The 72,089-nt window shown below is 34.8% G+C and overlaps 1 protein-coding gene across 1 annotated transcript; it reads left to right on the plus strand.

Annotated features, from left to right (window-relative positions):
- The first annotated feature begins 14,046 nt into the window (after nt 1-14,046).
- LOC142350586 (gamma-aminobutyric acid receptor subunit beta-1-like) lies at nt 14,047-51,757 on the plus strand. Its single transcript, XM_075402472.1, has 8 exons — nt 14,047-14,261; nt 18,299-18,545; nt 22,679-22,852; nt 25,698-25,818; nt 30,088-30,242; nt 31,268-31,453; nt 50,781-50,912; nt 51,523-51,757. The coding sequence occupies exons 1-8, from the start codon at nt 14,131-14,133 to the stop codon at nt 51,691-51,693; spliced, it is 1,317 nt and encodes a 438-aa protein (XP_075258587.1). The 5' UTR covers nt 14,047-14,130; the 3' UTR covers nt 51,694-51,757.
- Nucleotides 51,758-72,089: the final 20,332 nt, after the last annotated feature.

A 72,089-nucleotide genomic window follows, 5' to 3' on the forward strand; every position in this document is an offset into this window, starting at 1 on the left:
ATTATAGCACTTATTACAAATCTGTAAGGGTGAATGAAATTCTGGACAATTATACAGCAAAGCAACTTTGCCGTTTGTTTTGAGAAAAATAGATCTGTAACTTGTTAAGGTGTAACCAACTAAACGCGAATTTTCATGAGAAATCATTAAAGTGTTGAGAATAGTTGAGAACTTTAGTTCACAGTCATTTCTTAATAGCCATATAGTAGAAGTTTGTAGTTGCCGAAGATTATTTAAGTGTAAATAGTCAACCTTTGTTCCAAGGTGTGCTTCGAAATCGACATTTTCATAAATTTGAAAATGCTTTGTATCAACTGTTTTGTTGTCACTGGAATAATATTTATTTTAAGAGTGATAGCACCGGTATCAGATTTAAGTTTGTGAATGGGTTCTCCAGTGTTCATATTGAAACCGTCATGAAAACTAATGTATAGAGAATCATATGGCGTAGGGTTTAGTATTCGTGCATGACTACATAAAGACTGTGGTTTATTATAAACTTGGAACATACAGCTTTGTAAATAAAAATCTGACTGAGCTGAGCAAAGCTTAGGAACCTTTACTATATAGTATTTGCCATTAGTTTTAATCATTTGAGCGTCAAAGGCGCAAATTGTAGTGCAAAAACAATTATTGGATTCATCCCAAGTGTATGCAAATGGTTCAGTAGATGTAGAATCGCAGCCTCCGGTTGACATGGGACAAGGGAGAGGTACCTTTTGCAAGTTATTAACTGTGCCATCTCTAAGGTTTACATTCAGGCTAACATTTTGCATATAATTTTCATAAGTATAGTGTGTAATCCATCCTCGGGAGTTACATTCATTGTTGCCAGTTCCAAAATCGCCTGAATTAAAGTTTGAGAACAAGGATTTGTCAAAGACAATTTTTACTGAACTGGAAGAAGGGAAAAACCTTATCTTTTTTCCTTCCTTTGCAATTTGCATTTCTGAGCATCGATTTTATTTGAAGTAGTAATAGTATTTTGTCTGGCATCTGTGCCACTTGAGTCAACAAAATCGCAAAACCAACGTAATTGTTGTTGGGTTGCTTTACACATAGTTGCTTCTAACTTAATTTTTATATTTTCTGTGGTAGAGAGTGACTCGTGCTTGATTAGTGCTAATTTTATCAGGGCGAGTTTTGCAGGGTGCTACTTTGTTGAGAGAGTACATCTGGTTTGAGATCATTTTTGAGTAGTCAAAATGGTTAACATGAAGGTTAGGAGCTGTATTTTCACAAATCCTCATCTTTTCAATCGTTCTGGCGTCAGTGAGAGACGTTGAAAGTAATATTGCGAGAATTATGATAAACATCAAATGTTTTGCATAGCAAGCAGTTATATTACAGAGAAGAGCAAGAGATATTATAGCAATGAGTTTAAGAAAGTGAGCAGAACGAGAATGGTTTCCTATGTAGTTCAAAAAGAATTTTACTTTGGAAGGAAGAGCTGCCTTATCAGTAAATTTTTCCTTAAAGCACTGGTCTATATTCAGTGATAGCGGTGAATGATCGTTGATCTTTGACCATATTTTTGAAACTGACAGCTTTTCAGGAGGTTCTAATAATTTAAGGTACGGAATTTCTTCAGGTAAACAGTTTTTTTCTATTTTTGACACATTTTATGAAGTGTGGGTGAGAATCGTTACTTTCAAAGAACAATTCTAATTCTGCAATACGTTGAGTAATTTCAGATTCAATATCAGTTGCATCAAATGAGAACATGGCTAAACAAAGTAACAGGATTAGAAACAATTTGTAACTTACCTTTTTTACTTCGTCTATTGCTGCTGACTTTCTGATTTCTCCGTCTTCCATTTAATAAATGAAGACAGTATATGGTGCGTCTAACAAATTCAAGTTAATATTATCAGTAAAAGCATTCTGATTTTTTTTGCTCCTAAACGTGAGTGGGATTATAGAGTAACCAAAATGTGACAAATTTTGCATTATTTCCTGATGCTACAAAGATTGCAACTTTTTTTTGTTGATTAGAAACAAAACACTTGTCAAGTGTTACAGTTTTATTTCCGAATTTCAAAACTTTCTGTAGAAGGAATTTTTAAAATAAGATAGCGGGTCGTATTCAAGAGCAGTAAGAACTTGTGTTTCAAGAGAAAGTGGTAACATAGATTAGGGGTATACAATAAAGGGAGCTCCGATGAGATCAAGGTTTATTTCGTTTCTGTTGTTCAACTGCAAATGAAAACATTTAATATGTTCTGGTTTTTTAGGGGTCCAACAAAAAATTATTTCTAAGTTTACAAGCTGGTCTTTAACGAAGAAAATAACAATGTTTTCTTTATATGAAATATCCGATCGATCAATTGTGGCTGACTGGTTATTATATTTCAGGATTTTGTTCGGGATGTTATAAGGACAGTAGGAAGTTGAGCAACTTGCTCTTGAAGCTATAATCCAATAATCGTATAGCGGAATGCTCATTGATCAGTTGTTGGTTCTAAAACCAAACATGGGACATTCGAAATATCTAAGTCAACTAAACTTGAATCTATGCTATATGATATCTATGCATGGTTTTCTTTTCGTTTCTTTTATCATGTTGTATTTCATATGTAGCATTAGTTAACTTTCGCTGCACTGTATAAGGTCCTGAGCGTAGCTCTTGTAGCTTTTTAGATTCTAGTAGTCCTTTAGAGTGATTTTTTAATATTACTTTTCCACCTTCAAGTATAGGCTTTCCGAGTTTAAATCTGATTCTATTCTTGTGTGCTTTATTCAAAGTTTGTCTACATTTAGTGTAGGTATTGGAATATATAGTTTTAAATCTATTCTCTTGCTTAAAAATTTCGTTAGATAATCTGTTTTGTAATAATTTCCCTATCTTTTTGTTATTTTAAGTTTCTTCACTATGAGAGCGTGGTGGTAGATTACTACAGTACTCTGATGTGCATTTCTTTTGATTATCTCGTAGTAGTCCTAACTTGAGTGATAACGGTATTTGCAGTTTTGTACCGAATATCATTTCATAAGGGGTATATCCTGTACTGTAGTTTACTGCGGTATTGTGTGAAAATGCAAATTTACTAGTGTACTCGGACCAATTAGATCCACTTTGTCTAATAAAATGTCTTAGGTAATTAGTCAAATGTTTATTTTGTACTTCTACTTTGCCCTTAGTTCACGGTCAAAATGCAGTTCGCGGGCATAGTGTAATTCCCATCTCGTTTGTGTAGTGAAAGAAACCACTACTAAGAAAAAGCACAGCCGTTATCATGTACTATTTGTTGCGGTATACCAAATCTAGTAATAAATTTTTCTTATTGTTTTACTGTTTCGAGAGCCTCGGCATGCTTGCTAGGATATACTTATATAAACCTAGAGAAAGCATCTACTATACACGAGAAAATCTAATTCCTTTACTAAGTGGTCGTAGTGGTCCTATATGATCAATATGGACTGTATGTAGGGGTATAGCTTCTAAATGTCCCCATGGTTCTAAGGGTGCTTCGTTTGATTCTTTGCGTGCTGACTTTTTAGTTTGGCAACTTAAGCAATCTAACATTTACATTTCAATCCATTTAAACATACCGGGTTAATAGAAACATCGCTTAGCTCTATTATAAGTTGTGCTTTTTGCTCTGTAACCTTTAAGATCATGCGTATGTGCGACCTCAAATATTTTAATAAATGTTGAAAGTGGTGTGCATAACCTAACATCAAATGAGCCATCTTCACAGGTTTCGGAATAATAGGGTATATCATATTGGCCCTCTAGAAAAAATAAATTGAAGTTTTTTCTAAAGCTTGTAAGGCTTTAGATTGTTTATTTCTGTAGTCCTTTTCTGGAGATTTGCCTACTTTTAACCAATCTCTAACTTTATCTATTACGGAGTCGTTTACTTGTTCTTCACGAATAGTATCAGTGTCAAGATATGCGTTTTTTGCAAAATCTGTAACTTTAGCTAATAAATCTAATGTATCTCTGCGGACATTCTTTTCTGAGATGTTCCGAAAAGCTTCTGGTTGGATAATTTTCTTAAATTTTGTACGTCTTAGATAATCGGCTCTAGCAGATTCTAATTGTTCAATGTGTGATTTTTCAATATTACCTTCTACTAAGTCCAACCAATCTTGGTCATCGTAACCTTCCCGATCATAACTTATTTTGGCTATTTCTTCGATCTCGGAGTAGTAGTGATTGTCATACTGACTAGTTAGTTCTGAAGTTTGTTTCGTTATTTGTTATTTGATTTATTTGTGTTCCGTAGCGAAAACAATCAGATAAACTGTGTATAGCATTACAATGTTCATTTATGTATTCTGGTGCACGATCTACGCTAAAATCACTTCATCGTTTATAATAATTAGTTCCTTTTTTTCGCCTTTGACTTGAGCAATAATTGGATAACAGTCTTTAGCTGTTGCATCATCATCGTCTTGATGTAATACAGAGTAGTTAACTTCTTTTCCGTTGATATGGAACTTTATATCTATAGGTATTACTTTGTGTTCTAGTTGAGCATCTGCTAAGGAAATGTTTCGGCTAAGAATATCAAGGAACGCTAAGTTTTGTCTTCAGTGTAAATAACTTTCAAATTTTAGAACTTAGTTATAACAATTTGATACTTAAAGAAACGATGTGACATTCGTCTTCGTCGTGACCAAAGAAATAGGATTGGTCTATGATCACAATAGAGGTAGATTGGAAATGGGGATCCAATAACATAAAATTCATATGTTTGTAATGCAGATATTATTCCCCAAAGCTCTCTATGTTTAGAAGACATTCTTTGTTCAGCTTTATGAAATACTTTTAAATTTGCTGAAATCATACGTTTTCTATCAGGGAAATCCTGTATAAGAACACAATCTGTTCCTAAATTTGATGAATCAGCATGTATATGAAAGGGATAGTCATTGAAAGGAAATGCGTTCGAAATGTCGTGACAGAATCTTGTTTAAGATCCGTGAATATCTTTTCGTGTTCTGGTAACCACTTGAATAGTGTTGTATCTTTAGTTAAATCGTATAGAGGCTTTGCTTCTATGTAAAAGTTTAAATTGTAGGTGTGATAGAATGTCTTAAGAGTTCTGTTTTCGGTTCTGGCGTTCTCAGGCTTGTAATATAATCTAAGCGTGAGGAAATAGGGGATAGTCCGTCTTCAGATCTAACGTCCTAGAAATCTCACTTTTCGCGAGAAAAACATTGTTTTATCAGGGGCTGCGTTATGGTTTGCCTTTCGAAGCAGTGAGTGATACTCTCTTACTTTTGTGAACATTTTTCGCTTATCTGTAGGTTATAATAAGGTTTCATCTACGTATGTTATGATTGGTTTACGTTTTATAAGAGGTCCAAATGCATAACGCATTAGTCTGCTGAAGAACTGGGTAATAGTTTAAGACCATAGATTCCTACTTGATGTGTATTGTCTGCCTCCTACAATAAAGCTTGTAATTTTCTGCTTATCTTCAGTTAAAGGTACTTGATTGTAAGCTGATGAGAAGTCACCACTTGTAAAAAATTGTTCCGGTTATTTTTGTCATTAGAACGTTTAGTGGTTCAAGTATCTAGCGTCTATGACTAGTTTTACATAATCCTTCTTAGGTGATATGATAACAGGATTGACAAACCAACTATTCATATCGTCGCTCTCATTGAGCTCTCTGATGAGTTCTGCTTGGATTAATTCATCCATTGGCTTTTCTAATATATCTCTAAGATAAATGGGTATTTTGCTAGCGAGTTGCTTTTTATAGGTAACTTCTTGCTTTAAGGAAAAATGAAACTTATGTTTATTTCTGCCAGTATCATGTTTATGATATGAATAAACATCATTAGCCTCAAGTATTATTTCTATCAACTCAAATAATTCGTCATCAGTCAAATCACTTTGTGTGAAATCAAAATTGTCCAAGAAAATTTCTAGTTACTCTATGTCTTGAACTGTATTTCTATTTTGCTCAATTACAAAGTCGCTAACGGCTTTTTTTTATTCAGTTGTTTTGTAGTTTATCTCTAAACTTAGGGAACTGGTCATTGACTTAGGTCTACATAATTCTTTGGCTTCGGTGGAGAAGTCTGTGGCCAACTTTCTTTCATCTTCTTTGCGTTTTTCTATTAACTCACTTTCAATAATTTTGGGCACCTCCTCTTGTTATAGTGTATTGGTTTCTATACACATCGATAGTTATTCCTGAAATCTTAATTGCTTGTTCAATTGGAGAAGATATCTCTTTCCAAACCATTCCGTCTAAACCACAAGCTCTTTTTGGCATCGCTATACAGCCTAAGTGTAGTCCTAGTTCGTGATCTCTCATAGTAAGTAGTGTTGTTCTGATTATATCGGTGGTTGGCTTATCATAATAATAATTAGCTTTAGTAATCAAATTACATACTAAATTTTTATTTGCTCTGAAAATTTTTATGTCACCTGTATTCTACTTTAAAAGTAATCCTTTAATAAGGGTATTCTTTTGGAAATTGCATTGGCGAAGCCTTTTCCCATTTCTGCATGTGAGGATATTGTGTGCGCTATGGGAATGTTAGAGTCAAATATAGATTGGGTACGAAAATCTTCATGCCTAATGCATGAACTATTTTGAATTTGCTGTCCTTCTTGTAAATTGTTTACTACTGTGTTCAGTATAAAACAACTGTTATAGTCCTCACTTTCATTTAGTATTGTACTTGTGAATTCAGCACAGTTTTTGATATTGTACTTTTGAATAAGTTTGTCTGTTATGTCGCACATGGCATAACCTATTATTACTCTATTTATCTGTATTGGGTGGTTCTTTTGATTCTTTATGAGTATGGGTCGAAATTCATCAGGTTTTGGACAAAGTGTGTTCTTAAAGAATAGGTCAGTTTTTGCAACATTAATATGAGGTATGAAATATGTTCCTGGTTGAAATAGGGCTTGATTGGTGTACTTTTGCTTGTGCAATTGCGTAATTTTCTGTTGTAGAAAAATTGGTTGAGCTATGTTTAAAGCAGTCAATTTAGTAATGTATGGATATTTTTCTCATTGTTGAGTGAGCCGTAGCAAATTCAGTTTCTTTCAATTTTTAATTCTACTGCAGGGATATCGAAGTGAAGTGCTTTTAGAAACAAATGACAAAAATCTTTACCTGTTATGTTCTGTCTCTGTTCTTTAGTGACAAACAGTTCATAAGGGACTGTGTATTTATCGTCAACTTTAAAACTAGATTGGATAGTTCTGTAACCAAGCATTCTGATTGATGAGCCAGTATATGTTTTCGAATCACAGTTTGTATTTTGTAGACACAATTTTGTCCAAAGTTTACTAAAGCAAGGTATGCAGGAGTATTGATAATAGTGCAAGTTGATCCTGGGTCAATCATAAATTCTACTTCTAAATCAATAATATTTTTATTGTCTCCGGTGGCAAAGTGATATAAGTTGAGGTATATTTTTGACTTGGTACTAATTTCTTTAGTAGCGTTCAGAGACTTTAATATAGTAAAGGGAAGAAGTCTGTTATAGCATTTACGTATTCATTGTCACCTTCAACAAAGTTTATTCGCTTTGGTTGTTGCTGAATATTGTTAGGTTTTGGTTGTCTCGGTTTAAGAGAGTTGTTTCTGGATGGTGCATAAAACCTAGCGCTTTGTTGTCAATGTTGCTGCTTTTGTTGAGGTGATTGTTGTTCAAGATTTGTTTAATTATTTCTATATGTTTTTTGCTGAGGGAAGATTTGTTCGTAGAGTTGAGTGAATATATTACCATAATTATTGAAAGATTTATTTTGTTGTGGATTGTTAGGCTTGTTGAACCTAGGGTTATAGTTTGAGTAACCCTCTCTTGGTTGATAGCCTTGCTTTCTAGGACCATTGAATCTTGGGTTGCCTCTGTTAATCTTTCAATAATCATTAGAGAATGTTATTTTTTGCCTTCTTGGTTCGTCTAGTTCTTTTCTCAGTTTGTTAACACTAACATCTATCTGTTTCTGTGTTCTGGGTGCATGTAGAGATGGAATGACCATTATTTATGCAGTAATCACAAAATCTAGTACCGTTGGGTCTGCTTTTTATGTTTGGCTCTCTAAGCTTAGAAGTATCTATAGCATTTACTTCGTTGCTTTTGAAAAGATTTGTTAAATCTTTATATTTGCTCTCTAGTGTTTTAATTTTATCTAGTGCTGTAGCTCCATTAGATTCTGTTGTTACTGAAAATGTCAAGACTTTTGCGACCAAGTGATCAACAAATTGTGTCCAAGTTATTGAAGGACTCCCAATAGGTTTTTCCGTGTTCTTTGCGTTTTAAGCTTTGTGGTCTTAGTCTTCTTATAGAAAAATCTATGTATTTCTGACATGGTTGTCTTCGTTGAATTTCCATCTCCTTCCTTATATTATCATCACGTTCAACAACTGCCGTTGTCTTTTCTGGCCAACCTTTATCAACTCCACTTCATTCTATGTAGATAGTTCTTTATTAATTCTCCTTCCTGCCTGAATGTGTTCTCAACCTCAAAAGTGAGACTAATAAGGATTCTTGCCTGTTTTTCGTAGCTTGTTTGTGCAGCGGGTGATGTAGGTCTAGCTCCTAATGAAAACAGTATTTTATTTTCTACAGATTTCCAAAAAGTAGTGGCAACCTGATTAGGATCACTGCCTGAGAACAAAATCAGTGAAAGGTTTGGATTTGTTATGGGGGTTTCTGCTGGAGGAATAGCGGCTGGTGGGGGACCACTACTACCAGTACTGGTCATTGCTTAAAGGACTGAAACATTTAATTTAAAGATGGTTAGGGACAGAAGAACAGGTTAAATCAAATTCAAATGAGAATTTAAGTTAGAAGCCTCTTGAATATTTAAATTAGGTAAGTTAATTTTTAGGGCCTCTCTAATAGTATAAAAGAACAAGTTATTTGAAAAACTTTTAGACAGAACGAATTAGTACTAAAGCCTCTCTGATACGCTAAATGAACAAGATAAATTGAAGTGAGCCTCTCTGGGACCACCATTTTTACTGCTGGTCCGTACATTAGATACTCATACGAAGGGGTTAATCGCGGGACCACATCTATAACTTGAGAGTTCAAACCCTAGTTCTACTCTTGGTATATAGCTAAGTATTAAAGAAAGTTAAAGGCAAATATTAATTAATAAGTTATGTTAAGCAGCATCAATTTCAAACATAGATAGAATTTAAAAGATGTTAACTTATAACATAGAGAAGTTAAGTTCAACTTACCTGATTTCCAAAAATGTGCTAAATTAATAATTTCTGACTTATAGAGTTCTTAGTTAAGAACTTGTCACAATATATCCTAAGTTAAAAACTAATTTGAACGAGGGAGCAATACGGGAGTATGATTTAAATCAGAAATTATCGGGGACCAAAGTGCTGCTGGTTGAGCGTGCAAGCTCCTTTTATACTTGTGGACCCGTGGCTATATAGTATCCTATTGGATAGAGATAACGTTGTCGACAGAGTTCTCAAGTTTAAGTTGGTTTTCTCAAAGTGGCGTGACAATATCACGTCATGGCATTCTCAGTTTTGAGTTAGTGATCTTAAAAAAGTAGTTTCTTCAAAAATACTTAGTAATTTGTTCACGTATTAAAATGGACTTTGTCCAATTAAAGTTTGTGCTTCACCCACTATAACGTAAATTCTCAAATAGCACTAATATTATCAAACAGTGTTACTGAGTGTAGCACACTTCAGTAGACTTGCAATTTACATAACAAAACAAAAATCATCAAGCCCTGGTTTGAAAACCAAGATGATAAAAGAATACAAAAATTCAAGTAACTGATTAATAAAAGTCCAGAATACATAAAAAACCAAAAAACTCGATATGGAAAAGTATCAGAATTAGATTTTTTAAAAGAGGAACGACACGCGTTGAAATTTGAAAAAATTTCAATTAGATGCTCACCTGTCTTTATGAACAAAGCGTAATGAAAAAGCGTAATGATGGAAACTAAACTTTTCTTGATTTCCTAACAGCAACAGACGAGACAATTATTTCTAGCCATATTTGAGACAATGAGGGTCGGTAGTGCGCGTTCGCACATAATATTGTATATCAAATGAGTAAGAGTAAAGCTGGATGATAAGGCCATTCATGAGAGTACTGGATTAGTTCAACACAAAAAATCAAATAATAGGAAATTTTGAAATTTTGATAATATTGATATTGCCATAACAATTTTTCTGTATTTAGAAAACAACTTACAACAAAAACACGGATTCAGATGAAAACTGTACTAAACAAACTCAGCTCTAACTCATTTGATAATATACAATACCTGTCAATAATGAGGATCGGTAACGGGTCGATAAAGAAGAGAAACAAGGGTGAAATTCAAAAATACGTTTCTTCTGTGAACAAAACTAATTCCAAATTACTTACAGCCAAAGCCTATGAACTCGGCCCAGAAAACAAAAGATTTGTTGCAGAACGCATCACAGAAAACAAAAACAAAGGAACAAAAATATGAAAAATTAGCTGTTTTTAAAACAAATGTGCCGAAACAATTTATTTTGGAAAAGAAAAACCCTTTATGGAGTTTTTTTTAGCTCATTTGTAATAAGTTCTGAAAATATTTTTTATCTTAAAATAAATTTTTTAGAGTCATTTGAGACACAGACATTAGATAACAACTGAAAGCAAACTAAAGGCTTACCTATAGCTCCTAAACAATCCAGTTGAATCATTGTTTAATAGGGAAAATCACAAAGATGAAAAAATAGCATATGAAGGCCAAACAAAAGAAATCAATTAAAGTTTACGAAAACACAAGGTGAAAGTCATGCAAAAAAATGGGCTTTTACCTGCAGATATTCTATATCTTCATTTCGCTTCTTTTTTGTTGAAATTAGTGTCCGTTATGGTTTGAGAATTAATTTTTATTTATTCTCCTCGGTAATCAACATAAGAAACAGAATTGCGTTTCAATAAAGACCACAATCCAATGTATTCCGAATAATTTCTAATTGAAAGAATCCGAGATGAGTCGCATTTTAGCACCGTTTTTGCTGCTGATCTAGCATAAACAATTAATTGTTCCATATGTTTGCGGAATAGATCAATTAGCAAACGAACTATTACAAAATAAACCAGTTGATGCGTTTTGTATAACTAATGTTTTTTTGTTCGAAAACTTTTTTTGAAGACTCCTAAGGAAATTGAAAGTACAAGTAACCCTATTCGGGGGTTTTCAAAAATTGTGACAGAAAATTCTTGGGTCTCTACTTCAGGCATATTCGAACAAAGTGGGATAAAAAGCCTATTTGAAGCTAATTTTTATCAAAAAATTCGGAAAACTATCAAAAATTTTAAAAAGCTGGAATAAAACCTGTCGAAACGGGTTCTTCTAACCTTCAGATTTAGAACCAATGACAAGTAGCTTATCATAAATTCTGATGATTCATTTCAACTGATTTCGGCTCTCAAAGCTTCCAAGTTTTGGCTTCCGGTTTGAACTTCAAAACTGTCGCTGAAATATTGCGGCCTAAATTAAATGCGTCATATTCAGTGTATCGCTCCCATTCCTGCCAATTCCAATAAGTTTTTGCCGGATTTTGTACCAGTTTTTATCAATATCTTTCATTGGCAAAATATTACCTAGCTGCTAATTTCATACTACCCCGATTTTTGTTTACTGAAAATTGAAGAAGTTGGATTAGAAATGCTGACATCAGATAAACCACGACGTGAATTGCGTCCCAAATAATCGCTGCTGCCTTTTTTGAAAACCAAAAACCTTAAAGTCATTTTGGAATTGTTGGTGAAGAAACTCTTTGACTCTTTTCAGTAATTGCTTCAGTGGAAGGGCTGCCAAAAATATCGGTTTTTTTAATCGCCTCGGCCTCAAAAAAAAATCCGACGGGTAAGGTATGAGAAGTTGACAGCGGGGTTTTTGAAATTGGCGGATGTTTAGGATGACAAAGCTGACATTTTTGGGCTATTGCCACTTTGTATTTGTTGTGTATTTGAAATGATTTTTGTTCGTATTTTTGTTTTGAAAAATTTTGAACTAAAAATCCGTTTAAATGTTTCTGAGTTGACGCCTTCTTTGTTTCCTCTATACTTTTTGCCAAACGATCAAATCGTGCTTCGGTAGGAATTTGGATACTATGCTTAAAACTTATGAAGGGATCTTTAATAGGAGTGAATGTTTTGGAAAATATAGACACAAAACTTGCACAGCCTAACTGTTGGGAAAGAAATCAATCTGATTGTATTTGGTTATTCTGTTAAATGCAAGGTTAAATTTTGTATTCATATGGTTGAAGGTTTTAAGTTTAGGTTTGACCATTTCATTTTGAAAAGTACCAGTTTGTCCGTCTCCTCAACAGAGACAAATTTTTTTCAACTTTTTCCGAATTAGATTAGACTGCAAATCACAGTGGGCAGACTTTTCAATTGTTTTTTATCGATCAAAGTAGAATTTTTTTTTAAAAAAAGTGTTATTATTCCATGACTGCGAATCATTGCAAGCTGATTAAAAAGGGGCTCCTAAAGTTCAGAAGTTTTGTGTTATTTAAGTTATTTCGTTTTTTAGCTCATTTATCATTTGGTCACCTAAATAGAGAATACAATTTGGTGTTAAACTGATTTCGGGATGAGTGGGCTGTGGTGTTAAATGACTGAGAGGTAATTATAAAAATTGTTTCATTCTATAATTCGTTAACAGTAAAAATTTGTGACTTTGTTTTGTTCGAAGGCTAGATAGGCAGTGAAGAGTTGAAATAACGCTAATGCCTTCAACAACTTTGCTCATGTTCAGGTTCTTTTAAAGACACAAGAGAAGATACGCTAAACGTTCAAAAACAGTCTATTAGTTGGCTGTGTAGATTTTAGTGAGCTGAGGACAGACATCATTGATTATTTACCCTTCGAGAAAAGAGATATAAAAAAGAAGAGTTTTTTGCCTCAACTTTTTGCATTATGGCTTCCTGTTTTTTCAAACCCTTAATTACCGGTACAGGAAGAAAGCAAAGTAAAGCAGATCATTTTAGATAAGGGAAAAATACTGAAGAAATAAACCAAAAAATCCAGGTTGAGGTCCCGGATCGACTTGGGTCGCACACAGGGGTCATCGTGCGACCTGAATTATCGGTCACCTGGGGTACCCTAACCTTTTTTTTCCAGTATGCCCATTTACATTTTCAACAGTGTCGGATTGGAAGCCGTCAACAAATGACGAAATGAATTCACAATCAAGCTACTCAATATCAATATTTAAAATACAAAATCATGAATATATCTAACGGTGAACTTAAAAAACTGAGGTTAAAAAATGTAATTTTTTGGTTATGATTTTTAATGTTTTAAGTAAATGCGTTCATTTAATTTTCATGCTTCTTAATTTAAGGTTAATTTGTTTTTTCTTTGGGGGTTGAGGTTTCAATTCCTATTAGGATTAGACGTTTTTTTTTCGTTGGGGTTTACTATTAGAATATGAAGGCTCTCTCTGAGGGGTATTATTTCCTAAACACCTACATTAAACAGCCAGCCTACTCTCGGCAGCCCTACGTCGAAGTCAACACCATGACACTCTTCATTGGCTTTTACATGAGTCAAAAACCAAAATGACCTCTGATTAGATCATGACCAGACCTTTGTCCAGACAATTGTTTTATGTCACACACTGTAATGCGAACAGAGAAAGCCCCCATGTGCCCTTGTAGATTTTCGCCTGGAACCTCAGCCTGGATAATGTTTACAGGGTTTTTGTCGACCCCTCAGCTCAAATGACTGAAATTGAATGACCTCGTCTGTTCACAAAACTTTTGCAAAAAATCATGCAAAACTAAAAGTAACCCGAGCCAATAATCTTGTTTCCAGACTGGTTTTCTATATACTGTTCCGCTTTGGTCTGTGAAATGTCAATTAGAAGTCGAAGAGCACACAACGTCGGTTCCAGAAACCGACTTTTCTCTATTCTGTCAATTTCCGATCGTACAAAACGTCAAATTGAAATGAACAGATTGGCAAACAGAAGAAGAAACTTAATGTCTCTCAGAACGTTTGCAAACAGTAGTCGTTTTTCAGATTAATCTTGTTTGATTTTCGTATCAGAAATTGTAATCCTCTCGATAAGTTGAATTGTCATTACATAAACTTCAAGTCTCGCTGTCTTAATTGAAAATCGAACTTCAATCAGTAACTTTCATGATTTGACTTTGCAATATGAAGTTTAAAATGTTATGTATCATATTTGTGACTTTCTATTATTTGTTCACAGCTTGTTCGGGAACTGATATGATTGCTACGCTTTACGAGCTACAGAAACTTCCCGAGGAACGTATGGAAGAAACAGAGTCAGTCAACTTTTAAATTTTGCAGGATTCTTTTGAAAAACTGGTTATGGTTCAAGATCTTGTTATGCCTATATTTCATTATCTTGCAAGATGATGGTTATTTTGGAAGATCTAAGAGTACGAATGGCAAAGTTTTAACAATCTTGCAAGTTTGTTTGGTTCAAGTTTTACCCTCTTTGCTTGTATTTAACAAAATAGATATCATTTGGGCAGAAAATTCCCATAGATATTTTAGTGCGTGTCTTGAGAGACAAAAAGAAACATTTTTTTTTGCATATTTGAATTTTATTACGAAAATAACTGATGTTCAGTTTTCTAAAAAATATTTTGTTACCTTACCACTATATCATGTAGCAATACTAACAAAAATGAAGAATTTTTGTGGAACTTACGTAATTACACGTTTCAATTGTTCTTCTTAACAAAACTAGGTTACAAATTGAATTATAATTAATAGTTTTCACAATTTTTTTTTTCATCATGTGATTTCCTTCTTTTCTCATTTGAGAAGAGAATATTACTTAATACGTAAATTTCCTCAGGAAAGTTAAAGCTACAGACATGTAACAGAAGTGGATAATTGTGAAAGCAATGATCTTGATATGTTTTAAAAAGATTTTTGCAGACAATGGTGCACAATCTTGGCAGATAACAAATCTCAAATCACAAAATTATCTCATTGACTTGATTTTTGTAGAAACCAGATTGATGATATTTTTGGTAGAATCCTTCAAAGATGGCTGAATCGTGGAATTTCGTTTTGGTCGAGCTTTGCACTCGTCAGATGAATTTGTCGCATCGTTTTGCATATTTCAGTTGTTAGCAAATATATTCTCGCAAACTATGTCCACGAAATTTAAATTAACCTTAAGCCCCAGTTCGCAAGTTGGAACTTGATGTTGCAAAATTATGTCGTCAATTTTACTTTTGAGAATTGCACAAATTTTAGAGGCCAAAAAATTTAAAGTAAGCTCGAATCTGTTTCTTATGATATTCGGCTTCAAAGAGCGCCGTGTTTCAGCTTTTTGTGACCTTTACAAAAGATATTAAAACGCAAAAAATTGATCAACGAAAAGCAAAGATTACTTTTCTAAACAATTTTGTCTATTGTTTTTGTTCGAAGTTTTTATGTAGCGCTGAAGTGAATTAGAGAATTCATTATATTCTTTTAAACCTAAGTGTTTTATCATATAGGAAAGAATCATTACATATTACTGATTTATATCTTTGTTTAGTTTGCGCAGGAAGCACGAAGTTGCGTCAGTTTTGGTTTCAAACACGTGTAGTACTAAAACGTAACGGAAAATCTATTGTTTTTTTTTACCGTGATCATCCTAAAACTTGCTCAAAAAACTAGCAGATTTTCGAGATCAATGATTATCTTCGACTGTATTGCAAAGTAATTCTGGCAGAAAATGTCGCATAAACTTTCATGATAACAATTCAAATGGACAGGCGAGTTGATCTTGTTGAAAGGTGTACTGATAAAAAATAACAAAAGGGTTGAACCTATGAGGGTTGAACAAAAGCCAGTGAGTTTTTTTTTGTGAGAATTTCTGTTTCCCAATAAATCTTAATTAAACACTAGCTACAGTTCTTTAAATGGAGACTTAACCTTATTTTCGTAAAATTAATCAAATTCCAGTTTTTTATTTAAAAATTATGCATTTTTCTCCGTGCAAGAATTCTAATTGGTTGTAGGTTTAGATGCAATAAACTTTCTTCACATAACAATCACAATTGATCTTGTATTCTCACTATTAACGTGCCTGGTTGTCGATCCGAAAAACTAAGATTAATAAGTTGTTTTCTTAATTATTTGGAGAAGACATGGTGAAAATTGTGTTTGGATTTTTAGGTCCTAAGAAGAAAACATCAAATTTGATGTTGTTCTGGCTAAAAAATGAAAATGTCAAAACTAAAACAATAGTTAGTTTGAAAAAATTCATGAATGAAACCCAGCGCTTGCGCTTATTTTCCTGTACATAGAAAAACATTATCTGCTTTGTTTTTTAGGCTGCTAGAAAAATTCTTTTAGGTTTGGATCTGCTGATTGTTTGCTCCAATTTTTTTATTGATGGTGGAAATAGATTTTCGAGAATTTGACAAAACCAGTATTTTTTAAAAAGTCAGTTAGGAAGTGTTTGTTCAAAGTTTTAGTGGTATTCTGAAGGAGTGCTCTGTAAATCACTTATCACTCTTGTTTTTAATAAATTTGCAGTTTTGCCATTTAGAAAACGCAAAATTGTCTATCTGAGTTCTCCATCTTCAGTTCAGTCATAAAAAATTGATTCATTATTCAACCGATAAAGCCTTAGGGTCGTAATTTGATAACCCGAAGATTTTATGTTATATTATGCTGAAAATACTATGAGTCAACGCTGTTAATAATGTTTCGTGAACCTTCATTTTTTGTTCTGCCATTCGCAGAAATTAACCTTATTACAAGCCCTTTGTAGTTAATTGTCAACTAATGGTTCCTTTTAACCTTCGCTTCATAATTTTTATTCTGAAATTGTTATTAGGAAAAGCCCGCAATTGTAATATATCGAACTATTAGGATTAATTAATGGACCTTTATTGAATATCGAGTGCCAGAAATTCACGTCTAAAAGGAATCTTTGAAGTCAGATTAGATGCGGACCCTAATCAAAATGAAGCTCTATATGTTCAAACAAATAGTCATGGAATGAGGGCTCGTCTAATTAATTTTGGATTGCAAGAAAACTAAGGTTTGGGCCCTCAAATGGGGAATTGTATGATGGTACTCTGTGGAATCTGAATCTGATTGATAAAGTAAAGTGCCGCCTGATTCAACAACGGTTTTTTAGCCATCTTGCGGAATTGGGCGACAAAAGGTTGGTTGAACAGCAAATCTTAATATAGTTGGCATATTCTACACTATGCGGCCCATTTTCAATAGATGAACGTACGTTTTGAGCAATTAAAGAGTTGGAGTATGGGCCAAACGGTTCTCTTCAATTGTAAGTCGTGCTGGCTCATAATAAATAGAAAGTCCATCCTAAGCTCGGAGTTCGCAGTGATATCAAAGTTCTCTTGAGTTAAATAACACCAAAACATATATGTTACGAAAAATAAAGATCACTTTTCTTTAGCCTATGTAAATTGGACTCTACGGATGGTTAATTGCTTCGCCAATATCAACGTTGACTTAATGTTTTATATTTCGGCGTTAAAGGTCACACTGTAGCCAAAATGCGTATGCAAAAATAAATATTTCGGGTAAACTAAGTCGTCATGATTCAACTCTTGAAAAGTTTAAAAACCAATAAGCATCCAATTCGCCCCATATTGCAATGGGGACCCCCTCCCCCCTCCCCCGTTACCATACTTTTTATCTAGACCACTACTGGCATTGTCTAAGCGTCATTTGCCTAGACATGATTAGATACAACGATAACATGCATACGATAGCAATGATTTCATTCTCTTTTTGCTCATTGTTTTACCCTTGAGCATTATTCATAACACAGATGATAAGCATATCTGTTAACTATAAAATTTTTTAACTTTTGATCCTATAACGTATTGTAGGAGTTGGGGAATCCTAACTTATTATCTAATTACGCCTTTCCCTCTAAAACATTAGGTATATATTTTTTACTGTAATGGAAGCATATAGAGAAATCAACTGTAATAAAGACAATCAACAAAGCTTATGAAGCTAAAACGTATGGTTACATAAAAATCATGACTTCTACATTTCCGATTTCATTTTGAACGCTTTGACTTTTCCTTATATGATTATACTTGATATAATGACCTCTAAATACTGCTGTGTCCTACAGTATCTCTGATTGATGTTTCCTTCAAAAGTCGGTATTCCCGGACAAAAAATGCACGCGAGGGGGGGGGGGGGGTTAGGGGGACGGGGACATGTATGTGTTCATCAAATGGATAGAAAATCTCCAAAATCTGGACATGGACGCTTCTTGTACATATTACAGTATAATTCAAGCTACTTTCATCTGTATAAACAAGCTGCAAAAACTTTAATTTCGTTTTGAACTCAACAGGAATTCGTCACCAGAAGAAATGAGCCCGACCACAATGAAAACAGCTGCTAACTTAAGCTCGCCAGCAGAAGGTCTTGTAACCACAACGCAACCATCCTCGACTCTGAAATCAGCTACAGATCAGGCGTTGAAAAAAGTTAAGGACACCCAAAGGCCTGTGACAATGTCACTTCAGGAGAAGACAAAGTTGAAACTGAAAGGCTCAAATACACTTCCTGTAAACCCCAGGATGCCCATCGATATTGGGGTGAGTCAAAAGTTATTGGGATATTCTTAGTCGTATCTCCTTTCTGTTTTGCCCTGAAAGATTTAATTGATTTCATTTACTAGAGTGGTAATACTGTTTTCAACTGACATTTATTTTTTTTTTCGGTATCTGGAGGTAAGAGAAACTAACGGAGTCCATTCATTACATTGGCTAAAATTTGATAAACAGAGAATCTTTCATATTATGCAGTTAACTTGGAAAGTCCCAAACATTGAACTGGACAAACATACTACAATAAGGAGGCTCAGTAATGTGCGGCCGCGCATCATGTTCCGATTTTTGTCAGTTCCAATCTTGCACTTGTCCAGAAGACAGAGGATAACATTTTTAGAAAGTGCAACACCACTTAGGGGAATTGATGACAAAATTTGTCGACATTGATGCTCGAAATAAACTTTCATTCTTGATAAATGTTCAAAAAATAAATAAAGATGTAATGAGACAATCAGAAACCCAAACAATTTGTTTTACTAACTAAAAATTGACTGCACATAGAGAAATCCTGCATTTAATAACACAAGACAACATAGTTTTCAGGTTTTTAACAAAAAATCTGTTAACTTTTGTTTGGATAAAAAAGCAACATCAAAACAAATGAATTAATTGTCCTTAAAGGTTCCGCATTCAATTGTCAACTCTCCTTTTTTATTACTTCATGCAAAAGAAAATGAAGTAGAATAATCCTTATAAAAGAATAACTTGCAAAACAACTCAGAGCAGAAATTATACTTATGTTAATGATCTAGCAGTCAAAAGTTACATTCTGAGAAAAACTCTTTGAATTCAAATTCATAATGTAAAAAATCTACGCATGATGAAAAGTAGGGTAAAAGTGTTACAAAAGATCAAAATCCTAATATGGGAAAAACAATTCTACTGCAAAACATTAGGATCAATATACGAAAATACATGTAAATTTGGCATTCTTTTTAAAACAGCAAAATAGTTCTGAAAATTGGATTCCAATGGTTGTCTACCTATAACAAAAGAAAATTACAGCCAATTTTTCTGCAGCAGTCCAAATCTATCCGGAAAACTTACCATTTGAACACAATTTATGCATATTTTTTGTGGATTCTTAAATATTGACAACAACAGAATCAGCAACAAATGCAGGTCTCAAGAGACATTTTTAGTTAAAACAATGTGTATCAGATATGCCATGGAGGGGTTGTAGTAGGCAGACAGGTAATTTAAAAGCCACGATAGTGGTTGTTTATAGTTCCTCAAATGTAGAACTGCAAAAAACGTCAATCTAAGGCGTCAATCACTGTTCAAATCAATCTAAGACATGTTTATTCTTTATAGGAAGTTTTTACAGAAAATGAGCAGCACTTCAAAACAATGTAGTATTGGAAAAATTTTGTTTTAAATTGTAAAAAAATATGATATCTTTAAGCACGCCGATAGACTCGAAGGTTTGTAAATTGGCCTCTGAAAGATGATTGAAATTGTAACAGAAGAAACAGAAAAAACATTACTGCTGAAAAAGAATAAGAACAGAAAACGCCTAAAATGCTGAATAGACAACAATTTGGTAAACTTAGCATCGAAAAAGAGAGGTTTTATGAAATTATGTACAACAACAGAGTATCGAGAACAAAATCAGTTATAAAAAAATCAGGAATATAGCGCAAAAAAACGGCAGTTCTACCAAATCATTTTATCACTTTAACATTGAAAACAAAAAACAACCTTAAGATTTCCTCAACACTGATAGAAATTTGAAAGGTGGAAACAAAAAGGAAAAAGTTATCTTTCCAAGAGCCAGAAATTTTAAATGTGTTTTCAATACTAATGGCAAAACAGTGGCCGACTAACTAAACTGCGTTAAGGAAATTTTAAATTGAAACAGAATTTGAATAGCAGGTTCTTCATGACAATTAACGAAAAAAATTTTCACTAAAAATTTGACACTTTGCAAAAACAGTACAGCACTGACTATGATTGACAATATAGTTTCCTACTTAAGAATTTAAAATATGCAATAGTTCCAATTTTCGCAATTCTCGTTTACAGATGTTTTTAAGAAAAGATTTTCTCGAATTGGTTAAAGAGAGCTTTTGTCATGACAATACATAAGGATGGAAGTTTTGATAAAGCTGAAAATTACAGACCTATTATTTTATTACCAGCAATAGCTAAAATTCTAGAGCAGTTTATCCATAGCCGCATGACATCTTTTAAAATATGTCATTCTTGATAAAAGTCAATTTAGCTTTCAGAAAAGAAAGGGAATTTTTTTAGGTGGAATTTTTAAGGATGCGGTCAAATCCAAGAACTTTAAAATCTTATTTGATTGACATGCTCCAATGCGTAATTTGTGGCGTACTACAATCCACTCTCATAAATGTTGGTTACCGTGTTTAACCAGAGTCATTTCTGATCCCATTTGGTTTCTGACTGATTTAAACGATATTACAGACTCCCGTGTTCACACAAGGGCAACTTTATACGCCCACCACACTGTTCTAAGGAAGAAAGCAGGTAAAAATTTCGATGACTTGATTACTTCCCTCGACTCAATGGGAAAGAACTTTGTTGACAATAGACAGACACTCAATTCAGAAAAAAACACAATTCAGAAAATGGAAGGCTAAAAGACAAATTTCGAAGAGTAAATTATCAATTAAGGGCAATTCCATAACACAAAATAAATTTGTAATACTTCTTAATATTCATGTAAATGCGAAATACTATCAAAATTCTGCGGACTGTTTTATAGACACAAAGTTTTACTAACTGTTGCTCAGCTACCAAAAACATACAGAAGTTTTGTCCAGCCAATTATAAACTACCACGTATCAGTATTTGGTTTGAGCAGCAACAGTAATTTAAAACTTCTATCATCAAAAATTATAGCAACTAGGCAGGTTAATCTGCAGTAACATGAAATCATTGTCTTCCTCAGTCCTAAGGGAGGAACCAAATTTGTAAAAAAATACGTGGTTTTGAGTTTTCCAGAAAACTATTTGAAGGTGAACTAATTATTGGCCGTGTAACAGAAAGTGAAATTGAACCTATTCGGTCAAAATGAAAAAAAAGCGCGACAACTAAAAGTAAGCGACACGGTGAGTGGACTGAGCCCAAAAAGTTGGTGTCGGATTTTGAAATCCACGAAACTTAAAAATAAGGTTTGAATTCGAATCTAATTTAATTTAAAAAGTGCAAAAGTTTAGGCGAATCAGCTTAAAAGTTTTTCAGAATAATTTTAGAGATAACTATTTTGTGAATAACGATCATGTGTCCACTCTCTTTCATTGATCTACCCTGATTCTTTTTTTAATTCTTCTAACAAAAAATTCTCCCATAAACCTTAAAGCTGCTATTGGGCAACATTTGATTATGACTGTATGAATATTGGTTAATTACTATAACTCTCATAGCCCACTTAAAAACAATCTCTTATAATTTTTGTAAAATTGCTATTCAACCTAAAATTTCTTAAAGACCTTTTTCTTTCACACAAACTTCAACAAGCGGGTTGTACCGAAAATAGTTTTTTAAATGAACATATTTCAATGATAGATTGATTAATGAGGACAGGTCGTCAATTAATGGTCTGCGTGTGAGTTTTTCTTATCTCCTCAACAATAATTAAATCATATCAATGTTGAGGTCAGACTTATTACACGATTGAAAAGAGGAGCCAGGAGACGCTATTCAATCCCAAATAGCCTATGATATGATTTTGTCGAGTTATTGTCAATGCGTCTGTTGAGCGATTGCATTTAAACGAGTCAGTAATTTTGCTTCAAAAATATACGTTCAATTTTATTGGTCACTATTGCTTATATGGTAGTCAGAAAGTATGCTTCTTCATTTTCAACTTGGTTTTTAAGTTTATGCGCTTGCGCAATGCTTTTTGTCTCGCTCAGTTGCTGCTTCTTTATGTATAGGAGAGAAGAATAAAAGTATTTCCGAACATGCAAATAAAACAGACTTATGAAGAGGTTTTTGCTCGACCAACGAAAATATTTTTCTCGAACTTAATAAGGAAGCTTGACTGTAATTTTATTTATTAAAGGCCGTCCTCACAAAATCTTTTTGTGTCTTTTCATAAGTCAACGCATAAACCGGGGGTAAGCAGAAATTCTCGCACACTCTTACAGGTACGACTTGTTCTTGAGAGCATCAAGAGTATAGATGTGGATGCCTCATTTGACTTCTACCTGGAACTGACTTGGTATGACCACAGAGAAGGCAACCTCACTGTATTCATGTCCGGACGAGACACCAATAAATTCTCATGGATGCCAGATATTTACTTCCTGTTAGCCAGATCTGTAAGTTAAATTACTTGTTGTTAAACCTTTATCAAAGTTTTAAAGTATCGATAGTTTATTCACCATGATAGCACTCAACATGATATAATTTCATATTAATTAGTTGTTGATAGGTCTCGAAGATGAGTATTTGGTATTCCACAGGTTTTTACGAATCCTACCTACCAACCCACCCCCTCCCCCCAAACCCAGTCCACCGAGCGATCTGCCTACGTACCCCAATTCGCCGCTGACACACGTAGCGATCTCACACCAAAAAACAACTCATTTGAAAGTTTAGCCTGCTTTCTGAAAATAGTTTCTACAGTTTTAACACGCAATCAAATTTTTGTTTTTGTTATTTCTCTTCTTTTCATTGATACATGAAATTTAGCTAGGTTAATTTAAAACTATATTGCACTACTCTTCGAGTCTTTTCAGGTATGTTTTTTAATATCCCGGGCCGAGGTGTCATCGCCATTCAACGTAAAATTATGTAAGATAAGCGGCGAATGCGATGAAATTACATAAATTTACTGCTTAATTTAGTAGTGAACTTACATAATTTCAACGCTTAGAAAAAAGGGTTAAAATTGTGGATAACAGCAGTGAATGCGATGAAATAACATAAATTCCCCGCTTAGAAAACGCATCGAATTGTCTTTTGTTCAACGAAGTTAAGATACACTTATTAAAAGACACACGGAAAATTTAATAAGGTATAAGTTAGTAGTGGAGCAGTGGAAGATGAAGCGGCTGCCATGCTGAAGGTAAGAGGTTCGAATCCGAGCAAGGAGAGAAACCTGTAGTAAGAGGTGAGATATGGTGAATTTTTGTAAGTTCACCACTTACTCTAGCGGTGAACTTACAAAAATTCACAGTATTTCACCTCAAAATTATGTATAGACTTTGTGGTGAAAAAAAAACACATTTTCACCGCTTATCTGCTTATCTTACATATTTTTCCGATTTTTTCTCGACCCGGGATATCAAATGCTCAGAAAAAGAAATAACTAATTTTGATTTACCCCACTTTGAACAAAGTTTACCCCACTAATCAATTTTCATCATTAGTCTATGTTCAATTGAGGACACAAGGTCAGTATTATTTAAATTGAGAAGGTCTGGCAAAGAAAATTTGGCTTCCCCTTCCCTTGCTTGTAATTATGCAATTATTCTTCAGGTGGAAAACGTAATTCAATCCCACAAACTAATATTTTGCGTCTAGATTTCTTAAAATTAATTTAATAGTTGTTTTAGGCAACTAAATTTTGATTTTTCTATTTCCCTTTTTTCATTGATTTGGTGTTTGGTATGAGCTACTTCTAATTTAGATTAGTTTGAATAAGAGAATATATTGCGCGACTCAAATCGTTTCCGTTTTTTTGGCCAATATAATATGGTATCCCGTTATGGTATAATTACAGCACGCTCTAACTCTACTATGCTAAGGACGGGGCTTAATTGGCTGGGAGTCTTTCATAAATGCTAAAGTTTCAATTTTTACTAAATGCTTTTGCGGCAACTGAATTAGTTAATTTCGTTTTTTTTTAAAAAAAATGGACAACCCGGGTTGAGAAAAAATTGGAAAAACAGGTAAGAAAAACGGTGAAAAAATGTTTTTTCACCGCAAAATTCGTAGACATTTTTGCGATGAAATGCAGTGAATGCGGTGAACTTACAGAAATTGACCACATTTCACCGCTTACTACAAGTTACCGTCCTTGCACGGATTCAAACCTCTCACCTCCAGCACGTCAGCCACTTCTTCTTCCACTGCGCCACTTCTCACTAAAGTGTAGGATATTTGTTTTGAAATTAAATCAAATTAACTCTACTTTTTGTAAAACATGCGTTGAACTTTTGTCAGAATAGCGGTGAAATTACAAATTTTAGCGGTGAAATTTGGCAATTTTTGTAAGTTCACAACTTACTCTAGTGGTGAAATTACATAATTTCACAGCAGAAAAATTTTCAAAAAATGCATGATAATTCGTAGGTAAATTTTACATGCATCTTTTAATAAAGGTATCTCAACTTCGTTGAACACAAGACAATTCGAAGCGTATTCTAAGCGGTGAATTTATGTAATTTCATCGCCTTGACCGCCTATCTTACATAAATTGGAAACTTTTTTCAAGCTGTGAATTTATGTAATTTCACCACTATATTCAGCGGTGAAATTATGTAATTTCACCGCTACCAAGCGACAAATTTTTTTCACCGCATTCTCCGCCTGATTTTTGTATTTCCACCGCATTCACCGACTATCTTACAAAATTTTCCGCATTCACCGGTTATTTTACAAAGTTTTCCGCATTCACCGCTGATCTTACATGATTTTGCGTTGAATGGCGGTGATACTTCGACCCGGGAATTTATGGTTTTCTCTGGAACATCATAACCAGTTCACAACATTCTTTGATTTATAACGTGTCCCTTGAATTTAAGAGAAGCAAAAGTTTCAAATCGCTGCAAAAAAAGTTCACAGGTCAAAAATGAAATTTCAAATGTAGATAAAAAACATGAATTGCGAGTTGAAAGCAGGACGTACTGACATTCAAAAGACAACATTAAAGCGCAATTGCATGCCTGATGCTTGTGAAACGTTGGTTTCTATTTCAACTTTATGCAGAAGACAAATAATTATTAAAAGGTCCTGAGTCTGATGTAGGGACAAACCCTTTGGGGCATATCTTTTTCATAAGGATATGAGACAGGACCCATTTCACGAATCTATTGTAACAATTATCTCAACAAATATACTTAAAAGTCGCTGACCTCTACGCCTTTGCTGGTTTAACTTTAAACTTCAATTCGTCTTAGTTATGTTGAATGTTGAGAGCTTCTTCTGTTATTGTTACAGGTAAACTTCGTGGAGAACACGCAATATTTGTCAATCAAAGAGGGAAACATGCTGTTTGATCAGAAGATATCGCTCAAGATACCCTGTGTGCCCGACCCATTCAGATACCCATTCGATACAGGTTGAAATTATTTCACTTTCTAGTCAACTTCACTTTCTGTTTAATTACTAAGTATGTCATTTTAAGCTGATCAAGTGACGTGAATGCCTAGGCACACAGACCAGCGCTTATAATGATAGGATAGATCTCTTCCAAATTCATAATAACAAGCTTGGTAAGCATAAAACTTTTTCGCCCACAAGCGTATGAGCATTTTTTACACTGAGTAACAGTGTAACGTGTAATTTTTAGTTATTCGTGAGAAAAAAAACTCGGGGAAGCAGGTTGGGGGATGAACATATCCCTGAAAGGAGTGAAAATAACAAGACGGGTAATTCTAGAAAATAGATTGAAGAGAAAATGAACTCGAGCAACCTATTTTTTCTAGAGGCGACATGGTCCAGAAAGCGTTTTGCACCTGATTTGAACAAAACTTGTCTGATAAAGGCCGGTATGATTTTCCCTTTTTGCATTTAGAAAATTATAAAACTTTAGAAATTGTTCCACGAGCACATAGATTATCTATGAGAGCTGTTAGAGCCGTTGTTTTGTTCTAATTAAATTTGAGGGGGTTTTAACCTTTTTGCAATTTTGCAGTTCTGCAAAGCAGACTATAAGTAACAATAGGAGGTCCGCATAGCATTTGAGTGTTAAAGGACTTTTTTTATTCCTTATCTTTTGAATGGTAACCTTATTAATTGATAGTTACAGTTAACAGAAAAATTGATGTTGGAAATTTGCACAGTTACTCAAAACTTTGGAATAAAAAGTCTTATTCCTTGACTTCAGAAAGCATTGTATAAAAGGGGTCAGAGCTATTTCTTAGATAAATTCTTCTCCCACAAAAGTCGAGCTCTCCCATTAGAAGTAACGCAGATTCGAAGTCTGACAATTGAAAATAGTATGCAGAAAAGTTAAAGTTCAATCAAACCAGTACAAGTATGCCAAAGAGAGTCAATTTAAAAATTGGTTCAATTTATTTTTTATATAAATCATTCACTAATCAGTACTCAGTACAATGGCTCTATTTGCTTAAAAAGTTAGTTATACCATAACAAGGACTGTGGAACTCGAAAAATATTAACGAATTAAAAAAAATTTAGACAATCTTTAGAATTGCGACCTGGACTTGATCTGCAGACAAGATCGTTTCACTACTGGCTATAACACTAGGGTCCGCGAAGCTGTGCGTCATGGGCTCAGTAAAAAGAAAACGGCTTCAGATTTACAATTGACGCCGTTATGTATCAAAATTTTCAATCAAATGCTTAGGTGTACAACTGGCAAACTGAAGTTTAAAAATTACACTGACTTTTTTCTCTTAAAGGAAAATTAAGTGGGAATTTTATAAATGTTCTGATCATTTGAATATTTTACATGATTTACCAAATATAATACGGGTAACAACCTTGATCCTGACACTTACTCCCCCGCAGCACTACAATGATGAAAAATAAAATAATAAACTCAATAGCAACGATTCTTTGGTTCAAGGAGTCAAAGGCTTCGATTAAAATGGAACACATAATACTTACTTGCTGCTGTTTATTTAAATTTAACTACGGGGTTCTCGGATTAAAAAGATGAGTAACTAGGAAATAACAGATGCAAACGTTAAAAACTCATTTACAGATACATGATAGATCTCACTATCACAAACTAATGCTTCCAGATCAAAAACAAATAATATTTCAAATTGAACGGACAAGATTCAGAACTCATAGCAATACTTTTTTCGGGACTCAGTACTCGCCATTCCAAAAACAGACTTTAATAGTATAAACAGTTTACTGTTCGTTTTCAAAATATTCTTTGATTTGTTCAACAATTCTTAAATCTAAAATTGTAAATTCAAATTTGATAAAAAGAATGGCAAAATTCGAATGTACATTTCAGTAGTTAAATTTTCATACTACTTCTGAAAAACAGTTTGAAGACATTGTTCTTTTCAACTTATTTGAAAGCAGTCATGTAATTTAACCATTTTTGTCATTATCTTTGAAAACTGATTTGTTGTTTTTTCTCTCTGGAACTTTCTTTGCAGTTTGTTTTACTTTTCTTAAAAATTTTAAAAACTGACGGGTCACTCTAAATGAATTGTCAGTTAGAATACCAAACATTTAAATGAACCTGATTTTTTCTCTCAACTCATATTTGAAATAATAATAAGAGTTTGACAGACGCATTGTAAAATATTTAACGTTCTCGATATATTGCTAAGTTAACAAAAAATGCAACGAGAACTGATCTTAAAGAAGAGATCAGATGGCAAGACCTTATATATTAATTGAAGATCACCGAATTGATAAATACCAAAAACTCAGCACATTTATTAATTCTTCTCTGAACTGTTGAATTTGGCCTTAATTAGATAAACATTGCACTGAAAAAAGGGCAAAACAAGTGACAATAATAGCGAGAAGCTGCTTTGAGTGGCATCAGGTGATCAGTTGCCCTATTAAATAATTTGCTCTACATGCAGCTGCGTTTCCTGCCAGCAGTTTGTTAAGTTTTGCATCAATATTTTTTCAATCCGCAGCCGCCAAAAAAATTAAGAACCTCAATGATTTTTTTCTGAAAACCATCATAAAAAACCCGCCAAGTATGATTGTTCATTTTGTGAACAGGTAACATCTTGTGCCTTAGCTTTGTTCAACTTTATCCTTATTTTTCTTTCAAATAAAGATCTTTGTTCTGAAAATAAATGTTTTTTGTTTAAAGTAGTTGCAAATAGATTTTGGGTTGACAAATAATACGGGTGTCATCTGCCATTTATAATTATTTCTTAGCCTTTTAGGTTTTTTGAGATGCTTTCTGTAAACATTTTAAAAACAATGTTCATTTTGATAATTAACAGGCACTCCATAAATATGATCGATTCCGTTTTACCGCATTTTTTCATTAGATGGAATACTTGACTATAGCATTTTTCAAAAATCCATTTAGAGTTAATATTTTAGTTTTTTTTGTCATAAAAGGCTGAATGTTTTTGGTAAATCTGAAAAAAAAGAATGCTGCAAATGATTTCCGTTTTTTCTGCCAATTTTCTGCCAATTTTTTCTGCCAATCATTTCTGTTAATTTTAACTGGCAGTGTCATATGACTTTTGTTTTGAAATTAGAAAATTACACGTTCTGTTGGGAGGATGGTAAATGTGTTGCAATCCAGTTTCCACAACAATTGAAAGATACTTATGTAGGCAGTCAGTCCGGCCTGATGCTTTATTCTTGCTCTGCGGTAGTTTGTCAGTTACGTAAAAAATATTTTTGTTATTTTTCTGCGTGATATTTTTTAGGAACAAAAATTGGAAAATCAAAATTTTCCAATCTGTGTCGTTGCTTTATAAATCTATTACAGAGAGGCAATTGTTGATTGTGTTAGCCACTTGTTTTTTTAAATCATTTATCATAACATGGTCATTCGAAATAAGCAAAAGGGTGTAAATTTTATTCCGAATTTTCGGGTTTTGATTTTATAGATCTGCAAATTCGGCTGGTTGAGTTTTAAAACTTTTTGGGCGTTTACTCACCAGTTTTTTTTTGTTGTCGGTTCGCATCGTGTTCTCTTTCAAATATTAAATACTCGATGTTTTCTCTAGTCAGATATTTTTTCTCTGTATACATCCTCATTTTAGTTTAAACTTGATATTGGCTCTACAAGTTTTATTAAAGCTAGCTTGTTTCAAAAATGTCTAAAAAAATCTGAAAGCACTCGAACTTTGGAATTTGCATGCTTTTATTGATACCGTTGGCACCATTCTGTTGATGCAATTTCTCTATTTCAGTTGTTAAAAACGTTTGGTTTCCCTTGATGATTGAACAATTGAATAATTGTTATTGTTTAAGAATTTCAATGGTGCTTTTGATTATCGTTCATCCACTTTGCAGTATCCGCCAGGCATGCTTGAATGTTTAGGTGCTGTCAAAATTCAGGATGTCCATGTAGTAATTATTAACGTTTTGCATATTCGATAAAAAATTTAGGATCTGTACTCAACTAGTCGAAATGTTTTTCGCAACTTTCGATTGTTTGGATTTCCTGAGATGGGGTAGGTTTGACATCACTATGGAATAGAATAGGCCAGGCTATAGTTAATATCTAAAGTTTAAGGACCAAATTTAGACATACGTTTTGATTATGAGGCTTTCTGGGAAACGTAGACTGTTTCAAATCTGACATAATTGTCTCAGATTTATGACATAATTGTCTAAACTTTCCGCGCCTTTTTGGGGTGCGGAAAGGTACAGTACGTTCTTGGGACAGAAATAAGATCATTTTAAAAATTCTTAGTGACCTGCACGATTCTCATGTCCAGTTATGGTTACGACGAGAGCGACATCCGACTGTACTGGAGCAGAGAGGGTCTGGACTTTCCGGAGAAGTATGACCAGTTGGAGTACATTGGATTCCGATGGTCGGATCACAATAGGATGTACACAGAATCGGTGAGTTCTTCGTGTACAGGGTGCTGATGAAATTGGTGAAACACTATTTGTCCCAAAAATGCATTTTTCTTTTTGCCAAATTTTGTAAACTCAAGGCGCAAATAATCGAATATTAATGCATAATAATTGCAAAAAATTAGGAAATTTTACAAGAAATTTTTTAAAATTAGCAAATATTGGTAAGCTTAAAAATTGGCCCACAATTTTTTGTAGATTGAAGTAGTCTGCAATTTTTTTAAACCTGTGAACCAAATTTGCAACTCTTTGTAAACAGCAGCAGAAAAATTTCAATATAATAAATTTGACTGTAAGATTTATAGGTTAATATATTGATGGCTCACAGTAACTTACCAAAACTTGCAAATTATATATTGGCGAATGATTACGGAATGAACAAGCCATTCTCACAAGTATCAAAAATTGTGCGGTTTCTCTTCTCTGATTTGTGATCCCCTGCTTGGGTTTTTTTGACAGGAACTTTAGGTTTTGTCTTTGAAAACTGTTCGGTAGGGACAATTGCGTCTCACGTTGCCCCCTTCATAAGTGGGGAGAATAGAAACATTTTTGGTGGAAATGGACTGATGAAAATTGATTCATTGAACTATTGAGCTGTTGATCTGCTGTTTTTGATAAACATAGTCATGTTACCCTAGTTAATTGTCAATTTTATTATTCTTTGTTAAAAAAAATAAGTCCTGAGATAGCTAGATCTGATCATTTATCAGCACAAGCTGCAAGTTAATACAAGCAACTGGTTTCTGTCTGGATATTTGTCTATAATTCTACCGCCCCACCCCGGGTGAGTGCATTGTAAAGAACAAAACAAAAAGGTAAAATTAAGGAAACACCTATTTTGGTTGACGTTTTTTATTTCTAACTCTTAAAATTACCGTTTTCAACACATAAAGAGTGGAGATAAGGAGGTTAACATTTTCGTTTTGTACTTTTTTCGTTTTACACTAATTATACCATTTTTTCAATGTTTTTTTTTCGGCGGGTAAAACACTCGGCCTGTGTTGTTTAAGAATTCAGTTCAGTACGGTGCAAGCAACTACACGATTCTCTCAGCCTCGTTCCAGTTTGACAGATTGTACTCGGTCTACATATACCAGATCATAATTCCATCTGCAATCCTGGTCATCATTTCGTGGACTGTTTTCTGGATCAACATCAATGTCACTCCCGCAAGGGTGGGAATTGGCGTAACAGCTGTAAGTGATTGAATGACCGAGATAGCTACAATGGAAAAAAACTACGAAAAATGATGGTTGTGTCTGATAATGGCAAAAAGTTGGTCATTTATTGTTCTGTGTTGATTGAAAGAACTGCGATAATCCTGGTTTTTTATTCAAAATTACGGATTACTACATAAAAAGATCAGACTAGACTTGTATTTGAGAACTCAGGTTGAACTTTTATCACGGTGAGGTTTTTTTAATGCTAAAACTTACTCGTGTGGGATCGCATAAAAAGGAAGCGCGAACACACAAAGAGTGTCGTACAGATTTTCAATCTGTGAGAATGAGTTGATTCGCGGCACCGAGTAGCTTATTATACAGCGGCTAATTAGTGGTGATTTTGCGGTGCGATTCAACGCTATTGTTTGTTGCTTGTGGATTAAATATTCTGGTTACAGTGTTTAGGTCGATTTGGCGTAGCGAAATCACTTTCAATTATTTATAGAGTATTTCGCTTAGCGAAAGATACTAAACTTTTGATACGTCTAAATTAAGACTTTGGCGAATCGGAGTCTAGTTAAAGAGAGAGTCAACTAATTTGAATTGCGAAAATGAAGAGAATGAATTTAGACAAAATTAACAAAACTGATTAACAATTTGTTCATAAGATTACATTTCTAAATGCGGCAACTTACAATCACGAGACAATGTGAACAGACAAAGGATCATGCACAGGATGTAAACAAATTTACAAGTATGAAAACATAAGATTCGATCTTCAAAACTAGAACTAAATGAATGAACAAAATAAAGGTAGATGAAATGAACTAAATTAAATTAAACATAAAATGAACCAATTTAGCTACACCAAACAATAGCCCCAAACTAAAAATGTACTATTGTACCACATTTCCCCCTTGGCGAAAATAAATAACAAGTAATTTATCAGAAAATTAATAATCATGTGTACTTGTTAAAATAATTAATACTGTAATGTTTTAATCAGAGTTTTGAACGCAACAGTTTTAGTGAAATGTGATTTAATCACTCTCACTTTCGTAATATCTCTCAGCCTCGCCAACTGTCATCGACAATTCCGGTTCTTCGTAATTGGGGGAGACATAGAATTGGGTCGGGTATGAGGTTGTTGGAGAACATGGGCCGACTGTAAAATTAGATTCCTCTTGATTAGACTGTGCTGCAGCAGTTTGTATGGCAGAAATTATTGATTTATTCTCAATTTGTTGTTTCTTGATATTTTGTCGTCTTTTCTGTTTCCCAATTGCTCCAGTACTTGAAGTTGTGGGAGGGCAAGTTTGAACTGAAGTCGCAGATTCATCCGATTCTGTGATCGATACTGTGGAGCGCTTTCTTTTTGTTGGAATTAATGCTACAGATGCTTTTGTAGCTGCTTTTCGCTTTGGCCTACTGGGTGGCTCCGCGATAACAATGCTTGTGGTAGGTAATTCCATTGGCACCGCGAGATCGTTACTTGATTCGGTGGGTTGATTTGGCGGCGCTGTTGACAGTTGTCTTTTGGGCTTTGTTGGCATTCTTACACGGAGGGCGCGTGTAACATTAGAATGAATTGACGACACTGTACTAACGTCATCTGCCATTTTCCTATGCTTCATTCGTTTCCCTCCTTCTAACTTCTTTCTGGATTCATTTGCGTGATGGTTTATGAGCTCCTCAGTTGTTTTGCCCGTTGGCAATTTTGGACGTCGGTTAGCGTATACCTGCAGTTCTGTGTCACGTTCCGCCTTCATCCCAAACTTTGCTAAATTTGAGTTCCTGATTGTCACATCTCTTTCCAGGTTCCTTAATCACTGAAGTATGTTCATTTGTTTTAATTACTGACGATCCTGGTGCTAAGACGTCATACAGGCCATCAAGAATTTTCTTTGATCTTTTCGTGCGAGGTCTCTTTTTTGCCAGCTTTACCTCCAGTGATGCTTCCGTTCTGGGTATAGATTGTCCGACATCTGAATGAGAAATCAATCTTGACTCCTTATTCGGTTCCTCCTTTTGCCGTTTCATCGCCTCTTTGCCCAGTTTGTTCTTATTCACCTCTATTTCAATGTCACTACGCTCATCGTTATTCCAGTTATCGTCTGTGATGAGCTCGTCCCATCTGACAGTCTCCAAATCTAAATATTTGTTTAAAATGTTTTTGTAAGTTAAACTTTTTGGGTCTGGTTTAGTCGTTATATTGCTTAATGGCGTGTTCGCTTTTCTACCAAAATGTGCCTCAAATGGTGATATATTAATAGTCTTTTGACGACATATTCGTAGCTGATAAATTATTGAATTTATTGAAGCTTTCACATTGAATTGATTTTTCGCAGCCGTTTTAATACAGGCTAAGCGATTCTTGATTGTTTGAATTAGTCTTTCAACCAAACCAATTGCTCTGTGGTCGTGTATTGGCGCCTCGATTAGCTGTATGTTATTTTGACTACAAAATGCTTTAATTTGTTGCCCCGTTTGGCATCGAGCTTGATTCAATCTAATTGCACGGGGTATACGGTGTAGCAAAACATACTCTTGAAAGAATTTTAAAATATTATCTGCATTACCTCTATCAAATACTTCGGCTGTTGGGAATTTCGAAAATCGATCAATACATGCAAGAAAATAAATCTCTCGATTTTTTTCATTATAGATGGGTCCTCCAAAATCAATTTGAATTTCTTCATTTGGAACTTTACATAACTTTAAAGGTGCCCATTTATTTGCAGGTATAATAGGTTTTAAATTTTCACCAATCTTGACACAGGGGTTGCACTTTGCAGTTTTCGTAGCTATGTCCCTGTGCATATATGGCCACCACGCGTGTGTTGCCATATCAGTCATCCCCCATGTGCCAGGATGAGTTGCGTCGATGGCGTCTACATAGGCATCTTTGATTGCATGGGGAAGAGCAATCCTGTCATCTATGCAGACACACCCGTTCTTTACATGCAAGTCTTTCCAGAAGGAATGGATGTAAGGGGATATTTGTTTACATCTATCTTCGTTGTCCGTAAGACTACAGTCGCGAATCTCTTTCAAAATTGCGTCCTTGGTTGTCAGGCTGACCATTAGGGAGCTGGAGAAGATCTTGGAGAGCGAGAAGTTGAAAGAGTCCAGGTAAAGGTCGTCTACTGACGGCGAAGTGGCTGTTGTATTGGTTGTGGGCGTTATTGGAGTTACGGGTGCTGCTTGAGCTGTTGAAGGTCCCTCTTCTGCAAATCGTACTCTCGATGGAGTCGATTGTTTGACTGTCATCAGCGTTTCATCATCGGAAGTTGATTGGGACATCATGTATACGTTTTTGAATTTCGTGGCGACTCGTTGGAAATTGTTTAAATTAGAGAGTGACTGTTCAGTGGGTCGGTTTAAGGTAAAAAGCGGGTGAGGAATGTTAGTTGTCTCGATTTTGGGGATGGAATTGAAATTATTTATTGTTAATTCGCTAATTGGGTTATCAATTTGTGTACTTGTAGAATGTTCTGGATTTCGCGGTGCGAATTCACTGCATAAGTTATTAGTGGAATTTGGATTATCTATGACGCTTTTTGTAGGTGGATTTCGCGCTGCAAAATCGACGTAATTTTCGGCATTTAATAAGAAGCGTTTCGCACTGCGTTCAATTACATCCAATTTAGCTACAATAAATTGCTCGTCATATGCAGATATATTAACAGCTTGTTGATGCAGGTCACGAGAGATATAATCCACTAATCCCATTTTTGTGCCAGGAAGTGATCAATTGAGAAATCAAATGGTAGTAGACGATCTACCCAACGTGTCAGTCTACTACTATATGATTTGTTAGATCTGTTTTCTCTCATACTTGAGAGAAGTGCTCTATGATCAGTTATCACGGTAAAAGGTTTGCCATATAAATAATACTTGAAATGTTCCACGGACCAAACAACACCCAGAAGTTCTAGTTCATTTATACTATATCTGTCTTCAACAGAGTTCAAAAATCGTGACGAAAATGCTACTGTATGCCACCCATTAGGTGTTAGTTGTTCCAATGCGCATCCCAATCTTTTACGTGAGGCATCGCATTTAATTCTTGTTTCTAATTCCGGGTTGAAATGTTTATTTTCAGTGGTTTCCGTAATTTGTTCTTTTATTAGAGAAAACTGTTTATCGTGCTCTTCCGTCCAAAAAAATTTTGAATTTTTCTTAAGCAATGGTCGCAGGGGGTAACATAATTGTGACAAATTTGGGATAAATTTTCCTAAATGGTGTACTGAACTCATAAAAGATCGAAGTTTTTTAAGATTAGTAGGTGCCGATAATTTTCCAATTGCATCCGTTTTACTTGAAAGTGGGGTTACACCTGATTGTGTAATATTATGTCCGAGCCATTCAATGGTTTCTTTCGCGAAATGACATTTTGCAAGATTTATGCGTAAGTTTTCTTGATCTAGTTTTATTAGGCATTTTCGTACCAAATCCAGATGTTTTTCGATTCCACCTCTGCTTACGATCAAAATATCATCCAAGAAACAGAAAGTATTTTCCAAACCGGCAAGAGTACAATCAATAGCTTTTTGCAATTCAGCTGGCATATCCGTTAAACCGTAAAATCCAGTTTTAAGTCGATATGTGCCAGTCATATCTCCGCTAACAATATTAAAGTTACAATGGCGGGCCGTATCACTGTGTAACTTAAGTTGACTATAAGCGTACTGCAAATCAAGAGTAGCAAAATAAGTAGTCTCCTGCGGCGCCGTTGACAGTGTTTGCGAAATTGTTTGAATTAGCTAATCTATATTGGGCATTTGATACTTGTTTTTATGAATAGCTTTATTTAGGATTTTTGAATCAAGTGCTATTTTGATTGATTTGTCCTTTTTAACCGTAATGACAATCGGAGATATGAAAAATTGATCAGAACAGTTGTTTAATTTTTCGATATGTCCTTCATTTAATAGTTTTTCTAATTCAATTTTCACTTTCGGTTGAAGATGTATTGGCACTTTTCGTCCTTTCTGATGTATTACTCGATAATTTTTGTGGAACTTTGAATTGACCGTATGATTTTTTGATTTTCCAATTCGGGATATCAAACTGGGAAACTCCTTTGCAAGTGATTTCTTTATTGCACAAGGTTGATCTATGTTATTAACCTCGGACAAGGCTTCTGAGAAATTGTGATGCCTAACTGATCAAAAAGATCTCGTCCTAAGATTGGTCGAAACCCATCAGCTACGACTGTTATTTTTGCTTTCTGAATGCTCCAATCATTACATTATACCGGCGTTTTTAAAGTGCCAAGAGGTTGAACTATATCGTTAGAAAATGACTTCAATTCCAATGGTTTTTTCTCCGACCATTGAGATTGCGCACAATTGAGCATTATTTTGCATTATTTTGCATTAATTGCAAGTGACATATTAATAATGGTACAACCGCTACCGAAGTCGAGAAGTAAATCAAAGTTTGTGTTTCCAATCGTTAATGAAAAATTTTTTAGTGCTAACTTTGGTGAACTAATATTTTCGACTGTTGCAACGTAATTATCATCCGAAGAATCATAGTCTGAGTTGATTTGTTCATTATAATTGATATAATTGACGTTCTGATTTTCCTGACTAGAATTTTGGGTAGATGTTTCAGCAGTTTCTACAGTATTAATGCAATTGGTTTGTTGAGTGTTTCTTGTATTGTTAAGTCTTCGACGACATACCTTAGCAAAATGGTTTTGCATACCACAGTGGTTACATTTCTTACCCATTGCAGGGCAAACCTTACGATGTGTTGGTGTCCAGATTTGACCACAACCACGACATTGTCCAACAGATGCGCGGTTGGTGACTGCTCTGCTTGATTGATTTCCACGTACATCCGCGCCGCGAAATCGATTGAATTGTTGTATTGCGTTCACTGTACTGCCAGTTGCTCCGTTATTAGATGAATTTCTTTGCTGATTCTGATTACCCATTTCCATGTTGACTGCAATGCTGAGTGCCCTCTCTGGTTCAACTGTATCCCGTAGAAGCTCCCACTGAATGTCATCATCCAACATGTTCGTGATGAAAATGTCCCTGATTATTGCTCCTTCGCGGTTTTCAAAGTCGCAATTTTCAGCCAATTCTTTCATGATGCTGTAGAATTGCTCTACAGTTTCACCCTTCTTCTGCTTCCGAGAGAAGAACACATATCGATCAAATGTGATGTTTCTTGGGCGGATAAATGCAATCTCCATCATTTCCCAGAGTTTGAGGGTAGTCAAATCGTAAGTATTATCGTGCGGAAATTTTTGTGTCAATAGTCGTCATCCTTCAGTACCAATACTTAGGTACAAGAGAGATACGCATTTTTGGTCACACAAATTCCATGGACGTTCCCCGCATAGTATACCCGCTTCTGTTATCTTTTGACATTTTAGCTCCCATTGCAACTTCAACTGGTTGTTTCTAATTCGACGCTCTCTCTCTGCTTACTTAGTTGTATCTTCAATTGGCATCTCGTACTTCGGTTCCGCTGGCAAGCGAACTGTCGTTGGCTTGGGTTGTAGCAATGTGTCTATAGTGATATTCTCTCGAGCGAGAATCGCTAGTTTTACTTGAATTCTTCATTTCTCTCATCTGATTGGTGGGTCTGAAGTTGGTCGTTCCCAAAATGGCTCTATCGACAACGGTGTTTTTCTAGATTCTCGAGCTGACTGCGCCATGTCGTACAGGTTTTCAATCTGTAGGAATGAGTTGATTCGCGGCACCGAGTAGCTTATTTTACAGCGGCTAATTAGTGGTGATTTTGCGGTGCGATTCAACGCTATTGTTTGTTGCTTGTGGATTAAAGATTCTGGTTACAGTGTTTAGGTCGATTTGGCGTAGCGAAATCACTTTCAATTATTTATAGAGTATTTCGCTTAGCGAAAGATACTAAACTTTTGATACGTCTAAATTAAGACTTTGGCGAATCGGAGTCTAGTTAAAGAGAGAGTCAACTAATTTGAATTGCGAAAATGAAGAGAATGAATTTAGACAAAATTAACAAAACTGATTAACAATTTGTTCATAAGATTACATTTCTAAATGCGGCAACTTAAAATCACGAGACAATGTGAACAGACAAAAGATCATGCACAAGATGTAAACAAATTTACAAGTATGAAAACATAAGATTCGATCTTCAAAACTAGAACTAAATGAATGAACAAAATAAAGGTAGATGAAATGAACTAAATTAAATTAAACATAAAATGAACCAATTTAGCTACACCAAACAATAGCCCCAAACTAAAAATGTACTATTGTACCACAAAGAGAAAAAAAACTCATTCATGACACGAAAATATGTGATTGTTTTTCAGAAAATCAGATGAATATATCTCGTTTTGGTCTTCCATGTGATTCCCTATTCAAAAATAGAAGATTTTACACGTGAATTTTTAGTGTTTTCACGCAAAGTTCTTGTCGTACAGAAATCGTCTTCTGTAGATAGATGTACTTGTTGAGCGATTTTACGAGTTTAGCTATTACAATACTATTGGTGATTTCGCGGAGCGTTTCCACTACTAATTTGTATTTAGTAGACTGAACTTTCTAAGCCTCACTATTTAAGTGGTATTTGCGTCGCTAATACAGCGTTAACTTTTAGACTGGTATTTCGCTTAGCGAAACTGGAGTTATATTGGATATTCTGAATCGCGTGTTTCGGTGAGCGAATTTCGAAACAAAGAGAGTCAACTGAAAATTGAATTTAGACTCAAGAGAATGAGTAAATGGGAACAACAGAGTTTTGATAAGTAATTTGATCATAACGTATCATAACTAAAAATGGAAATTTGCGGTAAATCAAAATGAGCAGACAGTATGAACAGACAACTCAATCACAATGTTAAGTAAACAAATGTAGCAGCCATGAACGAGGAAGTTTTGATCTTCAAATCAAGATTGAATAAAATGAAGTAAATGACTAAGCTGAACTAAATTAAAGAATAAATGAAAATAGGGGTTTTAGCACTACAAATTATGGTGGTCATTTTATACTATATCACATTTCCCGCTCAACAAAATTAAACAGCGAAGTATATTTATCAGAAAATTAATAAAATATGCACTGGTCACTAGAATTAGTACTATAATGTTTTTGAAGAGTTTTGCTTAATCAGAAACACTTTCATAGGTGCATTCTGTCTCGGGAACTGTCATTTAATTTTCGGGTCTTCCATAATTCGGAGGGACTTAGTATTGAGTTGGAAACGATTGAATTGGTGAACAGGGGCCTACTAAAAAATAATTTTCCTGATCTTGATTACTAGCGGCAGTTTTTTAAATTGTTGATGAAATGGATTTATTCTGTATTTGCTGCTGCTTTATCATCTGCCTTCGTTTCTGTCTTGAGGGTGCCGAGGTAGTTGAGATAGTTGGCGGACAAGTTTGTGTGGATGCTAATGATTCATCCCACTCAGTTATTGAGGGGGAAGAGCGTTTGCGTTTTTGAAAGGGTTGTAAGGCTTCTGTTGCTTTAGTAGCCGCTTTTCATTTCGGGCGGGTCGGTGGCTCCGCGATTACTATCGATGTCTGCGGTAGTGCCATTGGCGGCGCGAAATTGATCACCGTTTCTGTAGGTGGTTGTGGTGGTGCGGGTACAAAGGTTTTTTTTGGCTTCGCCGGCATGCGCACCCGCAATGCTCTCGAAACATTTGAGTGTATTGATGATACTGTACTCATGTCATCAGCAATCCTTTTGTGTTTTATCTTTTTATTGCCTTACAATTTCCGTCTTGCTTCTTTGGCATGTTGGTTGATTAGATCTTCTCTAATTTCCCCGATGGTATTTTTGGGTCTCTTTCTCAATTCTGTTTGTCTCTTTGCTTTAGTTCCACATTTCACTAAATCAGAGTTTCTTATAGTCACCTCCCGTTTTCCTGGTTCTTTGATGATTGACGTGTATGCGTGCAATTTTATAACTGATCACCCGGATGCGAGAACCTCGTAGAGACCGTCCAGACTCTTTTTTGATAGTGAAGTTAGTAAAACCTCTGTTCTTGGTACTGCTTGACCAAGATCTGGATGTGGTACTGATTGACCAAGACCAAGATTACTCTTGAGTCCTTATTTGGGTCTGCATTACACCGTTGTACCGCGTCCTTGCTGAGTCGGTCTCTACTTATTTCTAGATTGATGTCGCTTTTCGCATCATTGTCCCACTGCTAGTCTGAGATTAACTCGTTCCAGCGAACTGTCTCGGTGTCTAAATTTTTTTTTAAATTGGTTTTTATGTGAGATTACTAGGGTCAAGCTCGGTTGTAATATTACCTAGTGGAGTATTTGCATTTCTACCAAAATACGCTTCAAACGGTGAAAAATTAATAGTCTTTTGTCAACATATACGTAGTTGATAAATAACAAAATTTATCGATGCTTTCAAATTAAAGTGATTTCCCACCGACGTTTTAATACAAGCTAAGCGATTCTTGATTGTTTGAATTAGCCTCTCAACTAGCCCAATTGCTCTGTAATGTTGTATCGGAGCTTCAATTAGCTGTATATTATTTTGATTACAAAAGGCTTTAATTTGATGGCCAATTTGGCACTGCGCTTGACCTAGTCTAATTGTACGAGGAATTCCGTGTAGCAAAACATACTTTTGAAAAAATTTTAAAATATCTTCTGCATTTGCTCTGTCAAATACCTCCACTGTTGCAAATTTAGAGAATCGATCTATACATGCAAGAAAGTAGACTTCTTGGTTCTTTTCAATATAGATTGGTCCACCAAAATCAATTTGCATTTATTCATGCGGTACTTTACACAATTTTAGTGGTGCCCATTTATCAGAAGGAATTTAAATTGTTAACAATTTTGACACAAGGGTTACATTTAACCATTTTTTAATGATGTCCCTGTGCATGTACGGCCACCATGCTTGTGTCGCCATGTCCGTCGTCCCCCAACTCCCTGGATGTTTGGAATGGATCGCTTCCACGTATGCGTCCTTAATAGAGTTGGGGAAGGCAATCCGATTGTCAATACTCACGCAGCCATTCTTTACGTGAAGATCTTTCCAAAAACTATGGATATAGGGGTTGATTTGGCGGCACCTATCCTCATTGTCCGTTGGTACACAATCTCTGATTTACTTGAGAATTGCGTCCTTTGTTGTGAGACTGACCGTTAGAGTGCTGGAGAAATTTTTTGACAACGCAAAGTTAAAGGCGTCTGTATAGAGATCGTTTGTTGATAATGTCGTTGTGTCCATATTTGTGGTAGATGGTGTTGCTGGTTTTGATGGGGCTGTAGATGGGCCTGCTTCATCGGCAAAGCGTACTTTTGATGGTGTTGAGTGTTTCAGTTGCATTAATGTTTCATTATCTGAGTGCGACATCATCAAGACGTTTTGGAATCTATTGGCAGTTCTTAGAAAATTACTGTAACCTTTATCCAACCGATCAGTAGAGCGATTTAAGGCAAAAAGCGTGTGGGATTCGCGTTCTCGATTTTGGCATCAGAATGGGAGTTATTTGGCGTTATTTCGCTAATTGTATTGCCAATTTGCGTAATCCAAAAAGATTCTCGATTTTGCGGTGCAAATTCACTGCATAATTTGTCATGGGAATGTGGACTATTCGAGACCGGTTTTATAAGATTATTTCGCGCCGAAAAATCAGTATAATTTTTGCATTTAATAAAAAGCGTTTCACACTGCGTTTAATTGCGTCCAATTTAGCAACAATGAATTGATCATGATAAGTGGAAGTATTAACAGCTTTTTGCTGAGGTTCGCGCGAGATATAATCGACTGATCCCATTTTCGAGCCAGGAAGATGATCTATCGTGAAATCAAATGGTAAAATTCTATCGACCCAAATTGTTAGGCGGCTATTATACGATTTGTTAGCTCTGTTTTCTCTCATTATAGATAACAACGCTCTGTAATTGTTTATGACATTGAAGGGCTTACCATAAAGGTAATATTTGAAGTGTTCGACAGACCAAACAACACCCAAAAATTCAAGCTCATTAATACTATATCGCACTTCAACTGAATTTAAGAAGCGCGATGCAAAAGCTACAGTATGCTATCCGTTCGGTGTGCGCTGATCTGATGCACAACCCAAACATTTGCGAGAAGCATCGGATTGTATACGTGTTTCCAAAGCGGGGTTAAAGTAATTACTTTCCGTTGTTTCTGCAATTTTTGTTTTCATCCACTTGAAATATTGTTCATGTTCATCTGTCCAGACAAGTTTTGTATTTTTATTAAGTAGAGGTCTAAATGGGTGACACATTTGAGAAAAATTTGTTATAAATTTTCTGAGATGATGTATTGAACCCATAAAAGATCGCAATTTTTAGAGATTTGAGGGTGAATATAAATTTTTAATGGCATCAGTTTTACTTGTTAATGGTGTTATGCCTGTTTGAGTGATACTATGTCCGAGCCATTAATTTTGATCTTTTGCAAAATGGCATTTAGTTAATTTGATACGCAGATTTTCCTGAACCAGTTTTGTTAAACCTTTTTGTACAAGCTCGAGATGATGTTCAATTCTACTTCTACTACTTATCAGTATATCGTCCAGAAAACAGAACGTGTTAGTCAGGCCGGCGGGCGTACAATCGATTGCTTTCTGAAATTTGGCAGGCATATCCGTAAGATTGTAAAATCAGGTTTTAAAACGGTAGGTGCCAGTCATATACCCGCTTACAATATTGAAGTTACAATGGCGGGCCGTATTGCTATGCAAATTTAATTGACTATACGAGTACTGCATATCGAGTGTCGTAAAAAAGGCCGTCTCTTGCGGTGCGTTTGACAGTGTTTGTAAAATAGTTTAAATCAAAGGATCGATAATTGGCATCTGGTACTTATTTTTGTGTATGGCTTTGTTCAAAATTTTAAAATCTAAATTTATTTTATTGAATGGTCTTTTTTGATTGTTATAACGATTGGAGATATAAAAAACTGGTCGGAACATTTCGATAATTTTTCAATAGGTCCTTCGTTTAGTAATTTTTTGAGTTCAGTCTTTACTTTTGGTTGAAGTTGAAACGGCAGGTTTCTTCCTTTTTGATGTGTGACACGATAATTTCTATGAAATTTTGAGTTGAAACCATGATGTTCTGATTTTCCAATTCTGGAAATTAAGTTTGGAAATTGTTTTGTCAGAGATGGTTTTATTACACAAGGTATTTCAACACTATTTACTTCTATGTTCGGGCAAAGCTTTTGTAAAATAGTTATTCCGAATTGATCGAAGAGATCATGTCCAAAAATGTGTCGGAAACCATCTGCAACTAACGTGATTTTTGCCATTTGAATTTTCCAATCGTTACAACTGATGTTTTCAATGTTCCGAGTGTTTCAACTATATCATTAGAAAAGGATTTGAGTTATAGTGGTTTTTTCTATGACCATTGTGCTTGCATACAATTAAACATTATCTCCTTGGCAAGTGACATATTTATGATTGTACAGCCACTACCAGAATCGAGGAGCAAATGGGAATCTATATTTCAAATTTATATCGTCATATTTTGCAAAATCAGTGGGGGTGTATTAAGATTTTCCACCATCGCAACATAATTATCGTCAGAAGAGTCGTATTCAGAATTGAACTGTTCAATGTAGTTTATGTAATTTGCGGTTTGATTCTCTGGATTTACTGGATTTACGTTTTACTCTGTGTTTTCAAAATTTTCTAAATTATTGATGCGAATGTCTTGACGAGAATTTCTTGTATTATTTAATTTTCTCCGACATACCTTTGCAAAATGATCGATGAGACCACAATGATTACATTTCGTACCCATAGCAGGGCGAACCTGACGATGCGTTGGAGTCCAACTTTGACCACAACCTCTACACTGGCCTATCGCTGCTCGATTGAATGAAATTCTGCCTGATTGATTTCCACGAGCATTCGCGCCGCGAAATCGCTTGAAGGATTGTTTAGCATTGATTGCAATTTCCATTTGCGTTGTTGTTGTTGGACGAGATTCGATGTTGGTTTTGTTGTCCCATCTCCATATTGACAGCTATGCTGAGGGCTCTGTCGGGGTCTACTGTATCACGGAGGAGTTCACGTTGAATATCATCATCCAACATATTAGTGATGAAGATGTCTCTAATTATCGCTTCCTCTCAATCTTCGAAATCGCAATTTTCCACTAACTCTTTCAAAATGCTATAGAATTGTTCCACAGTTTAACCCTTCTTCTGTTTCCTCGAAAAGAACACATAGCGGTCGAAAGTGATGTTTCTGGGTCGTATGAAAGCTATTTTCATCATTTCCCAATGTTTTAGAGTAGACAGGTCGTAGTTGTGATCATGTGGAAATTTTTGCGTTAACAGACGTCTTCCTTCTGTCCCCATATTGAGGTAGAGGAGTGAGACACACTTCTGATCACATAATGACCATGGTGTTTTGCCACACAAAATACCTGGTTCCGTGATTTTCTGGCATTTAAATTCCCATTGGAGCTTCAACTGACTATAGTGGATTTGACTATCCCGTTCCATTTGTTCTGTTGCATCCTCGATGGCCATTTTGTATTTTGGCTCGACCGGTAGTCGTACTTGCGTTGGCTTTGGTTGGAGAAAGGTGTCTAATGTAATTTTCTCCTGTGCAAGAATTGCTAGTTTCACTTGGATGCGCCACTTCTCTTATAGTATAGGAGGGCCCGATGTAGCCCGTTCCCAAAAAGGTTCAATGGAAAGTGGGGTCTTGCGAGATTTGCGAGCTGACTGGGCCATGTCGTACAGAAATCGTCTTCTGTAGATGGCTGTAGTTGCTGAGCGATTTTATGAGTTAAGCTATTACAAAATTGTTGGTGATTTCGCGGAGCGTTTCAGCTACTAATTTGTATTTAGTAGATTGAACTTTCCAAGCCTCACTATTTAAGTGGTATTTGGGTCGCCAATACAGCGTCAACTTTTAGACTGATATTTCGCTTAGCGAAATTGGAGTTATATCTGATATTCTGAATTGCGTGTTTCGCGGAGCGAATTCGGAAATAAAGAGAGTCAACTGAAAATTCAATTTAGATTCAAGAGAATAAATAAATAGGAACAACAGAATTTTGATAAGTAATTTGATCATAACGTATCATAACTAAAAATGGAAATTTGCGGTAAATTAAAATGAGCAGACAGTATGAACAGACAATTAAATCACAATGTTAAGTAAACAAATGTAGCAGCGTTGAACGAGGAAGTTTTGATCTTCAAATCAAGATTGAATAAAATGAAGTAAATGACTAAACTGAACTAAATTAAAGAATAAATGAAAATAGGGGTTTCAGCACTACAAATGATGATGGTCATTGTATACTATATCACAGTTCTGATAAATTTACACAAAACATATGTCAAGTTACATGAACTTTACATAATTGTAGACAAGACTTGTGGCTTAAAATTCTAATTCTGTGGTCGAAGGAAAGAATTTTTGATTTTTTTTTGTTTTTGTGCTTTTCTCGCGTGGTTCCATCCAAGTAATATTTTTTCTTCTTTCATAATTGATTTTTGCTACGAATAGCTGCAGTACTTTGAACACGAGGGTCTTAGGTGAAATTGTTGGTCAAATTTGATCCCAAAAGACGACCCTAGAGTTTCTGGACTTCAACCAGACTAAATACTCATACCAGTTTTCATGTTTTCTAAATAATTTCGCAAATCAGTAACTTAAAACAAAGATGCAGACAGAAGTTCCAATTTGAACAGTAAATTATCTTCATATTTACAGTCATTCACACGAACAAATAAGTAATTAGTCATAACATGAGAAAGCTTTTTTTGTGTGAAGCTGCATTATATCATCAAACAAGCAAAAAAAGCAGTGATTTCACACGATAAAAATTCAGGGTGTACAAAAATTATTGTCTCCAAAGAATAGATGAACCATAACTGAGCCTGAGACAAAGTGTTGAAGAGTGCTTCCGGAAAACGTCTGCGATTCTGCAATAAATGCAGGTGATAAGAGCTCCTAGAATATATGTTGAAAAGGAACTAGATCTGAAAAATCAATTACCTACTTGTTCGGCAAGTCAAGTCTCCTTTAGTGAAATCAATGTGTTTTGGAAAATTACCACTAGTTTCAAAATTTTAGTATATTCTTTTTCAGAATATAAAAATTTTCATTTCTTTGAACAGTAAGAAAAAAATGGTCAGGAAAAAAGATCGGTTGTATTTATTCACAAATGTAAATAAAATTATAAATTTGTAAAATTTCTCAGTTACGGAGATTTTTTAACTTCAAAAAATTTGCGAAGGTAATTTAACGAAAAGTATAGTTACCAGGGTATACTAGTTCAAACAATTATTACAACTTTCAGTACCACGACAGAGATCTGTTAACTCACTCCTCGAATCAAATTTACTCCGCAATTTCGATTATCACGACAATAGAATTTTTTTCAGAGTGATTTTGGTTACAAAAATTGGCTAAAATTGAGCCGTATATATACTGCTTATCTATGTTTGGTTATGATAGTTTAATCCTTTTTTTAACCAAATGTTTCAAATCGTCGTGTGAAAAATAACTATTTGGGAAAAGTTTTCAGAAGGCCATTCATGATGCCTGTAAAAAATTTGCCCAAATGGTTCTTTTTTTGCAAAATCAGAACGAAATTGAGAAACAGCTATTTTATTTTTAGAGTTTAAACCTCAACAAGGAGGCTCGGTAATGTGCAATTGCACATAATGTTCCAACCCCACTCATCCACAAATTCTGCATAATTGTCTACCAAATGAGGAAGAGATAGAAAACCCAAAAAATTCAAGTAAATTTCAAAAAAAAATTGCTGTACAAACGAAAAGATAGCCTCAAAACCAAATAAATCAGGGGAGTTAAAAATGATGCATTAGATTCATGAGATATGCCAATTTTAAGAAAGCGAGTCAAGACGAACAACACAACCAAACAAGAACAACAAACATTAATTACATCAAAAAATTTCTCCGATTAAAAAAAACTTAATAACAATGTCAAAATAGCGTCAGATAAAACTGCAATTAAACAAAAAAACTTGTAATTCATCAGAAAAGATACGGAACGAGTCCATGATAAGGCTTGGTAACAATTAGGCAATAAAGAACAAAAACAGTAAAGCTGAAGAATTAGCTTATTTTAAATAAAAAAACAATTAATTTCAAAGTAAAGAAAACCATTAGAAACCAAATAAAAATCCCTTAGGTTTACATTTACTATGTCTCTATAGATGGGACTTTAGAAATGTTAGTTTTCATTTTTTATGCGGTTACAAAACAAACAACAAATAGACAACAACAAAAAAATCAACTAAACTTTTCCCAGAAACGCTTTCGAAGCCGTAAAGCCACACTTTGGCACTCAAAATATGTTAAATTTCACCTTCTACGAATACCGATAATTTATTACGTGACCTCTCATTAATGAAACCAGGTAACAAGTAGACAGAAAAGAAAAAAGGCAAAATTAATTAATACTTGTTTTCTTTCGAAAAAACTTGCTTCCAAAGACATGAATGCCATTAATTACAGATTGAATTAATTAATTAGGTTCGTTTATTTTTCCAAAGAAAGCCCGTGAAAACTGCAATTATCCCGAATGTATCTTACGTCTGCAAATAGAACGTAAAATATGACAAAATCAAAAATTAATTTACTTTTGTGGAAAAAACCCGTGTGGAAGCGAGAAAAGTCATAACAAATACTTTAAAAATATTAGAATTAATGACAGCAATTCCTTTTTCACCTTCCCTTGACAACAATTTTGTCGTATATGGCGTGTTAAAAATAAGACTAGGTAACAAACAGACAACAAAAAACGAGACTCGGTGACGAACAGACAATAAATATTGAACAAAATTGCGAAGTCAAAAAATGTTTTTTCTTTATTTTGAAAACAATTGTTTTCAAAGTCATGAAAGCCATCAACTATCTACTAAGATCAGAATATCAGCCTGTTTTTTCCATGAAAAGCTAATGAAACCGGGTCATTGTACAGGAAATTTCATACGACTAAAAAGACAAAGTAAAAACGACAGTTAAAGACAAAATTATAAAATTCAATTAAATTCTTCGAGAAAGTATTATTGAAGCCGTTTAAACCAGAGTCTGTATCCTTAAAGATTTTAATATTATCAATTCTGTTTTATTATGAACGTCAATAATTTTGATATATGAACTGTCAATAACGTGATAATGTAACAAAACTAGAAAACGTGAAAAATGGGCAAATACCTGAAAATAAAAAAAATGTGAAATCTATTAGTAGCAAAGCCATAAAAGCATAAATTAAGGTAAAAAACCACAATAAAGATTGAATTTGAAATCAGTAGATAGAAGAAGCATTCTTTCATTGCTGACACTTTAATACAAATTGACCAAATTTGGAGAAAAAATGGAGGCAAGTTTCAAAAAGCCATTATTCATTCAATCAATTATTTTAAAAGTCAAAACGACCATAAGCTTTCCAGTAAAAAACCAGAAGCAAAAATTTGGAGCTAATTAGGAAGCGAATTGAACCTATCACTAGTTAGCTTTGATTTGAAATGTTCTGTTTTTCAATTAATATGAAAAAAGATCTAATTTTTTTTCCATAAAAAGAATGACTTATTACAATCCGAATTATTTTTGGATTGTAACAGTCCAAGATTGGTCCAGAACTAGCTCTGCTAATGCTGTTCGTCCATTAAGAACCCTTAATTTTTTGAATGTTATAGATATGTTAAAGAATGTTAAAGAATGTTATAGGTGTTTTGTTTGTTAAAAATCAAAAATAAATGCTGCGTTTTTTATAATGAGCGAGTAAATTTAGCAAAAAACGGCAAAGTTTTAATTACGGAGCACTCGCAACGGAAGTTGAAGTACAAATAGCTTCTTTTTGAGTCGTCAAAGATTGTGTTAGTGGTGTTTGGGTTTGTACTTCCTGAAAATTTAATCAAAATGGACTAAAAAACCTATTTTGTGCTGTTTTTGATGGAAATGTCAGAATTTTGAAACATTTAGCCAGAATTTTTGACAAAAAACTAAATATCATTAGCCGACAATTGTTTTTTGTCTTTAAAAATAAAATCAACAACACCTTGTTAAAATTTTAACAAACTTTAGCAAAATAAGCAAACTTTTAGTCGAAAATTACGGAAAATGTGAAAAAAATCAGCGGAATTCACTCTTTTTTCTCAAAAAGTTAAACCTCGATAACTCCCTGTAAGAACGAAAATCAAAAAAATCTTATTATTTCCATATTGTACGATGGACAAGGTTTCTAATGGTACCAGTCTCAACTCTGTACGATGAATATGTCGATCGGCCAAAATGGTCTGAATAAAAAAAACCCATTTGAGTATATAGTTCCTCCCCCCTCAAGAGGGGTCGGAACAAAAAACTGATATTTTGTTTAAATGCAGATAGACACTTAATGCTGAAAAAATAGCAGGTTGTAACTTTTTGCTTGAAAATTTATCAATCTAACATGCAAATGACTATTATGCACGCTTTATTACTTCACAGTCACATAATACATCTTTTTCAATATCAAAGAAATTTTTTCAACGCAAACCTTTAGATATGCCAAACTTGGTCTGATGTAACATTTAAAACTTCCGTAACAAATTTTACAAAGAAAACATTTGGAAACGATGCACAACTTCACTTTTATCACCTGGGGAACCCAATCTGATCATCTTGGCATGTCTCTCAGAGTTGGTTGTCGCCCAACATAAGTCCAGGCTTTGAAGAAATTTCTGATGAAGTACAAAAAAGCCCAAAAATGCAATGACTTGTCAAATAATTTGATGAAATTTGAAAAGATAATATAGGTTTAACCAAAACAAATATCGACAGACAATTTTTTGATGATATTCTTGTTCCTACTATTAGTACGTTTTTACATGTAGACATATAATTGATAATTGTTTCAAATTCCTTGATTTTTGTGCATACTAAATTTTTAAAATTTTTCTATGCGTCCTGTAAGTTTTGGAAGAGGCAAAATGCAGGAAAAATGTTGTTTTTTAAAGAAATGAATTGCAATTTCCATTCTTTTCAGAACTTTTTAATTTTTTTTGTGTTACTGACTACTTACTGAATATTTTTTTAATTCCTTTGAAATGTAATGGCGTTTTTCAAACGTAAAAAACGCATGAAATTTGATAACTGTGTCGCACGCATACCCACAAATCCGAAAGCAATAAGTATATTTTCTGAAATCGACTGTTTTCGAAATAAAATTAAAAATTCGTTTTTTTTTGTATTTTTCCTCAAAAAATATCGATTGGCCAGAATTGACTGAACAAAATCAGTCTGCTATGAAGTTCCCAACCTCCAGTGGGGTTTCGAATAAAATAGTCCTGCAAGAATCTTGCCAGATGTTGAAAGATGACTGTCGTAGTCCGACCAGGGAACCGTTATATTTTAGATTCTGACTCTGCTTACTTTATCTACCAATCGAAAACAGGATGCTGATTCAAAATATCTGCTTCTGAGGACAAGTCTACTTGACATCTACATTTGGTCATGCTTCTTGTTTGTTATCTTTGCTTACTTAGAGGTTAGTAAATATTAATCGCAAATTTTCATTAGACACTTTTTATTATGTACGTTCGCTTAAGATATTGGCATTTAATTTCAATTCTTGTTTCATATTTTTTCATTTCTAGTTACTCTTGAAAACAATAGGTTCGGTTGATATTTTACCAGTTACTGCATATATTTTTGGCGAAGTTTGTGAACTCATTAAAATATACTTGAGTAAAAATTGTTCAATGGGAATCACAAAAAGTTGCTGAAAATTTTTGAAAATTCGCTTAGTGTTCTGAGCAAAAATCTTCGAGTGTTTTTTGGTTCTTCAGTAGGAAACAATTATTGCATGAAAAGTACGCAAAATCATGCCAATGTTTTGTATGTTGTTGTGTGGTTCTTCAGAAATTGCCGATCTTTGATCGAACTTGGAAAAGATGTCGCGGGAATCAAAGATCTTGCGTGAAGACAGCATGGGTCTTCGCAATGGGTTTTATCTGTTGAGCTATTTTGGGTGCTACAGCTAGCAATTCTATTTATCAAAATACTTTTAACGTCTAATTGATATTTTACAATATTTTACAATATTTTACAATAATTTACTAATATTGAACAGATATGTTTTTTTTTTAATTTTTCAGGTGAGCATGTCAGACTATATGATAACAGGAACTCCCAAGAAAATCTCCCTGGGAAAATCAATGGACAAGAAAGTTACAGGAAAAATGCTGACAACAAAGAGTAGAATTGTGTTCCCGCTGCTCTTTTTCCTGTTCAACTGTATTTTTTGGTCTTATGTTTATTCGTTTTGATATACCAGTTCGTAAGTTGTATTCGCAATAGTTAATTGATTATTTAAATTCATTTATTTAATGATTGCTTTGTTTTTTTATCATTCACAGCCCTAGTCGTACCAGAACCGCCATGAATTTGCTTCAGAAAGTATCTGTCAGTAATATCAAAGAATTGAGTTTCGATCATTCTGTTTTACTTTATTGCAATTCAAAGAATTTGAAATGAATTGGGGCGCAAAAATTTTCCGAGTCGAAAAGGAGTATTATTGGAGCGTCTTTTTTCGATCGGTAATTTTGTGGAGTGTATGTAAAACAGGACGTAAATTCAATGCCGCAAGTGAAAACTAAGTTTTTTTGCTTTAATGACAGAACCAATTGAAGAGCAAAAATAGGAAAAAGAGAGAGAGAGAGAGAGAGAAAGAGAGAGATTTTTTGTACATGCATCATTTCTGAGAGCGAGGAAAAACTGGTAAAAAAATTTTTGCTCAGCTAGCGAAAGTTTTTGATCAAGCGCGGATTTTTCTAAGTAGTTTTTTAGTTTTAACAATTTTCAGTGAAAAGTTCCTTCTCTTCATTATCTAAAGTAATAACAGCGTGTTCGCAAGCATTTTACCCTCTGAAGTAAGTTTTGAACTTTATGATTCTTTTTTGCAGCTGTTTTTACCTTATTTACCTTTTACCTTACTTTTCTTGATTTTAGGTTTTTCCAGCAGATTTGTATTGTCCTTCGATTCTTTACAGAGGGATTCGAGGAGTTGTGTGGTTGAAATTAGCTGCTCTAATGGTTATGGGGGTGTTTCAATTGATTTGGTAGTTATTCAGAGTTGTTTTTTTTCGAAGAAAATTAGTTAAATTTGAGCAAACTTTTAGCTGATTTTTGTCTGTTTCTGAGTTTTTTTTGCCTATTTCTTCCTATTTCACGCTCCTTTTTCGTAGTCAATTTTAGGATAGCAACTAACCCTTTATGTACCATGAAGTGAGACATAAAATTTTGACAGGACAGCCTTGACAAGAATGAAAGTCTTGTCAAGACAGGACTGAAATAATTCTTGACAGGACTGACATAGTTCATAAAACTTTTTTTTCCAGTTTTTTTGTTCTTTGCATCTTTTTTAATGTTGTGTTCAATTATTCTGCCATATATTCGTTTAGTGACTGATAAACCAGATAATACTACTAAAATTTGTTTTCTAAATAGCGATAAGGAAGTTAAAATTTAGCATGTGGTACAGAACGTTGTTAGAGTTTTTAAAGAAAAAATTATTTTTCGGTTGTGTTCATCGTCGTCTTTTGATTTCATCGGTTTTATTTATGAACCCGTTTTATGATGTTGTCCGTCAATTTGTTTTTTGTTGCAAACTATATGTTTTACAGGGTCATTTTCCAATAGTTTTTTTGGAGTCGCAACTATGAGGAAAATTTATCAGATGTTATATCACTTTTTATCAGTTAGTTCTCTCATGTTATTTTTGTTTTGTTGTTTCAAAATGCTTAGAATATTTAAGTAGAATGTGAAATAGGTTAGTAAGGGTGTGTGTGTGTGTGTGTGTGTGTGTGTGTGTGTGTGTGTGTGTGTGTTTGTGTATGTGTGGGCGTGTGTGTGTGTGTGTGTGTTTGTGTGTGTGTGTGAGTGTGTGTGTGTATGTGTATGTGTGTGTGCGCGCGCGTGTGTGTGTGTGTGTGTGTGTGTGTGTGTGTGTGTGTGTGGTGTGTGTGTGTGTGTGTGTGTGTGTGTCTGTGTGTGTGTGTGTGTGTGTGTGTGTGTGTGTGCGTGTGTGTGTGCGTGTGTGTGTGCGTAATTGTATGTTAGTCTGAGTAAGTGTGTGTGATTGTGTTTGTTCTGGGTAAATTTATTTTCACTGGTAAACTGAGCAATCTGAGCTCAAGTTACCGTTGAACGCACTATCCAATCCTTCAGGTGACACAGAGGAGCTGAGGTCTCTTTTTTCACGCATTTAAGCCAGTTTCCTTGCGGCTAAGCTGGTGTCTTTTGTTTAACTATTACTCACATATTTTAGCGTTCGTTGGGACTTGTTTAGTTGTCTTAATACAATTTGACATTAACTTCATCTTTTTTAATCGAAAAAAACTGTTTACCGTATCATGAAAATTAGCAACTAATGAATTATAACTGAAATCGATTTTCTCCTAAAACACCTAAGTTTTTGTGGCGAAAAAAATGAACGATCTAATTGAACGATCTTGTTAAAGGCTCACTTCAAATAGCCCTGGAAAAAGTCACCACTAGGGTGAAGGTCTTTTTAAAATAAAAAAATGATATGAAACTTTTGCTTTTATTTGAATTTTTCAATATCCATACGTTATTAGTTCTACGTTTATGAATAGCAAAGATAAATAAATGACACACGAAATTTTTAGTAACTTTCCTTAAAAAAGACGGCGAAAATTAGCATTTGTGATTCTTATGTAACTGCAGCGATTCGAATTTTTTCTTTTCTGCATTTTTTATGGGCATGTGAGATTTTTTATGGACCTGTATTAATTTAAGCGACAGAAACGCAATAATGTGTTTATTCTCATTAAATCTATTCCTGAGGCATCACATTATTTAGACATTACAGAAGTCAGAGTCTGTTCTCTTGAATGATTTTTCATTTAAATGATAAAAAATGATTAAAAAGTGTGATTAAAAGAACACAGCAGCATAATACACGTATTCTGGCTCCGTTACTGACATTTTTGAATTCACTCGAATTAAAATTGCTATTTGCTTTGTCTGCTTAAAATTATTTGCCATTAATAATATTTTTTCACAATTGGTAAACTCTTTCCACGATAACTCTGTCTAAAGTTTCCGAAATAGCTAGTGGTGAATTTCATAATTATGTTTATCGTTTTCGATTGAAATCAATAATCTCAGAGAAAAGTAAGATCATTGCTAATCTTCGATGAAACGGTTTTTCACCTCAAAAGTCGTATGCTATATAAAACTCAATGTAGGGAAATCGGGTAGGATCATACGCTTTCGGTAATCGGTATTTTTTAGCCGTAATAGTTCTTAATTTCACCCTAATCACCACGTTCAGCGCAAAAACACCTAATTTTTTGTGGCGAGAATTCAGTTCATTGGCGCTATTTAGCATTGAATTTACATGAGGTGTAACACATTATAGTCTTTAAAGGCTAAATAATATTGTAACACATTAGGGTCTTTAAAGGCAGAGATTACGGTTTTAAAGTTTTCCACGAGCCTTTCACGGAAAAAAGGATTAAAATTTTTCATATGACTTCAACAGTCATTTTTATTATGTCTTTTTAGTCGTATAGTTTTTTCCGGCAAATTACAGGTCTCATTGATTTTTTTTGTAGTGATAAATAAGCCTATGTGCTGATTTGAGTAGATGGCTGATGGCTTTCATGACTTTGAAAACAATTGATTTCAAATATTAAAAAACTTTTTAATCTTGCATTTTTGATCTTTATTGTCGATTTGTTACCTAGTATTGTTAATTACAGGTCACATATAACATTATTGTTGTCGAAACAAGGTGCAAAATTACAAAATCGAATGTTTTTAAACTATTCGCAATGAAATTATTGGCTTCAATACTGGCAATTTTTTTTTGCAAAAAATAAACTAATTTTTGATTTTTGTCTATTTTTAATTTTTTTTCGTAGACGAGAGACATATTCTGAAAAATTAAAGACCACAGGTTTTTTTTGTTCAAACAATTTTGACGGATTGAATTTTTATCGTAAAGTGTTGTGAGTGGTACCATTAAAATTCCTGTCAAGCGTAGAATACGGATTTCAAAAAGTTTTTCTGAATTTCGTTTTCTAGAGCAAGTTTCTAGAGCGAGTTTGTTCACTCCAAATATTATGGTCGTTTTGATTTTTGAAAGTGCTTGATTTTTAAATAAAAATAGGCTTGTTGAAATTTGCCACTTTTTCTTTTAGTTTGGTCGACTTGTAGCTTATTGTGAGCAAAGAAAGAATGCTTCTTTTTCCTGTTTTTTCTACGGAATTATAATTTAATTTTTTTTGCGGTTTTAAGCGTTAAATTTTGGCTTTCTGGCTTTGATACTACTAGATTTCACGATTTTTTTTATTATTAGGCGTTTGCTCTTTTTTCACGTTTTTTTTCCTCGTTTTGTCACATTATCAAATTTTGAGGTTCACAAATTACCTTATTGGCGCTCAAATTAAAACGTATTTGAGCATAAACGTAATGATCTTTAATAGCGTAGATTATGGTTTTAGCGGCTTCGACACCCCTTTCTCGAAGAATTTGATTGTTTACATTTGTCTTCAAAAGAACATTTTACATTTGTCTTCAACTGTCGTTTCTACTTTGTTTCATTAGTCGTATGAACTTTCCTGGAAAATTACAGGTTTTATTGGTTTTCTATGGACACATAAATGAGCCTGGGTACTCACTTGAGTAGATAGCTGATGGCTTTTTTGACTTTGAAAATAAAAAATGAAAAAAAACTTTTCAAAAATAAAAAAAACTTTCTAATCTCGCATTTTTGATCTTTATTGTCGATTTGTTACCTAGTATTGTTAATTACAGGTCACATATAACAAAATTGATGTCGAAAGAAGGTGCATGTTCACCAAAAATGATTGACAAAAAAAAGTATTCGCAATGAATTTACTGGCTTCAATACTGGTTTTTTGCAAAAAAAAGTAAACTAACTTTTGATTTTTATCTATTTTTAAAGTTTTTTTTTGCAGACGTAAGACATATTCTGACTAATTTCAGATCTTAAGCGTTTATTTCAGACGAAAAAACAAAGATAATAATTTAGTTCTTAGCGAATGGCTTTTATGACTTTGAAAATAAATATTTTCGAAAAACATAAAAGTATTACATATTTTTGCTCTATTTTTCCTTTTTTAATATATTTGTTACCTTTTTTCAGTAATGGGAGGTCGCATATCACATTATTGGAGTTCAAAGAGGGCCCTAATGAGCATATATTAAGGGGCAAAATATGGCTTTAGGGCTTTGACAGCGCCTTCTCGCAAGTTTTAGTTGATTTTTTCTTTGATGTTTCTATTGGTTGTTCTTTTTGTGACCACATAAAATTTTGAATAATTGTTGATTGCGCTCCTATAGAGGCCTATGTGACCTTAAACATATTGGACGTTTTCAATTGTTATCTAATGGCTTTCGTTACTTTGAAATTATTTGTTTTTAAAAATATAGGCCATTTTTTTCAACTTTGTTGTTGTTTGTTCCTTTTTGCCTAACTTTTAATGAGCTTCAGTATGGAGTGGTCCCATATTTTTTCTAATGAAGTACAAGTTACTTTATGTAGTTTCAGTTTTATTTGACTCTACTTTGACCTTATTAATAAGTTTGCTTTCTTTAAAGAAATGAACATAAAGTTTCGGCTGTAATTAATGTTACTTCTTAATGTTGTTTGATTTTGTTCTTCGTCTTGACTTGTTCTCTTAATAATGGCTAATCTCATCAATCTAATGCGGCAATTTACACTCCTCTGAGTTTCTTGCTTTGGGGAAAAGTGATGCTTCACTGATTGGAAGCTGTCCTTTTCTGTTATTTCGAAGATTTCAGATTTCCAGTTTTCCATTTTGTTAACTAGGGTCACTTTTGCCGCCACATTGCAGCCAATAGTTGACAAGCTGTATTGGAGTCATACTTACGTTACATCTCAACCTGCTTCATGGAGGTGGGGCATTGAACTATCAATGTTTATAGTAAACACCTTATAAATAACAGCTTCGACACTCAACATTATCGTCTGGGAAACCATGGAAAAGCGAGCCAAGTAACTGCAAAGACCACGTTAGGAGAAACTGAAGTATCGAAGAGCTCCTCCAAGGTAAAAGAAGCACACTAAGCTGGCCAATTAGGAGCAAAAAATATTCCAAAAAAACTTTGAAACGTAAGGAAGCAACTAAAGAATAACCCGGAGTGATTTTGAAGCTGATTCCAAGAGTAAATGAAGATACCGGACCAAAAATACAAGGTGAGCGAAGGCTCGAATGCGCAATAAGGATAAAAACAGCTGCGAGAGCAGAGAAATAGACAAAGCCACAAATCCGCGTTTCATCCCTTAACCCTCCTCAACAATGCATTGCATTATCAGTAAAAAACGCTTATGTTAGATCGCACATCGGCGTGAACTCAGAAAATTCACCGCTTGCAAGCGTTGCCGAAGACTAATAAAGTAAGAATTGCACTAAATGAGGAAAAAAAATTGCCACTTCCCCTGCAATAATACTTACAGAAATTAAGCGAAAAGAATTTTTTTACCACAAATTACAGGAAATTTCGTTTTTACAGGCGCTAGAAAACAGGCCCTAATTGAGGGTTCGCATTTTGAGATTACTTACGCATAGTGAAGAACTGAATTTTTTTTACTTCTCCTTTGGAGTAGGGAAGATGGTTGGAAAAGAGTACTAAATCGCATTTAACGCTCGCTATTAATTATTTGTTGTCATCGTTCTGATGAAATGGTGTACTGGCCGATCATTGATGTTTACGGTGATGGGTCCAAATTTATTTCTATCTATGATTACCTCGGTCTTCACAAAATAGTTGGCGTCAATTGGATTCAAACAAAGATTCTCGTTCAGCTGCCGATGGTGAGTTCAGTTGTCAGTTTCGGATTGTTCTCATTGTTTGCGACTGGCTATATTAAAAATAGCCCCATTACCGTAACCCCGGTTGAAGTTTCTGTAAAGTCGTGGTCGACAACACGGGTCAAAGAATTCAATAAGTTGAATTTTAAATTAAATTTTCAACTGAAAGATTACAAAAATCAGCTTGTATTTATAGTAGTTATCTATGCGAAAATATACAGAGAAAATTTAGATTAGCTAAAAATATTTTACATGATTGGCATGTGAATAGATCTTAACTCCGAATCCCGGAGGTGATTTTCTATTTTCATCAACATTTCAGGAGAATCATATATGGCTTGGGTACAATCGAGTTCATTAGTTGGAGGTCGGTGGATGTTAGAATCAGGTTTCAGTTGGTGGGAGAAATTACTTCTGACATATAATTGATAGGTCAATAAGATAATGATAGCGCCAAAACAAAATTAGAATTGAGTTTAGTTTTGTGGCTATTACTTATCGACACAGCAATAAAGTTCGTCAGGTCAGTTGTTCTTTCGTTCTTTGAAACTTTAATAAAAAACTTCTAAGTTTCTTCATGTTTCTTTGAAACGATCACATCCTCCCTCCTTTTTTAAGCAAGTTTGTGTGTATAGGTTCTCCAAATCTGTCGGGTTGTTTTCTGTTTCTTGTTGATGTTCGTGAAGGCTTTGAAGTTTCGGATTGTTGGTGCTCTGCAGATGATGTGGCTGCAGAAGCTTAATCTTGAAGTGAAGGTCCCACGTCTGTGTTCTGAAGTTGTTGTTCAGATTGAGATATGGTCTCCTCCACTGCTGTTTTCACATTGTTCTCGTCTAGTCGCGCAATTTGGTTGTCGCTCACTAGAATAGTCCATGCTGAGTTTTCGGGCTGTATGAAAGATGTGTTCAAGCCCTTCCTGATGATGAAGGTAGCAGGAACTGTCTTTGTCTTTTTGTTGGCCTTGAATAGAATGGGTTCGCACAAGTCGAAATCTGCTATTGCTGGTAGTCTTACTCTGCGTCCCAACAAGAGTTCAACTGGAGTTTTGCCCTCGCCTGTGAAGTGTTGCGATGTGTCATCAGTGCTCTTTGCATGAATGCTCCAAATGACACATTAAGGTTGGGACTCCACGCCTTATGTAAAGTAAGTGCATCTTTCTGTTGTTCGAATCCTTTTTCCGCTTCTGAACATTGTTTCCAATTGCCGCTTTTGATTCGTTTAATTATGTCCTGGAAAAGTCTGTTTGTTCCAAGTTCAGTTTTGATTTCTGCTTGGGTCACCAAATCACTCTGGTCGAAGTAGATGTTATTGATTGCGAAGCACACTCGATCGTTGTCCGATTCCTCTTCGTCAAAATCCATTCTGCTCAAAGCATCTGCATGGGGTATCTGCTCTCCTGGTGTGTACTTCAACTCATAGTCAAAGCCCATTAGAGCTATTGCCCATCTTGTGATCCTCGCTGATGCTGTCTTCGGGATCTCCTCGTCCGGTGCAAAGAAATATTTGAGTGGTTTGTGGTCAGTCTGTAGGGTAAATCGTCTTCCAAGAAGGAAATGCTTAAATCTTGCGACCAGAAACACAATTGCCAGTGTTTCCCGCTCTATGTTCAAGTAGTTTTGCTCCGCTGGAGTCAGTTTTCTCGATACATATATGACTAGATCTCCTTCTTGCGAAATAACCCCGCCAATGGCTTTTTCAGAGGCGTCAGTAGTAACTGTTGCTTCTTTTTGTAGACTATATGGCTGTACTAGTGGGTTAGCACATAATTCATTTTATATGTCTTCAAAAGCTTTTTATTGCATCTTGCCCCATGAGAAATCGCTATTTCTCATGTTATTTAAGGATAGCATTTTTGTTGCAAAATCAGGAATCATTCTTCCGAGAAAATTAGCTATCCCAACAAACGATTCGAGTTGTTGTATTGTTAGTTGGTGCTTTTGCATTTTTTATTTTTTCAACATGTTTGGAATCTGGTGCTATTCCCTCCTTTGAAATGGAATATCCCAAAAAGCTAACGCTATCGACTGGTTTTGAGTTAGATTTTTTCTAGTTAATAGTAAAATTTTTCTCACGTAGTCGACTCTTTACTGCAAGCATTCTCTTGTCGAACTGCTCCTTGGTAGTTCCATACACCAATACATCGTCTTGAAAGATAACAACACCTTTAAATCCTTTGAGTGTTGATTCGATGCAATTCTGGAAGATTGAAGAAGAGTTTTTCAATCCCTGAGGTAGCCGGCACATCTTGAACAGTTCATGAGATGTGTTGATTGTGCACATATCTTTTGCTTCTTCGTTAAGTTCAATTTGATAGCAGGCATCTGAGAGGTCAATTTTGCCAAAGTATGAGGCCCCATGTAGTTTGTGGAAGATCGTATCCATGTCTGGTATTGGGTAGTCCTCATCCATGACCTTGCCATTGATGTGCACTTTCAAGTCCACGCAAAGTCTCAGTTCCCCACTCTTTTTTCTCTGCCACACCACTGGAGATGCATAAGTGACTCCTCTTGGCTGTACCGGTTCAAGGATGCCTTGTCTGAATATTTGTTCCAGCTTCTCTGTTACCTTGTTTTGAAGAGGTAAAGTTATTTTTCTGGCTTTGCAGAACATTGGCTGTGTTCCTGGTATCAACTGCACATGAGCTTTGTACCCCTTCACAGCAGGTAGATGCTCGGCTGTGATGTTGTTCACAACGTGCTTGGGTAGAAGGTCTCTACCAAGTAGTCCAAATTCTTTATCAGACTGCACAACTGCTAGTTGTTTTTGCGTGAGCCTGCTTCCGTTCCACTCAACGTCACAAGTAAGTGATCCCAGAAGCGTTAATTGATGACCATCATAAGCTTCAAGATGTCTTATCTTACCATCCAACTGAGGTTTACCAAGCTCAGTCCATATTTTTGATGATATCACTGGGCTATCTGCACCTGTGTCTACCTGCTTTTTTACTTTGTAGTTATTTATTGAGATATATTCCCATGTCACAGATATGCTAAAAATTTGCTCTTTAGTATAAAACCTTCCCATCTCCGATGCTGGAGATGCTTGCTCTGAACAAACATTTTCTTCTTCGCAAAAGTCACTCTGTCTATTGTACTTACCTGGATTTGGTTGGGTTTCGCTTCTACACATTTTTGAGAAGTGTCCCACCTTTTCACAGGTGTTGCATGTTCTACTTAGCGCTGGACAGGGTCTAATAGAGTGTTGCTTACCTTCACACCTAGTGCACATGTTGTTGCTTTTATTAGCCGTAATTTTTTCATTTGGTTTTCGAAAGGTCTTTTTGAAGTTGAACTCAAATTCTTCTTTCACATTAAAGGGCTTATTAACTGATGAAGAACTTGTAAAAGCCATTGCTTGACTTTTGAACTGCAACCTCTCGGTCATTTCAGTAACCGACATTGCTTGTTTTGCTTTAATACCGTCTAGTAGTCTAAGTTTTGCTTCAGGGTACCTCAAACCTGAGATAAACTTTATTTTTACCAACTCCTCTTCGGGGTTGGCCGCTGTTTTCAGTTTTTCGAAGTCACAATAGCGTACTTCTTCTCTAAGACGTGCTATGAAGTCGTCGTCTGACTCCCCTACACCTTGTATTACGGACAGAAGTTTAGCCCTTTCTGCCGTTACTACTCTCTCTTTAGGAGAAATATAATTTTGAATCGCCAATCTGATGAGTTTATACGGAGTGTCTATCAAATTCCTAGGACTCATTAGGCTCCTAAGTTTAATAATTGCATCTTGCCCGCACATACTAAAGAAGAGTGTGGTTACCTGTAGGTCCTGTACAGTACCATCGTTGTTGACCTTGTCCTCTTTCTTCTGTGCGCGACATTTCGCCACAAAGGACATAATCCAAGCTGTAGCTGATTCTGCATTCTGTAGATCCAAAATTTGTCTGTCTGTAGCTGGTCTGGACACCATTGTCGTGGTCGACAACACGGGTCAAAGAATTCAATAAGTTGGATTTTAAATTAAATTTTGAACTGAAAATATACAAAAATTAGCTTGTATTTATAGTAGTTATCTATGATACAATATACAGAAAAAATTCAGATTAGCTAAAAATATTTTACATGATTGGCATGTGAATAGATCTTATCTCCGAATCCCGGAGGTGATTTTCTATTTTCATCAACATTTCATGAGAATCATATATGGCTTGGGTACAATCGAGTTCATTAGCTGGAGGTCGGTGGATGTTAGAATCAGGTTTCTGTTGGTGGGAGAATTTACTTCTGACATATGATTGATAGGTCAATAAGATAATGATAGCGCCAAAACAAAATTAGAATTGAGTTTAGTTTTGTGGCTATTACTTATCGACACAGCAATAAAGTTCGTCAGGTAAGTTGTTCTTTCGTTCTTTGAAACTTTAATGAAGAAAACATTTAAGTTTCTTGATGTTTCTTTGAAACCATCACATGTATTTTCCTACAAGGAATCATATTTGATTTCATACTGTCCATATTCGATTTCATAGTACGATCGTTCTATGAAATCAAAGAAATCAGACATGACCCTCTGCATGAAGTCAAAGAATTCATACATGATCCCTCCATGAAACGTAAGAATTCATGCTGAAAAATATGAGCTTTGTACCAAAACATAATCATATATGATCCTAGTATGAAATCAAAGAAATCATATTTGATCCTAGTATGAAATCAAAGAAATCATATATGAACCTGGTATGAAATCAGAGAAATCATATATGATCCTTTATATATCTTGGGGGGGGGGCTATTATTTGGTGTGTGCGTGGGGAGGGTAGAGGGGGGGGGGGCTATAATGGGAAAAACAGTACTTTGATGGTAATAGCAGAACAGTCTACATGCCCCTTAAGCAGATGATTGTTATACTATCTCTGCTACACTATCTTGTTATACTATCTCAGATGATTGATACTAAACACCCCCAATTTTTAAATACAATATTTGTTCTTTTCTTCAATGAAACAAACTAGAAACAAACTATTTTGAGGACAATAATCCTAAGAGTTGCCCAGCCTAAGAAAGAACAGATTACACAACATTTCTTTTGCGCTTCCGTTTGACATCCAACTGGTATGAAATCCGATTAACACTTTAAAAACCTGCCATTGCAAGGTCAAAGTTTTCAAAGTCTTAGGCGCTATATCACTTCGACAATTTATCAACTTCGGGCAAAAAATAGTCAGGAAGTAAAATATTTTCAATCTGAAAACTTAAAGCTGATGAGTCTAAAGACTGTGCTTTACTTGTTTTGCAGGTTTCCCGGGTCGAGATTTGGTTAAAAAAAATGTAATATTAGCGCATTACGATGCAGAGGTATACCCCAAAGTTTCCGCCTTAGTAAAATTGGCTCGAAAATTAGTTACATACAATGAACGAAATTAGGTGACATCCTTTGTATCTTACTTTTCGCAAAAGGGGTTCCGCCAATTTTGCGAAATAAAAGAACACTCGGTGCAAAAATTAGGTAACGAATCTTGTATCACGTTTCCGCTCAATTTAGGTATCTATTATTCGCGCGCATTTTGAGCATGCAATAGGCACTTTAATAAAGATTTAATTGAAGCCTTCAAAGCTTTAAAGTGCTTTAAATACATGCTACCACAAAAACTGATTTTTTCCGAAAAATCCTTAGCACATCAAATACTTTGTATATCAATGTGGGATTGGCCAATTTTAATAAGTAGTAATAAATAGTACTAATAAGTAGAAATAAGTAGTAATAAAGTACTATAAGTAGTAAAAAAGTAGTAATAAAGTACTACTAGTAGTAATAAGTTAGGCTTAGTTAAATAAGTATTAATTAAGTTAGGCTTAATTGCGGATTATATGCGAAATCGAGCTACATTGCGTAAGAAAAATCGATACTTAGATGGCGCGGATGCGTGATACAACTCGCGCGAAAAATAGGTTATTAAGTTTGTACTTGTATTCCGCGGCTAAAATTAGGACGCTTTTGCGAACACGGGAGACGATATTCTCTTCCATTTTGCCGGTTTCTGCTAAAGTAGCTATTTTCCGCAATATTGTACCACTTTCAATGTATTCACATAGTAAAAACGAACACGAGATACACACATCCGGCATATCTGCCCGTGACGATTTGGGTATACCTCTGCACGGTAATGCGGTGAATAGCAGTGAAAAGAAAACTTTTTCACCGCAAAGCGCCCACATCTTATAGCGTTGAATGCGGTGAAAGCGGTGAATTTTTGTAAGATTTGGGATTTTAAGGGGTGAATTTTTTTCACCGCATTCACCGGATTTCTTAAAAAAAGAAACTGCCGTACACGGGTTCGAGCTTCTCACCTCCTGCTTATCTACAATTTCTTTTTCCACTGCGCCATCTGTCACTTTCTTCAGAGATATTTTCTGTGAATTTAAGATAAGCGTGTTGTGAATTTAGCGGTGAATATTTGTAAGATTTGCGGTGATGATTTTTTTTGACCGCATCCTGGTAGCACAGAAATTTTTTCACCTCATTCTGGTGGTAGCGGTGAATTTTTTTCACCGCTTAAGCGGCGAAAAAAACAATTCACCGCTTAAAAGTTTTTCTTTCACCGCATTCATTGCATTGGGCGCAAATCTTACACTTTTTATTCAAATTCACCTAGCGATATTTATCGGTGACACCTCGACCATGGTTTTCATAGCTGTGACTATCGTACTCATTGATATAAAGCGATGAAAAATGACTTGTATGAGAAAAATTTAGTTAAAATCAGGTTTGACAGTGTTGTTTTGGTAGAGCTGGTACTGTTACGATTGGATAAAGAGTTGATTCCGTCCTGTACGGCATCGCAATAAATTTTTGGCTTTTCCAAGGTAGTTTAATTTTCAGTGAAACTTTGTGAGAGAAAAGTTAATCTCTCAGAAAAATACAAACGTTTTTGTGTTTATCTCCGACCGTAATTGAGTTAGAGTTCGCTTTCATGAGATTTTTGGACCCCAAGAAAATTCTATGGTAGATTACACTATTCAGTGATAGTTTCTTAACAAATTCGGTAGTTTTTTTTAGGAAAGTGAAAAAAATAAACAACCCCTATCAATAGAATGCCTGGTTTGCAACTTCCGTAAAAAGACACTCTAGATAAAAAACTATCAAATTTTTCTGCTACTTCTACTGACTCAATTGTTTCTAATTTTCATTCATCCAATTTAGTAAACATGAATAAGGGAGATCCACTGACAGTTGCGAGCAAGATCGTAAAGAAAATCATTACGACAGACAAGATTTTGAACAAAAGTTTGCACAAAAAATTGGGGCTATGTTTGGGAAAAACTGAATCAAAATTTTGTTTCCAACCCAAATTTCATTAATTTTAAAAAAGTATCGACTCACACTAATATGAATTTAGAAGAAAAAAACACCGAAAATAAGGGACGATCAAAATGAGCAACAAAATTTGTCTTATAAAATACGATTCTTAAGACAAAACAGAACAATTTCAAGTTTATTTCGAAGACATAGACTATAAACCAATAGCCATTGTTTTTCAGTGCAATTCAATTGGAATTTATACTCTCTCGACTTATAATCAGATTATAGCAAGCAGTCGGGAGAGAATTGGTGGAAGTTTAAGCGTATATCCATCAGACAACTTGAAAACATTATACGTTAAAGATCTCGTTATTTGAGAAGTACAAATATTAATTGTGAAAATTTGAGAAGACAGATGCTTTCTGTCACAGTTGTATTTAAAATCCGAAATTCACAGCTATTAATTTTTTGTTCCTCTCGATCATTATACATTTTTTTTACCATTGAGAGAAAGGGATCAAATTTAGTTGAAAATTTGTAAAGCACAAATTTTCTTGACAGCAATTGACTTGTTTTTTTTAAGAAAAATTCTCTAGATTAATGCATTGGTAAAATTGCAACAACGGATCTTCTTTCCGTGTTTTTCTGCAACAATTTTATACAAGTGAACCGCAAAGGGAAATATTGTTTAAATACAAGCAAATTCACAAGCTCAATAAAGTTGAGACCCATACCAGCTGAGGTGAAAAACAATTTTTTGACAGCAAAAAATGAAATGATAAAACGATAGAATGGTTCCTCTCAAAGATAATTGTTGGTTCGAAAATACAAAATTCGCGACAACGATGCAAAAGACTGAAAAAAGTTAAGAATTGGTAAGTCTTAGGATTGGAACTTTGGCAGCCAATCAACGAACATTCAAAAACAGTAGAGAACAAATTAACAGAAGACTTAAAAATGCAGGGAAACATGCAATAAACTTTAAACAGCATGTAAGCTTGCAAAAGCAGCTCGTTTTGAACAGAAGATAGAAAATGAAGCAAATAAAGTCATCGCTCAAATTTGTCAAAATTTAACAGTTGGATCATTGTCTCATAATTTCTGTCAACTCATTTCAACTCAATTTAAATCTCAGTGACATTTGTGTTGGGCTTGTTCAACAAGCAAAAGAGCAACAGCAGAGACCAAAATTTTCTTTTATAAAAGAACGTTTGAACAGTTTTGTTGTATTCAGACAACAATTCCACTGAATGGTTTGAATTAGGAAGATGTCTGAATAACATATGATTTAATTATATAAATCAAATCGGTAACTTAAAAATGAAAGTTGTAAATGCGTTCATTATTAAGTTACTTATGTCAAATATATCAGCAAATCGTTTGTTATTCAGGATTTTGCATAACAACGACCAAGATGGTGCCTCTTAAAGAAGGCTGCAAAGTGTTTAGAGGCCATTATGAGAAGTATTTGAGAAGCTATTTTTTAGGACAATAATGTCCATTTGTGTTGAAAATTATTAAGTTCTATAATTTTTTTGTCCTATTCACCACGAGTTGAGGATTAATAGAAGTTTATTTGAGGCAAGTGCTGAAATGATATGAATTATAGGATATAACATAAGATATGAGTAATTGTCAATTTGTATGTTTCTTGACCTCAGTAAAACCTGTGATGCTGTCTAGCGTGAGTTTTTAATTAAAAAGTTAGAAATATATTGGGAATTTGAGGTGCATTTTTGTTTTTTTTTGTTGCTCCTCAATATCAGTAGTGGGATCAAATTTATTTTGTTCTATATTATTGATCTTTCGTTTGTTTAAAAGAAGAACACAACCCTATCTGCAGATGTCGCATCGCTGACAGGCTTAGACCAATTTCAATGTCTCTCAATCGTTGATTGTACCACTGCATTGTTCTTTTTACACAGTGTCAGGAAATTTAACTCTAATCCAATCTAATTTAATCTAATCTGAGTAAATCTATACGAGGTGTTGATTGATAGCCATTAACCATTAGCTCTAGAATTTTAGTGTTTTGATAGCATCTTATAACTTTCTCGCAAAACTACCAAGGTTGAGAGGACGACTCAAGGGAAACAAAGCTATGGAATCGAGGGGATCGCGAATATCCGGATCTTAATTACATTGTTGACCACGAGTAGTTGTTGATCTGGAGTCGATTTCATGGTTCTAATATCAGTGGACTACATACAATCCTATTGTTTTAATTGATGAGAGATACTTGCTTCCAATTGACTGAATTATACAATACACTTTATTTTGATTTTGTCCTATAAGATGTAGGAAAATTTTTGCTGACAATGTAGCTGGCATATAAGTTAATTCTTTAAAGATCTCAGTAGTTCCGATAAGTATCTTTATAATTAATTCAAAACAAGCTAACACTTCAAAAATAAAATTATTCTTTTTACACAACTTTTAATATGCTAATCAGGTTCTTCGCCATAAAATTTGCATTGATAAATCTTTTAATGCCATATTGGCAAAAGTAATATGGCTTAAGATATTAAGATTTCTAGGAAGAATTTTAACATGGAGCAAAAAATTAAGTTTGATCATTTCAAGTAGAAAACGCTGAGAAATCAAAGAGGGTCGAAAGAGGCCAAAGTTCAAAACATCGCCTATTAACCTGATTACCCGAAATCAGCGTTAACAGATATCGATACGTAAACAACTCATCATAACAGTATAACAACTATAGCAATACTTGAAACATGAAAAAGTGTTGTTAAAGATCATGTCGTCAAAGGATAAACCATGTAAACACAAATCTATATTCAAAGATACATGTGAGCAGTCACCAACATTTACCCATTTAATGTTTTTTTGTTTGGTTTTTTTATTACATGGTTGTTTTTTTAACAATTTTATGCATTTCAACAACTTTATGCAATTTTATGCATATAAATGTAAGCCTTTAAATTTTTCTATAGTTGTCCGTCAATGGTTACCTATTCGTGAAGCGATCGGGAAGTCGCGACTTTGTTGTGATATCCTTTTCGTCAATGGAATCTATATTTCACTTAAGTAGTGAAAAAAAAGGGGGGGTCTACCGCACAGTTTTAGGATCCCTCCCATCCAGTCTCGAACCTAAATCAAAATTACACTACAACAACTCTAGATTAATGCCTAAACCACTGCACTACCAAAACTAACTGCTGTAAGGTTCAAACGCAATATAATTCGTAACTGTTACGGTTGTTAACACATTATAAAGTGAGTATTTCAACTGAAAATAAGGTCATAAAATAAAGTCAACTTGGTTCAGTTGGTTAATCTCGCTCGCAATAACAACTGAATCAGGTTGACTTTTCGAAGCCCCATAGTTTCCACCAGATTCCAACTAAAACTGAGAAAAATCCACTGAGACGGAGCAGGTCTTGGAATTTTCCCATTATCTTTCTTTCGATAATTCTTTTATCAAAAGCAAATAAAACCCGCCTATAAAACAGGACTTTTTCTTACAATAGCAACACAACAAAAATGTTGAGCAACCCACCGAGTAGCTTTCGATTCATTATATACGGTGCCCAAATTCTACTACCTGCTCAACAAACTGTTGAGTCCCTATCGGTCAAGAGACGTAAAACAGAACATGCCCAGTTAACCTTGACCACTCAGCGACAACGGAAAGGCCTAGCTCATTGGATTGACCAATTCACCGATTGGCAGTTTGCAGTCGTCAACCATGAGCCCTACAAAATTGAACCAAGTGCATCCTTCAGATGGTGTGATGACATCTCCACGGAGCACCAGCACATCATTGTCCATTCAAACGATAATCCTAAACACATGGAGAAAACTATCAAGTCTTTTATTCGACATGAAAGCAAAGTACTCAACGAAGTCAGAGCACGAGTGTTTGTGCCCCAAAGCGCCTTTCAGACATTTAATCAACAGTTTTTGCGATTCAAGTATCGGAGACTTCAAGACGAGGAGACATCTTCGAAGAGTTCATACGAAACACTGATTCTTTAGTTGAAGACATACCAAAGCAAAACCAGCAAATGGACCTGGTGTGTGAAATTGAGAGATCTAGTCCAGCTCGCAGAACCGAAATCAATACATTAACCGAGTACCAGAAGCGACTAATTGCAAAAATTGAAAGTCTCGAGAGCACTGACTCCCCATTCAGGGATACCATTGAGGCATTTGTAGACATTCTGGCAGCCGGTTGGGGATCATTATACCGAACTGATCATTCAATGTTTATTGAAGTCCATTGTGGACTCACAAATGCACAATGTTCATGTTGGGAATGCTGGGATGCAGCAACGGAGGATGAAGAAATTATAGAAAAAACCAATGACTCACCAAAGTAAACAAAAAACATGATAACACGAGATAAGAACTATTAGATAACTTGATCATTATCTATTTCATATCCTTTTAAATCAGTCGCATGTTCCAATCTGCTGACATTAATAAAGTTTTGTGTAATTTCAAGCTTGTCTCTCGAGCGTCTCCACAAAACGAAAAGTCGAAAAATGGTTTTATTGCAGTTTGCATGCCCATAGATCCGAAAGTAGATGTCAATGCAGTTGACAAATTAGCTCCATATGGTGGACTTATAGGCCCGGGAGATAGTGCACTAGATGAATACTTGAAAGATTCGAGAGTCCTTCGAGTGCATGCAATTTTTCACGACGCCTATGGTTTTATGAAAGAAAAGTACAAAACCAGCCCTGGTAATATAAACATGATTTCAAACTCTCCAAGCCATTTTCTATTGGGTCACATTAGCGGCTTTATTCATTGGACCGCTTTCAAAGTGTTCTTGTCAGACACTTTCCAGAAGATGCCATTTTGGTATGACAACTTATGGTCCAAACCTATTCACTTTGCATATTTCAAAGTTAGCTGCTATTCAAGTTATACAAAACACCAACAGCTCAAGTATTGTATTGAGGAAACAATGTTGGAAAAAATTGACTGAAAAAATTCATACTAGTTCAAACAGAAAAAGATTTGACTTTAAATGAGCTGCAATTAATTTCCGAAGCGGCCAAATTAGCTCTCTACTTTTTGTCTGCTTCTGAAGAGGCTAACAAGTCAAAGCCACCAAAAGTGCCCGGCCGCAATACAAAATAATAATGGCAGATTCGCCGGACTGTTCGATCGAATTAGCAAACAAAATTAGTTTTGACAAAGAAGACCAGGAACGACCACCTTGGAAGATTGGATGCAGTGTTGAAAGATCATTAGTATTCTGTATTATACATTTATTTGTGCTTATTGGTTCTATTGTATCATGTATCCTTTATTTATTTGTGTTTAATCATGATAGTGACAACAAACCCCATATCTGGTCTGTCTTGGTCTTTTGCTTGGGCTGTATAATCCCTACACCAGAATGATTAAAAGAATCTCAACCGAGCCACATTTGTTGATGATGGTGGTAGGACCCAGTGGTTCCGGCAAATCAATGTTAGTTGCTGATCTATTAGTTAATGAAAAAATATTTCAACCAAGTTTTGATATAATCTTGTGTATTTACCAGCATTGGCAGCCATTATATGATGAACTGCGGTCAAAAAGTGATAAAATCACCTTTGTTCAGGGATTGAATTGGAAACACCTTAAGTCCCGCGGAAACACAAAAAGGCAGCTTTTAATTTTTGATGATATTTATAATGAAGCATGCAATCAAGCAGAGTTTCTTCAGCTTGTTGTCTCAGGTAGACATCAAAACCAACACGCCATTATTTTGAAACACAATTTGTATCAAAAAGGCCAAAGTGCAAAAACAATAGAAATAAATGTCACTCAAATGCTGTTGATGAAAAACCCCCGCGACATTGTTCAAATTGATTGCCTAGGGAGGCAGTTGGGTTGCCGTTCTCTCTTACTATCAGCATATAAATCAGCAACCTCAAAACCATTTGGTCACCTATTGATTGATTTAGATCCTCGATGTGATGAGAAGCTGCGTTTATGTTCACAGATCAACATTGACGTTACCATTTTTTATTGCTCGAGCACACCGCAGAACATAATCAAACTTGATGAACCGTTCACAACATCTGAGTACTTTAGATCTCTTTATAACTCTTAAACCATTAATGCAGAATTTTTTTTCTCCTCCACTGTTCCGAGACGTTTGTTAAAGTCATTATTGACTGCGTTTTTAACATCATTAAAGGAACAGTTTCTCTAAACCTTGACAACCAAGCAATCAACAAATTTAAAACCTTCGAAAGAATTATTTCCATATTGTGTGACAGACGTGTGAAAATCAACAGCAAGCGGAAACTGCTGTCAACAGACAAAGGGATCAGACTACTAAAAATGATTAACGACCCAATTCAAAAATTTTTCAAGTCTACAATATGTCACAGTCAGCCGCCGACGATTTCATACTAATTTCAGTAGACACTTACAAACAACTTACTACCGCCGCAATTTCCCAACCGTCCGGAGAAGAAAGTACAAAACAAGCAATTCTACAGACAAAAATCTAGGCGAAAACGAGACATTAAGTCAATTGAGCATCGCATCAGCATTGAACTCAAAGTCAGTAGATTTGCCGGAATCAGTGAGAGAAGACGAAAAGAAAAAATTGTCCCAAGAAG

Source organism: Convolutriloba macropyga, chromosome 12, assembly GCF_964194025.1.
Source record: "Convolutriloba macropyga chromosome 12, txConMacr16.3, whole genome shotgun sequence".
Lineage (NCBI taxonomy): Eukaryota > Metazoa > Xenacoelomorpha > Acoela > Convolutidae > Convolutriloba > Convolutriloba macropyga.

What these genes read in the sequence shown, in the direction of transcription:
- LOC142350586 (XM_075402472.1), top strand. Translation starts at nt 14,131, where the DNA reads ATGAAGTTTAAAATGTTATGTATCATATTTGTGACTTTCTATTATTTG. An exon ending in ATAGGATGTACACAGAATCG is followed by an intron (nt 30,243 to 31,267) that starts GTGAGTTCTTCG and finishes GTGTTGTTTAAG; the next exon opens with AATTCAGTTCAGTACGGTGC. An exon ending in TGGGAATTGGCGTAACAGCT is followed by an intron (nt 31,454 to 50,780) that starts GTAAGTGATTGA and finishes GTTATATTTTAG; the next exon opens with ATTCTGACTCTGCTTACTTT.